The sequence below is a fragment of the Parus major genome, chromosome Z, assembly GCF_001522545.3.
Source record: "Parus major isolate Abel chromosome Z, Parus_major1.1, whole genome shotgun sequence".
Taxonomy (NCBI): Eukaryota; Metazoa; Chordata; class Aves; order Passeriformes; family Paridae; genus Parus; species Parus major.
Window position 1 is genome coordinate 34173551 of NC_031799.1, and position 71329 is coordinate 34244879.

At 37.3% G+C, this 71329-nt stretch overlaps 2 protein-coding genes and 2 long non-coding RNA genes across 12 annotated transcripts; 2 read left to right on the plus strand and 2 right to left on the minus strand.

Annotated features, from left to right (window-relative positions):
• The first annotated feature begins 1780 nt into the window (after positions 1 to 1780).
• Positions 1781 to 25113, plus strand: CEP78 (centrosomal protein 78). Of its 3 annotated transcripts, none has more exons than XM_015653010.1 (16): positions 1781 to 1860; positions 4093 to 4369; positions 4582 to 4757; positions 5355 to 5427; positions 5970 to 6073; positions 6822 to 6996; positions 8142 to 8255; positions 8507 to 8571; positions 11240 to 11348; positions 12959 to 13094; positions 14186 to 14231; positions 15258 to 15401; positions 19906 to 19983; positions 21676 to 21842; positions 23167 to 23320; positions 24586 to 25113. In XM_015653010.1, exons 2-16 carry the CDS (start codon positions 4117 to 4119, stop codon positions 25111 to 25113), a joined length of 2322 nt encoding a protein of 773 aa, XP_015508496.1. In that variant the 5' UTR covers positions 1781 to 1860; positions 4093 to 4116. The 3 variants fall into 3 exon arrangements, with proteins under 3 accessions (XP_015508496.1, XP_015508497.1, XP_018860815.1); XM_015653011.3 differs by lacking the exon at positions 1781 to 1860 and adding an exon at positions 1888 to 1974; XM_019005270.2 differs by lacking the exon at positions 1781 to 1860 and adding an exon at positions 1889 to 1905.
• On the minus strand, positions 12837 to 19956 carry LOC107216235. The gene is made up of 3 exons (XR_004495613.1): positions 19432 to 19956; positions 14142 to 14277; positions 12837 to 12985 (listed from the first exon to the last, which is right to left on the minus strand). It is a non-coding gene; the product is annotated as an uncharacterized LOC107216235 (long non-coding RNA).
• LOC107216233 lies at positions 23619 to 29637 on the minus strand. Of its 5 annotated transcripts, none has more exons than XR_004495608.1 (4): positions 27867 to 29612; positions 27204 to 27374; positions 24472 to 24925; positions 23619 to 23898 (listed from the first exon to the last, which is right to left on the minus strand). It is a non-coding gene; the product is annotated as an uncharacterized LOC107216233 (long non-coding RNA). The 5 variants fall into 5 exon arrangements; XR_004495609.1 differs by lacking the exon at positions 23619 to 23898 and adding an exon at positions 25741 to 25945 and having other exon boundaries at positions 24840 to 24925; positions 27867 to 29637; XR_004495610.1 differs by lacking the exon at positions 23619 to 23898 and adding an exon at positions 25741 to 25842 and having other exon boundaries at positions 24840 to 24925; positions 27867 to 29634.
• Positions 29638 to 30121: 484 nt separating this feature from the next.
• PSAT1 (phosphoserine aminotransferase 1) lies at positions 30122 to 46005 on the plus strand. 3 transcript variants are annotated; one of them, XM_015653012.2, is made up of 9 exons: positions 30122 to 30228; positions 32426 to 32486; positions 33326 to 33395; positions 34498 to 34703; positions 36153 to 36325; positions 37350 to 37519; positions 41172 to 41300; positions 43609 to 43746; positions 44367 to 46005. In XM_015653012.2, exons 1-9 carry the CDS (start codon positions 30169 to 30171, stop codon positions 44470 to 44472), a joined length of 1113 nt encoding a protein of 370 aa, XP_015508498.1. In that variant the 5' UTR covers positions 30122 to 30168; the 3' UTR covers positions 44473 to 46005. The 3 variants fall into 3 exon arrangements, with proteins under 3 accessions (XP_015508498.1, XP_015508499.1, XP_015508501.1); XM_015653013.2 differs by lacking the exon at positions 30122 to 30228 and adding an exon at positions 30706 to 30747; XM_015653015.3 differs by lacking the exons at positions 30122 to 30228; positions 32426 to 32486 and adding an exon at positions 32622 to 32935.
• The last annotated feature ends 25324 nt before the right edge of the window (positions 46006 to 71329 follow it).

Consider the following 71329-nt stretch of genomic DNA (forward strand, 5'->3'; position numbering starts at 1 on the left):
AGGACTGTGCTCTTTGTTAGGCAGAAGGGCAGTGCCCCTTCACAGCTTGTTGTTTGGGGCTGCAGATGTTTCCCACCAGCCAGTGTACAACCTGCAGCTTGCACGCCAAGCTACCTGCACAGGTGTGTTCTGCAACACGTCTGTGGGCTGTGAAAGGCGTACACATGAGAGACTGGAACGTAGAAAGAGACATCCTCACAAGTACTATATAAAGCCTGTCTTTAGAGCCCACCCAATGATTGATGCACAATCAATGCACAAGGAACACTTTTGACACTTCCTCAGTAATCCTCCCGTTTGGACAGTGTACCAAAAGCTCTGTGTCATGTGTACTGTTCAATGTAGCAAAAGACCCCCAACCCAATCCAAAAAAAAACCAAACAAAACCATACTCACACAAACTAACAAAACCAAAACCAACCAACCAATCAAAAAAAAAAAAAAAACACAACCAAAAATCCCCAATCAAACCAAACCAAACCAAACTAACCAGAAATTTTAGAGTTACTAACAGAATGAAAAGCTAACACATTGAATCAAATGCTGAGGAAACGGGCACATAGCATTATTTGTTGAAGAAAACCAAGTTTAGTAGGGAGCAACTTGAAGCAGTTTCTCAGCAAGACTTTGAAGTTCAGTTTTGGAGATATCTGTGTAACTAACTAGCATGGACAAGAAACCTTTAAAAGTAAAGATTCTTAAAAATATATTAATTTTATTTTGCTTGAGTTTGGTCTGTGACACTGAGAGGTATGGCAAGCACAGGAAATATTCTGTCATACAGTCACAGAAACATTGGTTTTGCCATTTCACTGATAATGGTCCCGTGTTTCTTGTCTTTTACACTGAATTCCCCAAATGTCACAGCAAAACAATTCGTACAGATGGTGATGTCAGACTTACTGAAATAAGTCTTGTTCTGGTACACTTGATAGCACTTAAGGTGCTTGAGTTGCTTCTGATGTCAGTCAAAGACAGCGAGCAACATTGCATCTGCGTAAACAAGGTGTCCTCTGAATGTTCTAGCAGCTTGTCTACTTTCTCTGGAAAGCTCTCTGGAGTTCGCTCACCTTCAGAATTTAAATCCTGACGCCTACCACCAGACTAGAAACCAAAATTGCTCTTATTCATTAACCTACAGCAATAATTTTTCCTAATTAGCTGCTGTCCCTATCCGTGAATGAACTGTAAGTTCTAGGGGCAGCACCTGGACTCCATTTTGAGTTATTCTGCCTTAAGTGTCACACTGTGTAATGCACTGTACTGAATGTTGATGAAAATTCTGTGATCCCGTAAATGTAAACTCACCTAGCAACCTAATGGGAAACATAGCTGTGAAATACGAACTCAGGCCACCTGGCTGTGGATACTGCTGTGTATCAAAACGTTTCCCCACCTGTGGTGCTCCTCACACGCGTGCTTTTACTAATGGAAGGCTGAAGCAGTGCCCGTTTTCTTCTAGCACTGCACTGTTGGCTTTTGGTTGGTTCCATGAGGAATTTTTGTGGTTTGGCTTTTTGGTTTTGTTTTGTCGGGCTTGGGTTTTTTTTTTTTTTGGTTGTTTGTTTTGAGGTTTTTGTTTTTTTTTTCTGTATGTGTGTTTGGAGGATGGGTTTGGTTTTTTTTTTTCCTTTTTTTCCTTGTTTGTTTTCCTTCAGGAAAGGGAAGCAGTAGTCCGCTCGAGCGGTACTGTTGCTATGGGCCACTCCCGCTGTGGCGACGGCCGGGCGCGGCCATTTTGATCGCGGGCGGGAGGGCGGCGGGGCGCCAGCCAATCGGGGGCCAGCCTCCCGCGCCACGCGGCGGCCGCGCCAACGGCGACGGGCCCAGGCGGGGGGTGCGGCAGCGGCGGTAACTACGGTAATGCAGTGCTGAGCAGTACCGAGTAACAGGGGATAACAACGGGTAACAGGGGATAACAACGGGTAACGACGGGTAACGCTGGGCAGTGGCGGTTAGCGGCGCCTAACAGCGGTAACGGCGGGCCCGCGGCGCGGAGGGGGAGGGGGGGGTCCGCGGAGCTGGCCGTAGTCGGTTCAGGGAAGGCGGGGCCGTCGGGGCTGTTGTGAGTGCGGGAGGGACTGGCTGGTGCCTGCTCCCGGGCGCGTCTTGTGAGCCCGCGGGGTGGTGGCGGACAGCGCAGCCCTGTGTTGATGCCCACTCAGTGGTGTGCGGTCTGAAGTGGCTCCCTGAGTCGGTGTCGGTCTTGAGTGGGTGCAACATAAAAGCCCCGCTTTTTTTACCCCGGGGCTAACCGGAGCTGTAGCTGGGTGCTGTGTAACATCCTTAAACGGAGTTGTCACGCAGGTCCAGTAAAGGGTGCCTGGCCCCTGCAGACCCCCAGGCCACGCTTCGCAAGGCGCCAACCCCGAGTGAGCGCGGCTCGGCCTCCCCGGTACCCCGCAGGCCGGCATGTGGCCGTGGCTGCTGCTGGCAGCGCTCTTGGGTGCCATCTGTTTGCCCACCGTACACATTTGGCCAGCTGGTTATTTTAATCGCTACAAACGCATATAACTTCCTGAAAACTCCTAGCGTGGAGCTGGAATTTTCAGTTTTACTGTGTGCTGTATTTCTTGTAATTTGTCACCCGCTAGTGTGATGTCTTATTGGATCCGTACTGAGTAATTATCATCTGCATACATTCTCAGAGCCAGTCAGGATAGTCTAAGGTGATGTCAGATTGGTGGTATCACTGCCTTCAGTGCAGAAGAGTTCGAGTTTATACAGTTTTCCGTTTGGAAAGCGCTGTGGGTCTGATTAGTTTTTCTTTTTTTCTACTTTTCTACAAGTGGGTTAAACTTCAGTGGTAGGATCAGGAGCTCCTTCCTTTAGTTAGAGGTATGGTGTTAAGATGTTGCAGTGAAAGCCCCCATGAAAAGAGTGTAGCTTAAGTTTAAGCCGGAGAAAAAAGGCTAATATTTTGCTCATTGATACATCGCCAGAAGGCATTTGGTGCCTTGAAACTTTTTGTCCTTTTCTGAATCTGAAGCGTTGGAGATTATAATTCAGTCACTACTGTTACGGTCGCCACAGTGTCGTTATTAAATGCTGGTAAATCAGAGCTAAAAAAAAGTAAAAGGGTGTGGTGGAATTGTATTATTAGAGCTTATATCTTATTAATATTACATTTCCAATAATTTAGATGCTAACGATATTTTTTTTTTTTTACTAAATTACGCTTTTACAGATGGGTGTCCTTATGTGCTTTTATCTGTCCAATAACTTGTCTTAATTTGACATACAGAATATTTGAGAAGATTGATTAACGCTTTCTACTCTGTGACAAATAGGAAAAAAAGTTTGCAATGTGAACAATGTTTGATAGCCTGTGCGGAATACTTAATTCCACCTTGACTATAAATAAATAAATAAATTTACCTTCTAAGTGTACTGACAAATGTTCCTATTTAGTCTGTGGAATTACTTAACCCTTACTAGCTATGTCGTAGCAGTATTTAGAGATTCAGCTTGGAAGTTAGTAGTGGTTTTCTATGTGGGCACTAAAGTATAACAAAACCTAATGCCTGAAAAGTGGTTACTGAATTTTACTGGGATGTATATATCTGGTATGCAATAGCAAAAATATTTAGGCAATCAAATTTTATTATGTATGATGAGAATCGAGACTTTTAAATTCTTTTAAACTCTGAAGTAGCAGAGAAGCTCACAAGTAGTCCTGTATGTTTCTCTTGATGGTGAGTCAGGGAGTGTCCAAGGCTTTTGGGCAGACCTTGACTATACAAAGTCAAATCTTAAGATGAAAACAAGATTTTTACAACAGTCAGTGCTTAATGATCATGGATTTTGTTTCTTGATATACCTGTTAGCGTGAGGAGGAAAAAAAATACAGATCACTTGTTTTTTGATGTCTGGGTTTTTTTTCCCCAGCCCTTTACTCATTCAGCTTTACTTGCACAGGTAGTGAGTGTCATAAGACGTGGGGTTTTTAGCTACACATTGAAGATGTGCAAATGCTATACAATATCCAAGAACATTTCCATGTTTTGGGTATGTGTGTTGAATTGGAACTGTGATGCAAGATAGTTATATATTGAAAAAAGTTTATATATTTTTTCCTCTTTCTTACTTCAGAGAGAAATTTATCACATAAAAGAAATGATTGAGTCAGTCAAATTAAGAAGACAGTGCATGCTGGATTTCTACTCATATTATGAACATCTTTGTGAACTTCAAGGCTCTCTCCCACTGAAATCTGTGAAGGCTAACATGACTCGTGGTGCTGTTAATCTAATAGTAGATCACATTAAAGCTACTGATTGGGCACCACTTCTTAATGCGCTCAGGCATAATAAGACTCTGACTTCTATTGGAATAAGAAGTTTACATCACCACAGTCTTGAAGAATCAGGTCTGTATAAAAGATAAGTATGTTGGTGTATTCTTGTTAGAATTCATTGCATAAAACTTCTGTGTGATTGAATACATGGGGGGAGGAATTGTTACACCTGAGGAATTATTTTAATTTAAGAAAGTACACAAAAAAAGGAAGGTATGATTATAATTGCTTTTAAGCCAATAGGGACTAGATTTTACTGATGTGTACTTTTTGTTTTTCGGTAGGTGTTGAAAGATACAAAACGCATTTTAAAAGGAGAATTCCAGCAACTCTATCGAAAGACTTGACTGGCCAACTATGCAAAGCTGTGAAAGGCTGTCTCAGTATATCAGATGTACTAAAAAATTTAGACCTACAGGGTTTGCTTCTGAGGGAAAGAGACCTAGCCCTTTTAACAAAGGTGAGAATGTAATAATATACAAATAAGTGGAATATATGCCCAGAACACAGAACAGTAGCGAGTAATCTTTGTAAGTATTTGTTGCAGACAAGGATATTTCTGTTCTAAGATATCTTTGTGTAGTCTTTACATATATATATAGAGGGATTCTGCTGAGACATTTATTGTAACCTAGTCTTAACTGAATGTCTCAGAATCCCAAGGCTTGTTAGAAAGATCTTAGCAACATCCCCGCCACGTGCTTGAGGCATATGACATATGTTCATGACTGAAACCACGGTGTGTGTTTGTGATAGAAGGGAAGTTGTGGGACACCAAGGAGATAAAAATTGGTCTTCAGATGTATTACTGAAACGCTCTAATTTGCTTGTGAGTGGTTTCTGGTTAGGGAGGTTGCTGATGGTTGGCCACAGGCAAGCTTCCTCTGTGCTAAAGAAATGAACCCACTTAAATTGAACTTTTGCTTGTTTTGACCTTCATCTGAATCACCTGGAGTTTCTTGTAAGGAACAGACTTGGGTGACTTGGTGTTTTTGGGTTTTTTTTCTTTTTTTTTCTTTTCAAGCTGGATAACAGCATTGTTTGTTTTATTCTTAAGGGCTTGGCCACAGCTTCATCCCTGGAGAGTGTCTCTTTAGCCCACTGTCCAATTGGAGATGGAGGGTTGGAAAGTAAGTTCACAATCAAAACCTATAAATATACTTTGATCTTTTTAAGTTTCCAAATAGATAAGCAAATTTCTCAGTATTTCCGTTCCTGTTTTAAATTTATCCATAGAAATGAAAATGACAATCTTCACTTTATTCTGCATAATGCAGTAGCATTTAAAGACTTGAGTTTCTTCACTTCAGGCTAGTAAATAGCTATACTGCTTTATAGTGATGTTTATGCTTTTAAATAAAACAGCATTCTTACTTCTTTATTCTTACCTGATTTTCTTAAGTTTCTGTAAGTAAACTGAAATCATGTTATAGCACGTTCAGATATTCTTTGCTGAGAATTTGCTAGAACATTCCTGAATATATACTAGAAATGTATAAACTTAGAATACATTTAAGTGTATTTAAAATATACTCTGTATTTCAGCACTAGTTGTTTGTCAAAGCTTTTGGTTGTTAAAGCTGCCTCTTAATAGGCCACTGAAAAAGTGTGTTCTAATAATATGAATAATATGAAATTGTGTAGATAACATGGATGCTTTTGTTTTCTTCAGAAATCTGTCAGAGTATAAAGAATACAGCTACTATCAGATTTGTAAACTTCACAGCATGTAGCGTCACATGGCGAGGGGCAGAACATATAGCAAATTTATTAAAGGTAATGCAATCAGCTTTCTTAGAACGGAGTGTTTGTAAGAACTTAATAAATTTAATTTCTTACTTTTTTTTTAAAGCCCAAAATCCATTAAGGCACTTAATGAGGAGCTGATGTGAATACCAAAATTAAGTGTACATTTTTACAAAAGCTGTGCCTTTATGTGACAAAAGTAGCTTAGTTTACTGGTGTGGGATTTAAATTCACTATTTCTTAGAAAAAAACATAAAAAATGGAGTAAAGTGTTTTCTTTAAATGAGGACTAGGCTTGTAAATGTCTGACACCTGTTTTGGGGGTGCTTCTTTCCTGATTGCTAATTTCGAAAAAAAGTCTCAAGTATTCTTAAGCACTGGGTAAGAATAGTCATGTTTACAGTTCAGAAGCTACTGAGTAATTGATCAGTAGACTTCTGCCTAGTGCTGTGTTTTAAAATAGCGTTGTGATTCCACATAATTTTGTAGTATGTATTTATTTCAGTGTGCCTTGAAAGTGTCTGTCAAAAGAAGGTGATAAATGCTTTGTAGCCAAGTTTAATAATTTGCATTGCAAACTGGGTAGTCACAACAAATGAGTTACTGGTAAGGTTTGAGAGTTAGTTATGTTCCTTGAAATCAGGAATGGTGTACTTACACCAGCATATATTTCTTATCCCAGCGTTCAAGCCACTTGATTTAAGAAAGGTAACTTGTGATCATGTCATCAGTTATGGCTTTTCCATTGCAATTATTAACAGCTTCTTTGTTTGCAAAGCACCAGGCAATAAGAAGACACGGTGAAGCTTGGGCTGAAAGCCTACGTTACAGGAGACCTGACCTTGAATATATGTCAGGTTTGAGGAGGATTACTTTGAATTGCAACATGCTTGTTGGAGATAGAGGAGCAAGTATCTTGGCAGAGTGTCTAGGAGAGGACCTTTGGCTAAAAGGTATTACAAAGTCCTTTCACTAACGAATAGCAGAGTAATTCAGGAGCTTCCTTATATAGTGATTACAAACATATTGATGTACACATATTGAGATATTCCATATAACATAGAACTTTGCCTACACCAGCAAATTCTCTGTATACTTCATGTCTGGATATTACTAGTTGCTGTAATGATTTCTGCAAGATCTCCATATTTCTGTATCCCTACTACTGTCTCTTATACTGCTGCATCTCTTAAAATACAGTAGTGTCAGGCAGAAGACTTAAAATTGTCAGTTTTAACAGTTTTAGCCAGAGGAGTAACTCACTTTGTAGCTTGGAAAGAGTACAATTTTTTCCAAAGAAATCTCTCTTCCTCTTTATAAATACCTGAATACTGTTGTATTATCTAATATTGTCCTTTGTTATTTTTGAGAATTAATTTGTTCTACAGTATATCTGTTACTATATCTAGTAATTATACAAAATTACTAGTGGTGCTGATGTAAATCATAGCATTCTGTATGTGGAATAAAATACCTGTTTTATAGCTCTGTTTTATAGTTTGAGGCAGGTCTACAGATAACATCCATAGTAATGGAAGAGGATCAGATTAGGGAATACTTAAACTGTACAAACAGCAGTCCATAGACCTTAACGGGATGCATTTACAAGTGCTGAGGGAGCTGGCTGATGTTATTTTGAGGCCACTCTCAGTAGTCTTTGAAAGATCATAGTGATTGGGAAGGGGGTGCCTGAGGACTCTGGAGGAGGATAGCTAATGTCATGCCTATTTTCATGAAGTTTGTGAAGAAGGATCCAGAAAGCCACAGACCAGTCAGTCTTACTTGGATCCCTTGAAAGGCAAGGATGTGCTGCCATCCAGAGGGACCTCATCAGGCTGGAGAACTGAGCTGGTGGGAACCTGATGGAGTTTGAGAAAATGAAATGAGAAGTCCTGCAGTTGGACACGAATAATTCTGTGCACTAGAACATGCTGGGGCTGTGTGGCTGGAAAGCAGCTCTCATGGTTCATGTTCTATGAAATGGAAGTTTTCAGCAGGATTAGTTTTTTTATGTACCAACTATTAAATTTAATTACTAGCTAAATGCAGTACTACCTCCACTGATATTTTTTTTTTTCCCCCTCCTTAAACATTTTAGCACTTGATTTGCAGCAGTGTGGAATATCCAATGAGGGAGCCAGGTCATTATTAGCTGCTCTTCAAGCTAATACAACATTAGTGGTACTTGACATAAGAAAAAATCCATTAATTGGTATGTATCTGTGTCTGCATTTATTTTCTTTCTGTGTTTGTTGGGGTTTTTTTTTCTTCTTCAGGAACTATATGGGGAAATGTAAACTGCTTTTAAAAAAAAAGAACATGCCACAGTAATTTGCTAAATGTTTTTTAAATTGGTAAACAAGCAGAATAGGTAATGTGTACTTACTGCTTAATGATCGTTGGTTTACATAAAGAGTTGTCTTTTACAGAAAATTCTTAGTAAAGTGTTTTAATTCATTTTAGGTCATGTTCTGATGAAAAAAATTATTGAAAGAGCTCTTAAGAATGGAAACAGTGCTGATTCAGAGGTATGCTTTACACATTTTGGAATGAGTTTGGGGTTTTCTTTGTAATTTCCATTGCAATTTTTTTTGAAGGGTGGCTTCTTTCAAAATGAATCTAGAACAACTATTCTAGTTCTAAACAGAATTTTGACTCAGTATAAATAAAAAAACACTGTCTTGGGGAAAACCTAAAATTACTATGATGAACATGTTATTGTATTGGTCTTTCTGTATGATTTCTTATGGAAAAGCTGTCAGATGTAATAAAATCTGGATAGACATTTAATAGAAATTAAAATGGAAATGTGTGTGTATTTGAGCATTACCATAGAAGGTTAACTAAATATTGCTCCAGGACTGCTGTAGGGCTTTCTACTACATGTGTCCTTGTCAACATGGTAATAATAACTTCTAATGAAAAAGTAAAGGAAACTACAGTTTAAAATTTAGCACTTTATTGATTTTAAGACGTATTTCTTGTCTTTAACTTCTGTAACTAATTTTTTTTTAAGTTGCTCAAGACTGTCCTTTCCAATGCAGGCTGTCTATAAGAACAGAGTTCACTTAAAGTACAGTACCCCCTTTCACCTTTGTCTAACAGTCCACACAGAGTTCACAGTAATGTGCATAAACTGAATATCTAGACATTTATGATAATGTATACGGTTGAAATGTACAGAAATCTAATTCAATTCTCAAAGCAGTCCCAGCAATCCCCGTCCTTGTGTTGGAATTTAATGCTCTTTTGGGTTTTAAAAAGACTAAATAAAGACAGAGCTGTGGATGTGTAGGGACACTCTAATAAACTGAAAATTTGTGTATAGAATTTCTGGAGGATTAAGATAGTTCCCCACTTCAATCTCTAGAAGACGTTATTTGAGAAGTTGATGCTGGTTATGAAGAAGTACTCTTTCTGCTTGGCAGATGCAGTCAAATCTTGCAAAAAGTCATAGGGATTGCATGAAAATAACATCTGTTAAAGATAATTGGAAAGTGAAACAATGGAAAGAAGCAACTCTGGGAAATCTGCTAAAAGATCACTTGACTCAAGACATTAGTTTTATATTCAACCAGTTAGTGTGGTATCTTAAGTTTTATTGGCAGTGCTAGAATTCTTCATACTTCATTAACGACATGGATGAAGAAATAATTGGCCACTGGATTTCTAAGTAGCTTTGCTTCTTCTGCCAGTCACAGCTGTCTTTCCTTCCATCCTGCTTTGTGCAAAAAGCGGTTGGTTGTTTTTCAGTAGCGTGTAGTTGATTCCCTTCTTAGCTGTTTTTTAGGTTTTCAAGAAGAATTGTCTACTGCTAATTGATGCCTTTGCTAAAACAAAAGCTACATATTTTAGCAGCTCTATGTAGCAGTATAGTGAACTGTAATCATAGATATGACAAAATGCAATAGGTGGTGAAAGTTTCTGTAGTTTCTGAGAGACTGAATAAAATAAGGGAAAATCTGTTGAAGGTGTCTACAAAACAGGATGCTTTCAAAATATTATTTTTGTATTTTGGTGTGTCTTTATACTTGGATGCTTAGATGTTGTACAACAGCAGTAGTAGGCATCCAGATGAGACAGGCTTTGGGCTAGATGAACTTTAGGTTTAACCTAGTAAAGCTGCCCTTTTAGGTGTCTCGTAAAACAAAATTAAAATGACTTCTGATTGTAGAAGCTTGTAATTTAATGTTACTCTTTCTGGGTGTGTTTTAGTTTAAAATGATGCACTGGGACTAGATCCAGCTGGAGACACAGCAAAATTTGTACAAGGATTAGTTGAGTCCAAAGTGAAAAGAAAAAGTTTTTATTGACAATAATAAATTTGGATTAAACTTGGTTGGTTAGAGCACAGTAGTGGCATTTTGATCATTCTGATGCTTTAGATGGAAATAGCTCTGGTGTACTGTTCCTAGCTATTCTTACGTTGTGGGATGTAGGGCTTTGTGAGACAAGTTTTGTATTAATGTCATCTGTATTTTCTTCAATGACTACTTCAGCACTAGACCCTGTATTAGTGATACACACTGAAGGGTAAGTGCAGGGTAATTTTAGAATATCTACAGGAGTAATTAAACTTTTTATCAGGGCAAGGGGAGCCTTTAGGAATAGAGCTTTCCTTGTTGCTGTAAGGAAATGAAGTTTGAAGTACAGTTGTGGCCTTTGATCACCTCTGTCTCTTAGTTTTAGTTCTGGGCTTTTACTTTGTAAGGATGAATTTTCATTACAGGCAGTAAAAATAAACTTCATGTTTCTTTTAAAAATTGACTTTATCAGTAATACAAAATCACATTAGGGAAGCTTTTATTACTCTGGAGCGCTTTGGCCTGAGCCAATCATTCCTATCAAGCCAGTTTTCTGAGAATGAGGTACAGAAGCCAAAACTGCCTCTTCATAGGGTTGGTGCTGGAGGTTTTTTGCTCTAGGAGAACTGTTTTGCACAGAAGAAAGGATAATATTGGATGGGATATTGTAGTGGTGTTTTGGGAACACTTTCTGGTAATGTAGACTATCATCTGTGTTCTAATGTGGGCTTTGTGAGACTTCTGTTTTTTCTTAATTTTACAGCGTATAAAGTTTTCTTTAAGTGGCAGTGTTCTCCATATCTGACAAGCTACCTCTTTAAATAAGCACCTGTTCAACTGTCAGTTACTAAATCGATTTCTTTGTCTTTAAAAAAAACCCAACAAATTCCAGTTTAAGTGGCTGATGTCTCCATCTTCCAAAGATGCTTTGAAAACTAAGCCAAAGAAAAGAACTATTGTCCTAGGAAGTGGTCGGAAAGGAAAAGCTACTATTCGTATTGGTAATTCTTTGTTTTTTCTGGCTGTAGTAAATTTTGTCTTGAAAATTTTATCTTAATGCAGAAGAACTTAAATTAAAAATGTATGATGTGTCTAAATGTTAGTATTTTATAGAATGCTTGTCTTAAAAAAAAATAAATCCATTTCTTTTAATTATATAATGCATTTTCTGTCATCATTGGTATATGTAGGAAGCTTGCTTTTGTTTTTAGAGCTGCTAGATATATGGCTGGAAAAACAGTAGGATATGCTGACTTCAAAATGTGTGGAAGCATTGCATGTTCTGTGTCTCCACAAGTTTCTGAGATTCTGAGCTGAGAAGCCTGGCAGGAGTGAGTTGTCATGTTCTCCTGCTATTGGAACCTTTCTGTAGCAGGCTGTCCTCTGCCAGAACAAACATAAATTTTTTAACTAATGTACAAAACGTTCTAAGATTTTTTTTTAAAAAACTTCATGTAAACCTAATACAAATAGTATGTTTAAAGTAACATAGGTATCTTGAGTATTTATAATTAAGTAGTGAATAGCTCCAATACTAAGCGCTTTTCAGTAAGCTGCTAAAAAATTTCACTGTAATACATTTCACTGTCTCTCGTCTTCGCTTTAGTTATCTGGAAGCAGAGAGGTAAGCATGAACCAAAAGAAATCTTTGTACAAACAAACATTGGTGATCAGGGTGCTGGGGGGAGGAAAAAATGCCTGGCAAATGCAGAGGGTTTTGTGTTTTTTTTGTTTTGCTTTTTTTCTGTTTTGGGGTTGTTTGTTGTGTGTGGGTTCTGTATGTGTTTGGGTTTTTTTCAAGAGAAGGAGGGAGTCAAGGTGAAAACTATCCTGTGTTCATTGTGTTCAGAATTAATTGAGATTTTGAATCTCATTAACTAAGTTATGCATTTCTATACCATTACAAAATCAGTTATTTTATTGATGTCAGAGAAACAAAAACCTGTGTTCTCACTAGTTTAACTGTAGGAAATATAAGGTGATTAGTTTTCTAGACTTAACAGTTTCTGGCTTTGAGAGAACATGAGGTAGAGTGATCATCCAAATTAGGTTTCTTTGCTGAGTCTATTTTGATGCTGTATGATTTAAGCAAAAACAAAAAGATCAGACTAGTGATTTTCTTACTAGAAAATATACATTTTCTTATTAGTGAAGGGAGGAGATCGCTGGTGTCATGTCCTGTAAAAGCGATCTGAATGAGTACCGACTTCATTTTTAATTATTTTTCCCATAAATAAAATAATGTTCTTCACTGTAAAGCCACTAGAGGGCAATTTGAAGCAGACGTCTGTTGTCTACGTGGATGTTCTAAATTCTGATGTGAGACAGTGGAATTAGGTGTCTGAAGTTAGTAATGTGAATAAACCTCTTCTGCTACAAAACTTTGTCTCTTTTGAAAACCAGCTTGTCTTGCATCAGCCTAACAGCAGTTAAGTATACCAGTTTATAATCAGAACTTTTTGGACACTTAAGCAAAATTAGACTGAATGGCAGATTTCCTACAGTCCTTTTTATTACATTGGAAATTTTATGAACAGGAAGCTGTGAATTTGTATGTGAATAATAAGGTATAATGAATTCTCTTTTCTTCTGATCTTGCTCTTCAATACAGGATCATCATCTAAAAAATCTGTAAATCCTGGGAAAAAAAATTCCACTGTGAGAGAGAGTTACGCACCAAAACCACTACCACCAGGCACAAAGGGCTTCCTTCCGTGGCGGACTGCAGAACGTGCAAAGAGATGCAGGTGAGGTTTTCATAGTAGAAGGGAAAACAGTAAACTTGCATGACAAATACAGTAGAGAGCAATGTTAGCTTTTTCAAATAGGATTTGAAATTTACATACAGAATGTCATTATTGTTTTTTCTGTTGCTATAAATTTTCAGGATTTTACATAGATTCTTCTCTAGCAAGTATTTAAAATAAACAAAAAAACATGGTAGCCATAGAGGTATTTATATGCAACAAAAAAACCTCACCACAACCAAACCTACCTTGTTTTACTTATAACAAGATAATGAATAATATTTGTTATTTTATATTATTAATTATTTATGTGTTAAACAAATATAAATTATTGATATATAATTATAGCTCATATATTGTAATACAACTATATAATTATGTATTATAATAAAAATATATAGTTGTTATTGTTATAACAGAAATAAATATTACTGTTGTTAATAATAATTTATCAGATGTATCATAGCTGAAGAGGCAAGTAAGCATTCTAAATTTGTAGTATAGTTGCTTTGAGATATCCAGTTCAAGGTGCTTAGGTATTTACCTGCCTCTTTTTTCTGCTTCACCTTACCCAATACCCCAATTATTGTGATCATCTAAGACCTGTAAGTTAAAACTGAAACAAACTTACACATGGAAGCTGTCTCTTGAAACAGAAGTTTTGATTCGGGTTTTTTTTATTTTGTTTGTTTGTTTGTTTTAATCTATTCCTTAGATCTAGGCCTCTCAAAATGGAGACTATATAACTATTTGAACAAAAAAATTACTTAATGCTCTATTGCAACTGTGGTTATTAAGCTTGTTTTTCAAAATGCTGAATACCAAATTCTCCTGTTGACTTTAGTTCAAAATAATTAACTGAGTAAGACGCCTATTGAAGATAATTAATTTTAGCATCCAGTAGTGTTGCTCTAAGTCATAATTAAGTAGGGAGTGCTAATCAAAATGACAATGTAATGAGGCCTAAATGGATATAGTGCAGTGTCTGATACTGTTTATGTACTCCATCTATCCTAAAATCTTGTGTTTGGAACATTATAAACTCACTTTTCTCAGAAGTATGGTTTTGTTCTTTTTTCCCCTAACTTCAGAGGTGGGGCAGTGGAATGTGCTGGAGAACTGCCATTGGAGATTCAGGTACTGTTTCTCTCACATAATGGTTTTGTTTTTAGTGGGTGGATGCCTGAAAAAACAGGGAAGTGTTACCAACAGGATCTCATTGTCTGAAAGCTAAGACTGGAGCATACTGTTAAAGATTGTCACTCATAGAAGTGAGAAAAGGTAGTTTACATCAGCATTTGGTTGAAGCTTCTTTCATAGTTAGATTACTTCCATTTCTATTTCTGTATCTTTTGGTTTCCTAGTCCTATGCACTAGCTGAGTTGGAGTGTAGGCACAATCCCTCCGTAGGCAATCAGAATAGCTAAAAGCGTTTTTCTCTGAAGGCTTTGTACCATCTTTTCTGTCTTGGATTTGGATTATTTATACTTGTTTTTGTACCTGTGAGCTGCTCTAGTAAACCTACCAGGAGAAGAAAAACCCCATCTTTCTTCCTTCTCCTTTGGATTTCGTTTCCAGCACAGAAGAATCTGATGGCTGCAGAAGCCACCAATTACCCTCTGCTCTGGTGTAGGCTTCCCATTGACTGCAGTCCTTTGGAAAAATATGGGCTGGCACAGGATGCTCGTGGGCAGCAGCTCCTTTGACCCATCCCTCAGCTCTCACACGGGTCTTCCGTGGCTGGAATGAGGATATTGGCTCCACCGTGGAGCACCTCTTCCTGCTCCATGGTTTTCCCTCCACATTTTCTCACTCTTTTTGTTCCTGCTTCTTTTGTCTGTCTGACATTTTTTGCCTTGCAATGGGTCAGCTGGGACTGGCTGTCTTGCATGGGGAAAGCCTGGCTGTACCTTGCAGGGGCTGACTCTACTGATAAATCCTCACCACAAATACTCAGCATAGGCACACACAGGATTGGATTTTTACTGTTTTATACAAATTTATTTCAAAGTTGTATGGCTGGGAAATGTGTGTACATGGTAAGGGACTCTGGGAAACAACTGTGTTTAAATTAAGCTTTTGATATGATTTAATCTTTGATTCTTGCTTTTGATTTTTGTAATGCTATGAGTGGACATATTTTTTCTTTTCTGTTGTAACTAGGGAGGTGTTCCTGTGAAAGTGACATTAGAAAGTGCCTCCACATCTGAAACTGAAGACACAGAAGATTTAGAGTATGTTATCCAGCGGCCTGATTTGGCAGAATCATTAGATAAGACAGATATAGCACAATATCAACAGTTACAGGTAAGGTTCAGTGCTTTAGACTTGATTAAGGCAAATTATATCAATTAAACCATGTTTTATTCAGAAACTTGTAATTTAACAAATAACCTGTTTTGAAGAAGTATTTCAGAATAACTTAGTGCAACTGCAGTATGTATAATTACTCTGTTCCAATCTTGAATCATGGTGTGCAGATCTTTTAATCAGTGTTACTGCTTGTAGTATTTTCTTTCAAGTACTTCCTTTAAAAACGTAATATTATTTCTAATAGCTAAAATATAATAATGACTGTTATGTAAAAATATCTGAAAGTGTTTGAGTTCCATTTTATATTTGAGCCCAGTAAATTTTTTCATTTGCTTTTTATTATTCTACTTCTTTGATACTTAAGGAACTTAACAGTAGTGAAACAGACTATTTCTACAAATGTCTTGACTGAGAATATTCTTAGAAAAGAAAGGGGTGGAAAAAAAGATACGTATCAGTGGCTCAGTAATGTTGCTGAGGTAATCTAGCACTATTATAAGGTAACACCCTCAGGCAGAATAACTGAGTTGTTTCTGAAGTGTTAAGATTTGAATTCTGTTTGGAGAAACCATTGATTACTTCCGTAAGTAAGATCTACAGTCAGTCTGGGTTTGCTGGTTGTTGTCAGAGCACCCTGGTGGGGGAATGTGCTGTTCACATGTGTAAATATTGGACTGTGTACCTGTCTTTGTCTAAGAGGAGTGAAGTTAAGCTTTAACTTGCTAGGTATAGCAGTAGTTGGAATGTTTAGGGTGGGATAGAGTTGTGGAAAGCAAAAGGACTGTACAAATACTTCATAAATAACTACCAGCCTTTTTGTGTTCAGGAAGATTTCAAGGTTTTCACATGTTGTTGGAACTTAGTTTTGTAGCAACTTTTGATGTCAGTGTGCTGTGTATTGATATTGCACTGTGTCATGGCTTCAGCGCTTACCAAGTGCATTGTGTCTGAAGTCATAGAATTCCATATCATGTGCAAATTGCTCCAAAAACCTCTATGAAGGAACTACCGTGCTTGCAGAAGACTTTTGATGCATTTATTTTTGGTGTTTGGAGAAGGAAGAATATTGTATTTAGGACACACGGCAGAGGCAGGCAGTGTTTTGTGCTTTGGGGAAGGGTTGTCATACTAACTTAATATGTCATTATTAGCTGTAGTGCGACATGTAGGGCAGCTGTAAGGAAAGGGACAGTTTGTGATTAAGTTGAACTTCCTTGGAGAAGACGTATAAATTCTGGCAACCTACCCAAAAATTTTGATTTTTCTGTGCTTGTAAAGGTTCAGATTTTTCTGACTTTCTGAATTTGAAGACCAAAATACTTTTTTAGGCAATGGTTGCTTATCAGATAATACCATTTAAGCAATTTACACCTGATTTTGTACCTCACTCATTGTTCCTGTTACCTCAACACAAAGCAGGTTTCACATTATAGCGACATCAAACTATCAAATTGGCACCACTGAATTGTCTATTTCCTCTCTGTCAGTTATTGCCATTTCATTTGTTGCTTCAGTTTTTTTCTCTTATGCCTTTTTTCAGGGTTCTCTGATCATAAGACTGTTATTAAATAGCTGTTACTGCACAGCAGCTTTTGAAGGGAGGTGCTTGGAGGAGCTGATCCAACTGAAAAGTGTATTTGGTGGTAGCAAATACTTTCAGTAAATGGTAGCGCTAGAATAATCATGGGAATGCAGAGTGGGAATAAACAGTGAGAGGTGGGAATTCCTTTAACTGCTTTGTCAAAAAAAGCTGTCCAAATGTCTCTTGATGTGACTGAATGAACAGACTTTCACCTAAGTATGCACATCTTTGAGAACTTCTCTACATCCTTCTGCTCAAAAAGGGGCTTTAAGCATACTACTTATTGAAACAAGTACTTGAGTTTTCATTAAAAAAAAGACTTAGCTAGTGAAAGCCTAATTTCTGCTTAAATGAAAAATAAGAACTGATAAATATTCTTTCCTTCCACTAGAGGGAATCAAATGTCACAGTTGGTTTTGATGAAGTGTGTAGTTGAGGTTACTCCCATACTTTTAAATTTTAACTAGGAGTGTAAGTGGAGAACTTCACCTTTAATCTAGTTAACAGGGCAACTCTTTCTACATCTCACTACTTTGCGAATTACAAAGAAGTAGAGATTGCACTGTAACTGTTCTTTTTAAGTATCATGCAGTAAAGTAGAAGAACATAGCTGATTAGTTACTAAATTTTTAAAATATAATTTAATATTTTAAACATCAGTTTTGTACCTCTGTCTAGTGTTGAACAGACATAGTGCTTACGGGAATTCTGAGGCCTAGCTATATTTTAAGTATTTAGTTTAATCTTAAAAGTCTGTCGGTGCTGTCTTTCTGGGCTGTAATACTTGAAGGCTTAGTCTTGTAGCTTGGATGTACACTTTTTTAACTCTGATATATTTTAATAACTTTCTCTGCTAGAGAGCAATAGGGCATTGTGTCAACTAGAGAATTTCTTAAAAGCAAATCAAAGATTAAAGTGTACATATACTTTTAATATAATGGCTAGCTTTGATACTGCTTATGAGAAGATGCAACTGCAGTGTTCAGTTTTGTTATGAACTCAGCCCATAACCATGAAGTACTATGTACATCTTGAGTGTGAAAAATCAAGTTTAAACAATACTACAAAACATCTAAATTTCTATTTAAAAAATCATGATCATTTGATTCCTGTCTAAGCCATTGACCTTTGATGTTGCAAACCAGCAATTTGAAGAAAAAGGTCAGTACTTTCATCTTTAAAATTATGTAAAATCTGTCCACAACAAAAATACTATGGTTTCTAAAGTAAAGTTCCTACTAGAGTTCCTACATCCTAGAAACTCAAAATAGAAATAATAATATGTACGCACCTGCAGTATAAATGGAAGGGTAAGAATTCTAAGAAGACTGTGGTAGCTGTTACTGTTCTTCAAAGCTAGGTTGGGAGATTTCAGGTTGCATGTCAAGTTGTCAGTGTGGAACATTATGGTTTCTACTTTCTGTGCTGTGCATCTGTGTCTGTTAGAGGTTTTATAGATCCCAACTATCACATGTTAAAAGGTAGATGGCAGTAAGATTGTGGTATTTGTGGATGATTCTCCTTAGATTTTTGGCTCTCCACCCTGTGCCTGCAGGTTAGATATTGCTAAATCTGTTTTGATGCTAAAATGTGAGTACGATGAAGATATGACTAGCTTTCTACTTGAAGCATTTGCTTGGTTGATTTTAGTTGGGGATTTTAGGATTGGGCTTTACTGGAGTAGTGACAGATCCATAATAATCAGTTTGAGTGATTGTCGCTAGGAAGGCTATGTATAGAGAGTGTTCTAGAACCTGCATCTTGGATTCAGTTGCAAAAGTACTTCACAATTTACAACATCTTTGCATCTGCAGAAGGTTTCTTTTTACTATATATTTATATATATTCTATAGCACACCAGTCTTCTTAGCAATTGCTTATATGAAATGTATGCACTTGAATAAGCTTTTGCTAGTAAACAAACTATTTCAAGCTAGTTGAATCTTTGATTCTCTTTAGAAGTGGTTGATACGGTATGTACAAAAAGCGGTGTCCTTTTACAAGTATGTGCTTGTATACGAAGTCAAAGGGAGAGGTTTTATATACTATTAATTTGTATAGTCTAACCTGTGGAAAATAGAATAGCTTGATAATTTGAACAGTTTTGACCTTTTGAACCAGAAGATTATTAAGGTGTGCAAGAACAAAAATTCGTGCTTGTCTTTCCGGTTCAGATGCTGTAATTAAAGATGATAATGCTCTATTAGGATGCAAGAAAGTGTGGTGTTGCTAGTCCTGAATACTCTTACTGAAACTGAGCTTTACTACTTAGACCCAATAATTGAAATACAAGTTTAGGCATCTCATTAATAAGACTCAAATATATTTATTAGGTGTTTTGGGTTAATTTTTATTCTTCTTAGTTCAACACTAAACTTGGAATTGTGAAAAACTTTTTACTGAGGAACTAATGAAGCCAATTAGAAAGAGTACAGTTCTTACCTTCAGAGTTTTGTATTCTTACTTTTGAGACTACAGTTCTTCAGAATTTTGTATTCGTACAGCTGTAAGAAGGAATAAAATCCTGGATAAAGAGTTATAGTTGGAAAACTAGATATGGGTGTTACAGATTTCTTATTAGAGCCCCATTTGAGCTTTTGATAATATATTTAGTTAAAAATGATGCTTGAAAAAGTGAAGGGGAAATAGAAAAGAGCATACATTCTTGATGGTTATGTCATAGGATAAAGAGATTTGGGCTGTAATTTCATGTGATCTATTGCAATCCTACAAATCTGTTAAGTGAATCACACTTACTTCTACTCTGTCTTAATATTTTGCATCCTAGAGTTATGTACTGGTAGACCTCTGTCTTGTATTTTTGAAGAATGAATTTGGAATGCTGTTTGCTAGTTGTTTTTTATTGCATGTTAGTCTGACATTTTGTGATAAATTTCATTTCACCTGTTTTGATAGTTGGAGCTGGAAGAATGCATCGAAAAACTAAAGGAAGAACAGAAAGCTAGAGTAAAGGTTGAGGAACGATTACTAGAGGTAAAGATACTTAACTATTAATGGTCTTTACTTTTTAAAGGACGCACTTGCTCAGAGAATCCACTTGCTTAATTAGGAGTAATTTTCAATGACCACTAGTGTGGTAGCTTCCAGAATTTCAGTTCAAAGTCATGTGGATCATTTACTGGTCTTAAGGGCAGTGATGAAATCTGTGTGTAGTAATGTTTGTTCTACTGATACTGTTCCAGAGCCTTGAACTCCAGCTCAAGCTGCTCTTTCAATGTGTTTTATTCCTTTTCTGAAACACTTATGATCTGGGGCACCCTGATACTCGTTTTTCTCAAAGTGATTAAATCTGTTTGCAGTGTGTATACATAGATAGTTCTTTGTCTTCCAACTCACTTACCATGACTTGTGCTGAAAAGCTGTGTGTTGCAACTGTTGTTCAATTGGATTTATTTTGTACCTTTGATTTTTATGTTTTGTTTCTGCAGGCAATAACCATATTGGATGGTTTTCTGCATGTCAGTTGTTGTAAAATGCAGTTCAGCTTTGACAAAACTGAACAACTTCTAACAGTTAAATTGCAAGTTCTTATTCCCCTCTGCTGTTGCTGACTTTAAAATATTCTTCTGCATGAATAAGCTGAATTTCTTGTATCATAGTTGTGTTTAAAGTAGCACATAGATTTGGGATTTGGAGGGGAGTGAAAGTGGTGATGCCTGTTGAAATACGAGCTGCAAGTGTTATCCCACAGTAGAGGGAGTAGAGTAGATATTCACAGAGGACTCTGCACTTCTCAAAGACAGATTGTAGCTCTTTTGTTTAACTATCCCCATTTTTCTCCAATGTAATGTGCACCAGTGGGCTCTGCTGGGTTAGGTCCTTAAATGCTTTTTTAGTCTAAACACCCCCTACAGGGTATCTTTCTCTATCAGGGTAGGCTGGTTGGATTTAGACCTTGTCCCAGGAGGTGGAATAAACCAAATAGCATTAATCTCTAATTAGTTGCTTATTTATCAGCTATGGTGCATTACATAATCTGTAATTTTTTTGTCCTCACATAAAAAATATAAGACAGAAAGCCTGTGGTAGTACTTGATTGCATAGTTGTAGCCTTAAATGAGTGAGTTAGCACAAAACCTTGTATATCCTGCAGTTATCTTGCAGTTTTCAGTTTCATTTTGTTGATTTGATTAATGGTCTATGTCAAGAAAAATTGAATCCTCTTAAACTTTCAGTTTTGGGATGCACAGTGCAGGGGAGGGTTAAGAGTAGTATGCATTCCTGCAATACAGAGGGGTGAATATAAGGAGGACATTGACATTCATTAAGGTTTTTCTACTAGTAAAATAAAGTCTTTGGTGTTAACATGTCATACAGTACATGCAAAGTAAAAGGATAAGAAAGCTAAATTTTTCTGCTTGTAGTTGTTCTGTAACATCCTGTGCATCACTGACAGTACGGAGCCAGTGGTTTTGAATGCCTGCAGGAATATTTATGGTAGCATAGAACTGTATCTGTGGATAAGCAGACCTGCACACAGAGCTCGTGCAACAGTGCTCTGAAAATGTGTGGTACGGCAAACTCTGGATCTTGTTAAATCATTTATTTCAGATATTCTTCTTTTTGGTGCTGCTGTTCAGGCACACAGAGGTGAGGTTTGATATTCTGGCATCTTTTAAACTAAAAATGAAAGACATGTCTTTTTTTTTTTTTTCCCTTGCATAGCTGGAAATTGAAAATGCAAGATTAAGGAGTCTAAATATCTCCCTATCCAAAGTTCTTCATTCACAGTCAGTAACCAGCATGATTTTGGAAGATGAAGGTGTTCTAGGCAGCATTGAGAGCTCTTTCCAAAAGTTTCATGCTTTTTTAGACCTCCTTAAAGATGCTGGGTAGGTTGTCACTTTAAATCTTGCTCTTTTTCCTAAGATCTTTCCAAAATTATCCTCACAGTGAAGTGTGCTGCCTGCTACCCCACCAGATTTCTAGGTCTGTACTCTCAGAGAACAAAGGAAAATAAATTAGCTGTGTACCTATTGTTTAGTCTTTTCCTAGTGGAAAAAACATGATCTGTGTACTGTTCAGCTGAGTTCATGCATCTGTCTCCGGGAAAGGCTTTCAAGAAGCCTTTTCCAAAAGAGTAGAAAACTCCTATTAAAGCACGTTTCCAAGTCCTTAGTGAATCACCTTTGGCTCTTAGCATGCCCACAATATGAAAGGCTCAAAATGCAGTTGAATTACCTTCAGAAGGTGTCTTGTTACATTGTGCTCTCCATTCACTAATTGAAGTATGAAAATATAGATGGATCAATCTCCAGCCTCCAGGAGATAGTGAAATGGCCATCCCTGGAAGTGTCCAGAAAACATCTGGATGTTGGTGCTTAGGGGACATGGTTCAATAATGAACTTAGCAGTGTTAGATTAATGGCAGGACTTGATGATCTTAAGAGGTCTTTTTCAACCTTAATGATTCCATGATTCTAACTTACTGTAAAGTTCACCCTGAGGCTGTTTTCTAATTTTGCAACAATCAGATTGTAGAGTTGCCATTACTACAGGAGTTTCAAACTTCTCAGGAAGGGAAAAATTCATTTTCACTATATGAAAAAAATTTCTTCATATGGGCCCTATATCTATTCGTAGCAATAAAAAGCTGCTCTGAAAGTTACAGAATCCTAATCAAGAAGAATGCTTTCTCAGTAAGCTTCTATATATCGTATGCTGTGCTATTAGTTAATGACTGCAACTTCTCTCTTTTTACTGAGGCTTAAAACCCTCGTGTGATTGGTTTGGCCAACTTCCAAGCTGGCAGGTGACCCAATATAATAGTATTTGTGAAGCTTGTCATCAGCATGTTAGAGATTATGCAATTTGGAGATGTGCACCAATTTCTGCTTGAATGACAGTTTTAATCTTTGTTCTGCCTGACATGGACTCTCATAGTCAGTATGCTGCCCTGACTTCAGTGCTTACTAAGAGAGCTTCATTCTCGGCCTTGTAACACTTGTTTTGAGTCTGCAGGCTAATTTGTGCAAAAACAAGAAAATACCTTCAGCTACTTGTTTTCATCTTGGTTAAGATACTTTGAGCTTCACATAAAATAACAGAAAACTATGTTCAAAGCTTTAAACAAATTCTACTTCTGATTTTGAATGTTTAGTCTTTCGAAGAGTAAGAATAGTTTGTGTGATTTTCTATTGAACGCTTATTTTGCAGGCTTGGACAACTTGCTGTAGTAGCTGGGATAGACCAATCAGATTTTGGTATTTTGGGGCATCCACAAATGAATTCTACTCTCAGTAAGCCTGTGAACATGGTAATGGAGAAGTCTTTTGAAGAGGAAAGACAGGAACATACTGAGAATAGCAAAGTAAGTCTTTAGAAGGAATGCTAGAGGCAATTTTACTTGATACTCTTGAATGTATTTTTCAGCTGTTAATCCCCCTCTGATTCATGAGGTTTTTATCACAACTCTTTGCTATGGCTGTATTTATACAGATCATAATAATTCAGTGATTAATGTAATCTTCTAAAGTGTTTACCACTTGGAGCACAAACTGCAGTATTTTATAATGTGTTAAACTTAGATGGTAATTGTGTTGTTTCCTAGTCGGAAATAGGAAGTTCCAGTAGTGGTATGCATCCATTCAAACTGGAAAATACCATGATCAGGTTTTTCAGAACATTTAATAATGAAGCATAGTGTTTCTAAGAAACCTGATCTTACAAGAGCGGCTATACAATGTACCTTCTGGAAACCATAAATTATCTTGTAAATAATTGCAGTGTATATGTCCAGTCCTGATAGATTTTTCTGTAGCCATGACATTAGTTTCAGGCAACTACAATTTTGTAATTGTAATTTCTAAATATTATGTAAGGTTTTAGGTTCTACTTTGTGAAATAATAGTAATCCATCTGGATTTTTCGAAGGAGATATTAAAGCTCCTGTAACAAAGAAAAAAAACACAGGTTTTTTTAAAGGCTGTTAAAAATTTAGATACTAGCAGCCTATAGCTATGTCCAAGTTGAATAAAACTGTACTAAGAATCACTCTGCATTCCAGTGTGTGTTTCTTATATCCAGTGTCTTCCCCTCTAACTGTTCCAATTTCCTTAAGAGCACATGAGCTCCTTAAATATAATGATAAAAATTTGGGGATTGTTTTAACAGTGTGGAGAGAATTTTCAGTTTTGCAGTTTGAAGACTCTCATTCTTACCTCCTAGTACTGGTGATTAGCTTGGATTCTTGTAACAGCTAGATGATGTGGTATAGAGTGTTGAGACTACACTTCAGTGGATTGCTAGTAAACATAAAGAATTGCAGGTGTTTCAGAATGATAGATGTGATTTAAGTTTTAGCTGCTTTTGTGTAACTGATATATCCCAGTAGTATAAATTTCAAGCTAGATGTGAAACTGTAATGTGCGTGCCCTGTGTCATTATCACCCTAGTTACCTTCAGAAGCCTGTTCTGAAAGGTGGTAAAGATCATGCAATTGCTTTTACCTCTGCATCTTACCTACATTAGGCAAAGACTGTTTTTCTCTGCAGACCCCAGTATATTTGGCAGTTGCAAAACTCCTTTTTTTTCCTCTAGTTGTCTCAGTTTCTTTATTGGAATCTTCTGTTTCAGAGCAGAGCTGGAGATGTCCAACTTCCTCCTTCTGGCACGTTTCAATCCCAGATATTTGTGAATAATGCCTTTTCATCACTTAGAGAAATAAGAGAAGTTCAAGCTGCTGGACAGCCATATCAACCAGGTTCATGGAAGGAAAATGAAGCTCAAATAATTAACCAAAATAAAGAAGATAAGCCTGGGAGTACTACTCCAGTATTATCTGAGAGGAGAGTCAAACAAAATGAACAAGCAAAAGGACGTCACTCAGCAAGGCAGTTGACTCCCAGTCTGCATTCATTTTCTGATTCCAGTGTACAAATCAAAAGTGATGATAGCAGAATATCCAGCAGTATTCCTGGTGAAAAAAGCCAGAATTATTCCTCTAAGAAATACATCTCTGTCGCAAATGAAACAGCAACTCCAAGTAACGGAATGAGAGGAGACAAAAGTAGACTGCAGGTAGTAAATGTTAACTCTGGAACAGATACTGTAGGATCTGGGTCTGAAATACAGGAAAGCATACAAAGTGTTGCCAGCATTTGAAATGGTTCTAAAATGTTTGAACTGTTTTTTACACTTGCAGGATTAGGTTTTAGGTATTTCAGTATAATGAGTAAGTTTTTTGTAAAGTTTTATAGACTTAATGACTTCTTAAAGCATTGCATACTGCTCACTATTCCTGTTTCATGTTTTCATTCCTGGGCACTAGATTTTTAGTTTTGAAAACATGTGATACACCTAAAATGGTACCCATCAGTTTGTAAAACATATAAGGCATTCTTGTTGTACAGATTTCATTATCACAGATTTTTTTTGGGCTAATAAAAGCTAATTTGAGTACAGTCTTTTTCTAGTGTTTATTTTCAGTGTATTCCAGTGAGAGTGCAGAAGTGGTTTTGGGACAAACATCAGTTCCTGCCTAACAATGTGTGGGTATGACATTCTGAAGATTAGTGTAAGTTTCAGGGTCAAAAATGAGCCCAGAAGCATCCGTATAATAAACCTTTAATACAACCATCGTTAGTGCTATGACTGCAGATCGTAGAACAGCACATGTTGGAAGGAGCCTCTAGAGGATGTATAGACTAACTCATTGCCCTCAGGACCTAGGGAAATGTGAGAATGTAAAACTAAGAGAATTACAATTGTTTTCAGACTCATGGTATTTACCTCTGGCATCTTGTTCTTGTCCTTGTGCTCAGGCAGCTGGTTTGAAGCTTCTGAGGCAGAATATACTGACTACATGCAGGAACTAGGCCAGGATGATTTAGGCTGATCAGGGGGGAAGAAACAGCCTCTAACTATTTTTTACTCAGTCATCTGCTATGTGATTTCTGGAACACACAGAATCTGTAGAAATTCCTGACTCTGGTTGCTTGACAAATACAAAAAAAAACTCATGAATCCTCAAATTCTATCCTACAGAGCAAATAGCACAAGATTACCTTAGCTATTGCAATATTGCACAAGTAATTGCACAATGAAGGTATGTTCTTTGTACAGACTTCGTCACTTCAGAATATTAGAAGGTAATACATTAATCTGTTATTTTTTATATATTCTCCCAATTTCTTGTCTAATTCTTCAGTCAGTCTTTGTGATTTTGGTTTGACTGAACAATTACATGCAATCTGTACATTCAGTGGTAAAAGGCCACCTAGTCCCTTTTTAAAAAAATTCTAAAGGTAATCATTGAGAAATACTTGATAAAAGTATAAATTCAGAATTGGTTTATTTGTGATGTTAGGAGTTAGGAATCTGTTACTTGTCCCTAAAAATACCATGAAGAACAGAACAATTTATGTATTACATGCCCAAAAGCAGGTGATGTTAAGTACCTTGCATGTTAAATACTTGCTTTTCAATATTTGCATTAAGAGTATGAATTATGTCAGAAATCATCTTTAAAAGCAAAATTGACCAGGCAGTTTGCAATTTAGATAGGCATACTTTTTTTCAGTGAGTTAATACTTAAACTTTTTTTTTTCTCTTGTTAAATCAGAAGCATGAAGGATTCTTCATGTTGCTGGTGGTATGGTATTTCACTCTAACTGTGAGAATCTGTAGTGCATAACTATATATACTTTATATATAGTTGGATCCAAAATTGGCAGAGACAATGAATTGAAGCTGCTAGGGGAGAGGTAGTCTTTTAAAGGCTATCATGAATACATCAGAAGTTTCAACGTTCTTTCCTAATGATTTAAAAACTCATTTGCAAAAAGTATTTTGCACTTAAAAATGTATATTTTCTATATATACTTAATAGTATTCTAATAAAAAATAAAAATATTTTCATTTTAAATTATTAAAAAAAAAACATTTCTACTCTGACTGTAAACTGTTTTATTCTGTTACTGTTAATTAATGTTTTATATAATTGTCCGTGTTCCTGTTTGACATAAAAGCCTGAAATCAATAGGCCAGCTACTTGGTAGAGAACATGTTACTGTTTATTCATAAAGCTCAGTAATTTTTTCTCTTTTCACTTAGTCTTCCCCAAACCTACAGTTCAGAACTTCGATCTCTGAAAAACAAAATAGCCCCAAACCCTTATTTGAACCGCCTAAGTGTAATGTTTCACCAAAATTTGCTTATCTCATGAGTTTGCTGGACCAGACATCCCAAGCTACCTTATGAAGTGCTTGCCAGGTTGCTGTGTAGTCAGCATTATTTGTCTTCTAATAATGACGTTGGTTTGTCAGACGTGGTACCAGACAGAGAACTCGTGTACACGTGCTCTCCTTGAGTGAGCTGATTCTTTTCCAGCAGTAGTCGATCAAGGTTTTGCTGTCCAGCATAACCTGAAGTCACAATGAACCAAATAAAACTTCACTGAAAACTCTGAAACTTCACTTAAACTTTTTCTTTTAATTTTTTTTTCCATATATGCATCATAGTAAATACAGCTCTCTTTGCTTTTATGTTAATTACACAAATCCATGTTCACCTGCAGGGACTGATTTGTGGCACTTGAAGGGTCCAAATCTCTGTCAAATTGTAGAACTCAGAAGCGTTCCTGGAAATCATGGTTTTGAAAGCTTATACTGGGTGACTATGAATTGATAAGAATCTATGATGGACTTAATGGTTTTTTTATGTAATTAAAACATTAAATCACGATTGCTGTTAGCAAAATACTAAAATAGGAGAAATCTCAATCCAGTACAGACAAAACTGGAATGTGACCTATACTATTTCTCTTCATTCTTTTCATCTGCAAAAGCATAATGATCCCTTGTCCACGGCAAAAAAATTTACATGTTTATACATTCTTTCCAGTTTTATATACTTACCATCAATGCGCAGTATGAAGAGGATTTGCTAAAGCTTCTGGGTGACAAGGCTTCCAGCAGTTGTCCTCTGGTCTTGTGGGAGCTGCTGTTTTTGACTCTCAGGATGAGACTTCTGTGAACTAAAAACTCCAATACCTGGTATTTATACCAGTGCTCTGAGCTGATACCAGCACCAACTTGCCTCATTTCTATTTTTGTTCTCTAGCTCTTCGTGCCAGCATTTGAAATACTTTTTTAACTCAGAAGTTTTAATTTCCCTTGTGGTTTGTGCCACACAATTAGGATTCAAGATTGACCCTGGTTGGATGTTGAAGCATGTTTTGTAGTAGTGGGCAGGCTTCCTGACCCAATTCCCCAACCTACACTATTTCTGACTGCTTCCACCAGTTTCCTAGCCAGACTGGAGTTGGAAGTTGCCTCTCTGAGCCTACATAGATGCTTTAGATTTAATATTGGAAAAAGCCCATATGAGTAGCCTGTATCTTTTGACCCTACTTCTGCTTGAGACATGAGTGAAGATTATTTTTTAGTCACATCTATGTTGCTACTAAGCATTTCAGTATAGGTTTCTATTTAATGATAAGTTTGTTTAATAACTAGAAGTAACATAGTTGTTCTAGGTGTTGTGGTGTGAGACATACTTTAAAAATACCTCTGTGTTTTGAAACTAATGTATCCAGCCTGTGATGTCTGTGAAGTTTGCTATCTCTTAAAAACTGAGGAGGTTTCTGGTGTCTGAAAACAAGTTTGGTAGGTTTTTCTTAAGCTGTAGCAATCATTGAAATGAAAGTTATCTTTGCTCTAACATCAACGTCTTTGTTCATAATTTTTTAAACAAAATAACTCCCATAAGATGAAAATCTTTCAACTAAATACCAGATCAGGCTGTGTCTGTAAATTCTTTTTATGGTTCCAGGTATTGGCTGGCTTGACAGAAAAAGGAACAAGTTCAAGTAGTCAGAATTTCTTCAATGAAACAGTTGGTAATGAAAGATGTCATTTTATATCCATCTCAGTATTCACAAAATAATGGACATCAATAAGTACTTTTAAAAATTCAGATTTTTGTACAGATGATTAATGTTGATGATAAGCTTGGTGAACATCCATGAGACTAACATAGGGTCAGATTATAGGAAACACTGGGCAATCTAGTGTGTTCAAGAACTTTACATAGCTACATATGAGAACTGTGAATCTTGTCCAAGGTACTTGGAAATTATGGGACTCTGTAATGCCCATCTGTTTTCAGTTATACCTCATGGCAACTTCTGGGAACTGACTTGGGCAAAATGTTTTGCCCTGAAACAATCATAAAAAATTGAATGAGCTGAAGTCTCTTTCTCTCAGTTACAACAGTTTTGGTGTAATACCTTTGTGTTTTCAATTAACCAAAGTACCTGTGGAAGGAATGCTTTAGTATTCAGGGATATTAAAAAGTACTTAAATGTAGTATTTTAATATTTAATGAAAGAGTGAGTTGTTTTGGGTTTTTTTTTTTTTTGTAACTAATACCTAAAAATAATCTTAAGACACATAAGTATAACTTTTGCACAAATTACTTAAGATTTTGAACTCTTGGATTTCATGAGAAGTAAAAAGATACCATGGAGCACATTAAAGAGTGAAAGAGTGCCTCAAGCAGTTGTGTCTGTGCATGTGTGTGCGCGTTTGTGTCTTCCTACGTGTGCCTGTGTGTGTGTCTCTGACGCCCACCCCCGCCGGCTCGTGTGCGCTGAGCCCGCCAGGGCTCGCTGCGCCCCCCGCGCTGTGGGGACCCCGCGGAGCGCCGCGGCCCGGCCACCCCCCTCACACCGCCCGGCCCTCTCCTCACACCGCCCGGCCACCCCCCTCACACCGCCCGGCCACCCCCCTCACACCGCCCGGCCCTCTCCTCACACCGCCCGGCCCTCCCCTCACACCGCCCGGCCACCCCCCTCACACCGCCCGGCCCTCCCCTCACACCGCCCGGCCACCCCCCTCACACCGCCCGGCCCTCCCCTCACACCGCCCGGCCACCCCCCTCACACCGCCCGGCCCTCCCCTCACACCGCCCGGCCACCCCCCTCACACCGCCCGGCCACCCCCCTCACACCGCCCGGCCGCCCCGCTAACGCCGCCAGGCCCTCCCCTCATGCCTCCCTCCCCTCACACCGCCCGGCCCTCCCCTCACCGCCTCCCCGCGGCCGCGCTGCCAATGGGCGCCCGGGACAGGGGTGGAAGGTGCCGGGCCCCGGCGGCCGCGGGTTTATAGCGGAGGGGTTGACGGTGTGGCCGCAGCAGAAGTGGCAGCATCGCAGCGATGGAGGGCGGACGGCAGGTTGCGAACTTCGGCGCCGGGCCGGCGAAGCTGCCGCGCTCCGTGAGTAGGGGCCGGGCTGGGGCACGGCGAGCCTGGGTGTCCTCGTCCCCCCGGCTCCCTGCGGGATTCCGGCTGCAAAGCGAAGGCTGGGGAAACTAGTAAATAGTAATTACAGAAGTTTACCCGCACAGCGCCGAAACGTCGTGTCTTCTCCTCCAACGAACTGCAACAATAAGCTCGGATTTTTGGTAGCGAGCTCGAGTGTAGTTCTCGGAATACTCTATAGGGGTTTTTTTGTTTATTTACTTTTTTTTTTTTTTTTTTTTTTTTTTTTTCCCTGCTGGATGATAGGGCACCAGCACCTATATCATTAGTTTTGGGATGGGAAGTAGGACCTAAGCGCACACTCTGTGGAGTGTGAGATTCGTCAGTTGATAAATAGCATGGTAATTCCCTGAGACGCCTTTTTATAAGAAGTTATAGTGAGTGAATGTGGTGTACACTCAACCTTCTGGAAAGTTGCATCAGCAGCTATGGATTATCCAGTTACATATGGAGAGGGGTGGTTTCTGTCGAACTGTACGTATCTGACTTTCATTTTAAGGGTTATCTGATGTGGAATTTTTTTTGTTGTTCTTTTCTTCGTTCCCTTCATAGTATTCTTCGTTATTTTATGTGTTACTTCTTTAAAAAAATTCTTTAGATGAACAGATTTGTTGTGGAGCAACTTTCTTTTTTTTTTTTTATTTGTTTGGGTTTCTTTCCCCTTCTCTCTTTTCTCGAGGAAATGTCCTTTGTGGATAAGGTTGCAAAGAAACTTGTTGCAAAGAAATTTCTTGTTCTGTGTCGGGCTCCAGATTCCAAAAGGGGCTCTCACAGGCACTGCCACACTATCCAGCTCTCTGACAGAGATGGCTTAAAACTGGATTTAAGATTTGAGGAGTGCAGGTGGGCACAGCTGAGCTCGCTATTATTAATCTGTTTACCCTCTTGAAAATGCAGTGCTCTTGTGTGGACTGCTGTATCACCTCGATGGTTTGTTTCTCTTGATTGTGGGCTGATCTGCCCATAAAGTATTCAGACTCGGTGAGGCAAGAAGATGGAGCAATTCATAGATTATAATGGGTGTCGTAGATGTCTGTTGTGAGGCACGTGCAGATTTTCTGATGAAAAATGTTACTAACAGGATTGGATTTTATCAAGCAGTTTAGCAAACATTACTCTAAACAGTCTGTGTCTTCTCCCATACTGTTTTTGCCTCCTTCTCTGGCATGGATAAGTTCGCTTATAAAATGTGGTGGTTAAAACTTCACAAATCTTAGTTGACCTTTTGGTAGGCAGCTGTTACAGTTGACAGGCCATGCAGACACCCTGTCAGCAAGGCAGATTTCTTGTTCCTGAAATTGCCCAGAGAGTGCAGTTTCTTGTCAGATCCTAGGGTTCATGCACACAGCATTTATTTGGTGGCTGTTGTACTGGGGCTCCCTCTTCTCCTGCTTCTTCAGGAACAGCCAAGAGTGTTCTGGCTCTCAGATAAGAATTTGCCAAAATCAGAAGCTGCAGATCCAGTGGTTAGAATCTAATGCTACTTCGTTGATATTCAAGAGCTAGGGGAGAAGGCAAAAAAAAATGGATGTCTGAAGCACTGCTTGGCTAGGATTTTAGTGATGTTTTTTTTGGTTGTCTCAAAATTTTGCTTATTTCTTAACTCTCAATAAGATAAAGACTCATCTTCCAAAAGTGTGGGAATTAATTTTGTGGAACCAGTCATTGTCATGTTTGCTCAGTTTAAGGTATGCAATTACCCAAGCCTATCTTTCTTGTTATGATTTCTTCAATACTTCGGCTGTCCTATTTGTACAAGTCAAGTGAAAGGACGCAGAATGAAATGGTGGGATTGGGTATTTAGAATGCTTGCTTAGAAAGAGTATGTATGCAAACATTAGATGTTCTGTAAGGGTTTAGAGTTCCATCCAATGCCTAGAAGTTGTTCAGAAATCTGGAAATGTAGCATTTGAAATAACTTAAACTTCTTGTGGAAACTATGGTTTCCACAACAAGCATATGATATAAGTTTGCTATTTTATGGAAAGCCTTCAATTTCTAGGTATAACAAAATTGTATTAGTGACTATACTTCTGTTAATCTCACTTGACAAATGTCAATTGGGGCAGCTGGCATAGGCATGATGCATCAGAGACTCCAGTTAGTGGAAAGTTCCCTTAATTTATTTCTGGATTTTTTTTTCTATTGATAGGTATTATTAGAAGCACAGAAAGAATTGGTGGACTACAAAGGACTTGGTATAAGTGTTCTTGGTAAGACTTAAAAAAAATATCTACATTTTTCTTGATTTTGATGTTTAACTGAATTTTTTAATAGGACTTTCTGATCTTGGTATTTTAGCTCCATTTCTCATACCTGTGTGTCTGTATAGATACCATACAGATGTATAGCATCCTTCCTAGTAGGAAGGCAGTGCTCTCCTGTGATAAGGAGGAAGTGTCTTCTGTGCCATATGGGTAGCTGCCTGGCTTTTCAGCCCCAGTTGCGCAAAAGATTTATGCACCAAGACAGTGAGCATTTTATTAGCCTATGAAACTGATTAGTTGCTAAAAGTAGAACGTGCAGCTGTCTCCTCACAATTCAGATTAATGTTTAAATTGTACACTTACACATGGAAGACAGCCTAGGATTTAAAAGGAATTACTGTGTAATTGTCCTTAATGTTTAATTAGCTTTGCTGTGTGAAGAAGCCTTGCTAAAGGTAAGAGAACAAAACAAACTCCTTTGCTTTATTATATACTTCTTACAGCATAAGCAGCAGAGAAGGTTCTTAGCATGAGGAAAAATGAAACCTTTCTAAAGACTATTTTTTTGCCCTCAAATATGGTTGTTCCTAGTTGTAAAAAGGTTATATGCGTGCCAGATGTCAATGAACAGTATTTGCCTGTATCTGGACAAGACTGCAGGTATAATTCTTCTGTGGGTATTTAGGAGTATTTCTGTACTTAAAGAGGAGTAGGAACTGGGAACCACAGCCTTCAGGCATTTTGGGTCTGTAGTGTAAAAGGTTTAGAGCTTAACACAATTTTAAAATCAAATTAATGTATTACCACCTTGTTTCATGTTCTTTCTTGTCTCTTTTCCACTGAAGAAATGAGCCATCGGTCCTCAGATTTCACAAAAATTTTAAATACAACTGAAAACCTCATGCGTGAATTGCTGTAAGTGAATTGCTTTCTGCTTATTTTTATGTTATGTGTGTGCTAGTTGCATCAGTAATGTCTAATGTGGAGATCTTTCCCTGAAAGCACCTCTTTGATGGTGTTTTTCATGCATGAATACTGTGTATCCTAGAGTAATAACCTTGGGGAGGACACTGATCTTCTGTTTGATTCTTATATTTTTGAATGTGACAAAGGATTCTTATTGGGTTAAAATTGGTGTTTTTTATATATCTAGCTGAGTTTGTTTTGAAATTTTGATTTTTGTCACACCTTCATAGAATTCATGAAGGACCTACAAGAAATAAGTGCAAACAATAAAAATAAGTTCTCTAGTGGTATAAATGTGATCTGCATGTTGTCCATAAGTCCTATTTTATTAACAAAAGCTCTGTGGATCAGTGTTAGAATCACTGATCAAGAGACCTTTTCCTATTTGTAGAATGACATATTTTAAAAATTTTGAAATAAATATATAACGGATTAGAATTACTCTTCTTATAGTAGTTAATAATATTGGTCATTTAACAAAAACACTTGACCCTCAGTTACAGCCAGAATCACTGACGAAGGGATTTTAATGAATAATTTGGATATGTAATTTTTGTGATTGCATGAGCAGCTCTTTATTGCACGTTCTCTGCATTTATGCTTTACTGTGCTGTTGCACTTTCACACTGAAGGGTCTCAAAGCTGAGGGCTACTGTAAGCACTTCTGTGTGATGTTCTTAGCCTGACAGAAAAGTCATGAGGCTAGCAATAGATAAAATTAAAAGCCAAGATTAATTGTGAGGAATATCTCTCAAGTTTGTGTGTAGAGCTACTTAGGAATGAGTTGGTTTAATGCAGTCCCAGGCTTGGGGACAGAAAGCTTTTTCCAGCAATTTTTTATCACTAAAATTCATAGCATTTACTCTTAAATATTTAAGTTGTTTCTCAAGACCAGTGCTGAGGTGAGGCAGTGGGACTTGATCTAAACTCTAGGCAAAGAGTCTTCTAAAATGACTGTGTTCTTTCTCAGTCACGGTTAAATGCATAATATCAAGTTGTATGCATCCTATGTCATCTGGGAATAACATAAATGGTTATTTCTTTTATGCAGAAATATACCAGACAACTACAAAGTTATTTTCCTTCAAGGCGGTGGATCTGCTCAGTTCAGCGCAGTCCCTCTTAACCTTATTGGTTTAAAGGAGGGAAGACAGGCAGATTATGTGGTTACTGGAGGCTGGTCAGCAAAAGCAGCTAAAGAAGCAGAGAAGTATGCCAAAGTAAATATTGTTCATCCCAAATTAGGAGCCTATACAAGTAAGTTGATGATTGCATCTATCCATGTGAATGCTTAGCATTTTGACTTGCTCTAAAAGTGGACTCAATGTAGTTATTGGGCTGTTGAATGTTAACTAGAGTTGACTGCCCAGCACTCAAAAGAATGTCTGCTGCATCTCTCCTTGTCCAGCACTGGGAGATTTATTAAATGGCTTAACAGTTTCCACCAGAAAAAAAAGGTGAAATGGGGCTGAGCACATGCCAGAAAACAAGTGGCAAGAAACAAATGTCTAAGTAGGAAAAGTGGTCTGGGCTCTCTCTGTTCTTTTAATATTTAACTGAGTTCTTAAGCTATTCACAGGGATATTGTGAGGTATTTCAATTTCATGTACACTTGGTAATGGGATTGCTGTAAAAGTCAGAAGCAGGTCTGAGATTTTAACCTTGTTTACCCAGGATAGGAGAGACCTGAAATCTGTTACCTCCTTTTAAATTTCCTAAATTCTGTTCTTTCCCGCCACAGTGTCAGTGAATATGCATAGATAATCTTGGAGCAGGAATACATGAGATGTAGTTTCTATTCCTGCTCGTCTTTCTCACTTTTCTTTCCTCTGGTCCAAATTGCAACACTTGAACTAAAAAGAGTGTCAGCAAGAAAGACAAATAATATCCCCACATAAGTTAGTGTATTAAGTGGTGATTAAGGCACTAACTTGGAAAGTAAGTTTATATTCATTCTGTGAGGCACAGGAAGGAATTGAACCTAGGACTTTCCAGTCTTGGGGAGTGTAATTCAGCATTCTGTAGCTGTAGATAAGAGGAGAGGCAGTAAATAAAGCTGGAAGCAATAGCACCATCTCCCACCCCTCCCTTCACCTCCCATTAGGTCCCAGAGGAGAAAAGAAAGGAAGAGCAACTATTTGTTCTATGCCAAATCTGTTCTGTGCTGTCAGGACATGCCTGTATATTACCTGTTGACAGAGGAAATCTTAGTTTTGTAAATCAGTTGCAAAGCTTAAAATGGGAGAAAGGTAGGTAACCTTGTGTTTGTTCAGCTTGGGCAAGACTTAAAAGCTTCTGAGATTGCACAGAAAGAGAGCTTTAGAGAACTTTTCCAGTGAGAATTTGGATGTACCAGTGGTTCCAAAGGCAGCAAGAAGATTCTTGGGCTCAGTGTTTGAATTCTTCTGAAATGCTGTTTTGAACCCCTTAGGGCAGTAGTTTGTAGTCTGGAATTGCAAACTGGATGAAAATAATTTGAAGAATAAGGGGTGAAAAACAAAGGTTTTGCAAACTTAATGATGGCTCACCAGAGAACTTTGGGAATGCATGGGTGTATTGGCTTTGCAGGTACATTATCTTCCTGGTAACAGCATGATTAATAGTCTATATGGCAAAATTGTTTTTGGTTTACACTTAAGTTTCTTCAGGTAAAACTACATGCCAGGAAGTCTCCAGTGACCTCTGTGTTTATTTTTTGTTTCTTAGGCATTCCTGACCCAAGCACTTGGAATCTTAATCCAGATGCATCGTATGTGTATTATTGTGCTAATGAAACTGTCCATGGTGTGGAGTTTGACTTTGTACCTGATGTCAAAGGAGCAGTCTTGGTTTGTGATATGTCGTCAAACTTCCTGTCCAAACCTGTGGATGTTTCCAAGGTAAATAATTGGACACAGTGACTACACATAAAATATTTTCAAAATTTAATATAGTGAAGTACTTTGAAATGTCTGGATGGCTAGAGATGCTGAGCAGTGAATTATTAATTGTTTTGTTAATTGAGTATCTGATGATGGATAGAAGTGTTGAAATTTCAGGTTTGAGATTTCAATGTGTATTTGTTTTCCTTTTTCTCATAAAAACATACTTAACTAATTATGTTGAAATAGTTCATGGAAATAGCTGCCCAAGATTATTTAGCTACTGTGTGATTTTCACTGACGAAGAAAATGCCTGCTAAATTAAAATAACTGCTAAAATAAGTATCTTCTAAATCATATTTATTCTGTAGATAGTGTATAGCTAGAGCAGGGTACTGTGAATCAGTTTTTTAATCCTGCCTCTTACATGAAAAATCTGTAACCTCTTTTACACTCCTAAAGTTTCCTCTGCCTCATGATTATGATGTCTGTTTCATAGATAGTACAGAGGCAGAACATAGACAGTTGCTATGTTTGTAAAGTATACTGTGAGTAGAAGTGTTTCTGACTAGTGAAAAAGCATGTTTGACCTTTCTTACCTGTATGTAGCAAAAAGGAGTAGTTATTTATGCATTCAACTTCGCTTTTCCTGATCTGCCTCTTTGAACAGGTGTATTTTATGATGATTGTTCTGAAATACCAGATGGGTTGAAAATACTGTGAACTGTGTAGGAATTTGTTTTTAGTAAATTTGTTTGGAGTAGTGTGAAATTGCAACAGGCTGCCTTGAGAATTGTTTGCAGCTATTAAATAAACATTTAGGAAACTGTTGTGAAATTCGTTATGATTATCTTCCTCAGCTGAGTAGCCGTAAGTGTACTTTGAAATCAGAACTTCTGCTAACTCTTCTTTTAACCTACAGCTTGCTAATTTTCAACACATTCTCTGTTCTGTTCAGCTGACTAGTATGCCTGGGCTATTACTCAGTAATAAGATCCTCAAGTGAATGCATGTACCAAGATTTTTCTTCTTCCTTTTAAAGTTTGGTGTGATTTTCGCTGGTGCTCAGAAGAACGTTGGCTGTGCTGGAGTTACTGTTGTAATAGTACGTGAGGACTTGCTGGGATTTGCACTGAAGGAATGCCCTATTGTACTGGATTACAAAACACAGGCAGCAAATAGTTCATTGTATAACACTCCACCATGCTACAGGTAACTCACCCTGCTATGTGATATCCCTTACTCAGAAGGCTGTCGCAGTGCCATCTGCCGGTCTTGTCTAGAAAAGCTTCCAAAGTTGCGTATTTGCCCTCAAGCCGCTGCTACGTTGGAGTGTTTCACGTGATTCCTGTGAAAACATGCGAAGTGTCCAGCCCTGTGACTAGCAGGCTTTGCGTTGCCTAGTGCGACTTAGCCATAGAGGATGTAGCCTTTTTCAAACTAAATATTATATGTCATACCTCCATTGTAGAAGTTGCAGGATGCAGTTCTGGTTTACATGAGCACAACTCTAGTCAATTCATGGTGATGTTTCTCTCATTGCAAGGAAGTAATTTGGCACTAAGACTTGCTTCTTGATCACTAAATACAGTTTGATTTAATTTCTTCCTGACATTGTTCTCAGCATTTGAACCTCCAGATCCCCACTGACTTTCTTTACTGGAAAATGGTAAAATATTCTTGTGATTAAAGTTTTAAATAATATAAGATATTGCAAGAATATGTATTCTTCTAATCTTTAAAAATATTTCTTGTTCTTTGTACATCTTTCACTACTGTTGGTTTTGAAATGAAACTGTTGTATTTTTTTAAAAGGCATTTTAGTAGTTGCTTTGCTTTGCTTTTTTAGTGGTTGCTCTACTCTTGTAAAGTTTTGCATAATTCTTAGACTGCCATCTCAATGTTTGGTTTGGCATCCAAAGACAAAATTGATATATCTAGCAATCAAAATCATAAAATTGCCATGTACCTGATGGTTTCATTACGTAAGCAGCAGATCGGACTTCAGCTTTTTTTAAAAAAATTGCTGTCTTGTAGCTTCTGATAACTAGTGAAATGATTCTTTGCTAAAAGAATGTTTAGGTGTTGAGCCAGTAGTATCTACCCATTCTTAACCTGAAGAATTTTTTTGTCAGTGTCCTCTGAAATTATTATTTAAAAAAAAGATCTTCAATCTGGATATAGTTTTTCTCCAGAAGCTTTTAAAATTACTTTGGAAATAAAGATTTCCTTTTCATTCAGATAATTTGATAATGCAGTTTTATACTGATGTTTAGTCTCAGCTCTTATAGCTTCTATGTTCTAGAATTGGAAAGTTAGGTTGCCTAATGATCTCTGAGGCATATTAAATGTACTGTATGGGCCTAAAGTTCAATGATTCCTTTATATAAACTCTATAACTTAATTCCATCATTACAATTAGTATAATTTCAAATTTTACTGAATTTAAGTGTCTCTGAATTTGCTGATTGTCACAAGCTGCCTATTGCAATGCTATAGGAGCAGCTATTTTTATCAACAGAACAGTGAATCTTGTGAACATTTGTTTATGCCAGATTTTACAGTACAGAACTTCCCCCAAATTGTGTGCATACTGTACAGTATGTAGTGCTGTAATTATGTATTCTTACTGGCAGCCTGTCTACCCTGTTGGCTGGGCACACCCGGTGAGAATTAGCTACATACAATGTTTCCAGATTTTTGTCTGATCAATGTAGCTTTGTAACATAGGCAGTATGTTTGTCTTTCTTTTCCAGTGCTCGATGAAACCTCTATTTCATGATCAATTATTTGCCTGACTGCCAAGTCACACATACTGTTTTTGGACACTGTATACTTGAATATGCCAGGTTTTAAATCCAGCCATTCATGTTTTCCAAGTACACAGCTATTTCCATTTGAAAAACTGAAGTTCTACTTAATCTCAGTACTTGGACAGTGTTGTTCCTCTGATTTGAAATGCAAAACAAATCGAATTCTGCAGCCTTATTTTAGCCATTGCAAAGAACTTCTGAAAAGAAAGTGGTGCTTTAGCTGTTACTCAGTATCTGACAGTAGCCTTAACAGAGTAGTGGGTGGTTAAGAGAACTGAAAATAAAGTTGAACTAACAGTCTTTCTCCTTTTTCATCACTGTCTTGCCAGATTAAACTTCATGCTGCAGACTCACATTGGAGTACACTCCAGAATCCAAAATGTAACAGACTGAAATGTTGGCAGGATGCACATCTGTTTGGCTTGGCCTTAACTGCCTGTTCCAGTTTAAGGAACTGGCAAAGCTTCTCAGTTCTCTTTTTCTCTGCTCTTTTCCTTGCACTTGTTAATGGCTTGCTGGCAAACAGGCAGGAAATATTAACTGAATTTGCAAAAGCTACTTCAGCAAGATGTTAAATTAAATTAAGGTGATGCTAATGGCTTTAACCTCATGGCACTACATAGTTGACTCTTTGACCCTAATCTGTTTAGCTAAATTTAACAATGAATGTGCTATAAAAATCTCATTTGCAAGCTCTGAAATGCATTTCGCACTTAAAATTGTTCCAGAAACATTATTTTAATTGACGTAAAAGAAGGATGAAAGGTTTCAGCTGTCTGGGTTTTTGTGAATGACTCTAAGGCTGACTTCTAAGATTTCACTTTTCCAAAAAGTTTTGCTCAAGGAAGTGAGGGCAGAGGTGAATGTAGCCCTGTATATTTGCTAAGGGCATAACTTAGTACTTCACTTAAATTCTTTACACTGGAGTAGTTGATAGTGTGTTGTCATAAATGTGACAAGATTATGCTCTCAGAGCTGTAAGGTACTTGCTATAAATGGCAGTCTGTAACCTTGGTTATTCTGCAGCCTTTCTGAAGTGTTCAAGGATTTGGTACTGGCATCCCTTTAGAAATAAAAAGCAGCAAAATTTAAAACAGCCTCCTGCTAGATATGTGTTAGGGAAACTTGCAGGGTAATGTTCTTTGAGCACTCCCTTGGAATCAATAATGAAGGTATTCATAAGAATGAACTTGTTGGATATAGGCCATAAAAACTTGTGAGCAGGTTTTTATGTAAATTGTTGTAGTCGTGGGAAATGTCTGAACTTGAACAAGCTGAGTTTTGTAGCAAAAGCACAAAGGCAAAAGGCCTCAAGGATTTTTTTATGTTGCACTTAGTAACTAGCACTGAAATTCTTGGTCTCAAGCCATGTGATGCCCGTAGGCTTCCAGATCTCTGCTAAGGACTTGACTGGTAACAAATAATTAAGTGTGATACATCATAATTTGTTTTTCCAAACTTCGCTGTTCATGTGGGCAAAAGGTGTTTGTAGGCAGAAATAGGATTAGAGTTCTTATTTTTAACATTTGTGAAAATATGGTTAAATTTCTGGCATGATAATGTATATGTACATGTATTTGAAATTTACTCCTGTATTTTTGCTAGAACAGCCGCACAGGGCAAATGCTATTAACTTTTTTGCTAAATCTGTCTCCTTCTAGGCAGTTGTGTAGTCCCTCTAGGACCTGACAGGCAGTTATGTAGGCAACGAGTTGGCAGTGTGTGCAGCATTTCTGGGGATATCTTTGGGAACCCTGCAGGGCTGCAGGAAGCCTGCAGGACATGTCCTTCTGTCGTACAAAGGATTAAGCTGGGTCAAACAGATAATGTGTGGCATTTGAATTTCAGGATATTTCATCTGTGTCCAGAAAACATTGTCTGTTTGGAGTTGTTGTGACTTGTAAAATAGTCTAAGTTTTGATTTGTTAATCTTATGTGCCCTTAAATCAAACATGGCATTTTGTTGCTGAAGAATTTTATGAACTATTAGACAAGACTTAGGTTTTTCCTGTTTGAATAATTTCACTGAAAAATGTTATTTCCTTTTGCAGTATTTATATCATGGGATTGGTACTGGAATGGATAAAGAATAATGGTGGAGCTGCAGCTATGGATAAACTTAGTTTAATCAAGTCACGGATGATTTATGATATTATAGACAAATCTAATGGATTTTATGCGTAAGTTGCAATGCTTTTCTCCTTTGTTCAATATTTGCTACATAACCAAACATTCATAACTTTTGAGAGTTTAACTGTATTTTTGAAGTCACCTTTTTTGAGGACTTCTAGGATACTATTTGTGCAAACCATTCACTTGGTAACTGTCCAAGGTTAAGTATCATTCCAGTAGAAAGTTATTTCAGCTTACCTTGTGTGGATCAGTAGTGAACCCTACAAAAAACATATTCTAAAATTAATGAAATGGGGGCATGGGAGAAGAATATACAAAAAAATAGATACTCAGATTCTGGTTTGTATGTGTACTGAATCTCTTGGGGAAATACAGGTCAAAACAGAGAAAAATTGCCTGTAAGAAATTGTAGAGACACCTTTGCATTCTATTTTCCCTACCACCTTTTTCTCTGTCAAGCAGAGCATTTTATTAGCTAGTTATGCTAAGTTCTGTAACACGTCCTGAAATAAAATATAAAGATCAGACCTCAAAATGGAATACATTTCCTGTATGTACTTCATGCACAGTTTATTTTCTTCAGTTATTTTTGCTGCCTTTTCAAAGCAGATTTAACACTCTTGACTTCTACATAGAGTTGCAAGGTATTTTTGAGCTCACAGGACCTATGCATAGCTAAAACCTGATACTGTAATAGTTACAATATTTGCCAGGTTCAGACTACTAATTGACCATAAAACAAAATACTTTCCTTCACCTTCAGTGTAAAAGCAACAGTGCAGGGACCTAATTTATCTTCAAGTCAAGTTAAGATAGAGCAAATTAAATTTCGGTTTTAAATTAAAGCTGTCTGAAATCATAATTGGTAGGGATAAAGTTTCATCATAATATTTAATACATTCTTCTTATCCATTTAGTTAATGAGAACAGCTTTGCCTTTAGTATCATCAAGATCAGGATTGTGATCCTACTCCAGGGAAATCCTGGGGGTTTTTCATAAACGTCAGAAAGCAAATGAAGCCTTGAAAAAAACATTTTGTGACAAACAGAAATCTATATCTGGCAAGTTGGTCTGTAAGGCAGTGAGTGGGAAATGCAATGCAGATTGGATGGTAAATAGTCAGTTGGGAAAGCAGAACAAGCTTCACTAACTGAACTGTATGCAGCTTTCTAAGCAATACACAGTTAAGACTGTGAATTTTTTAATTGTATCTATAACTAAAAGGAAGACTTAATTTGAAGCTGCCTTCCCAGCTGTAACGTAGCACTTAATCTGTGGCATGCTTCCCTGAGTAAGCCATGTGACAAGCCATATAGCAAATGGAGCCTTTCTTCCATGAAGTGCTCTGTGCCATTTGTAGTTTGTTTTTCAATGCCTGTGCACTGAGTGCACTACTAGCATTAGTAGCAGCTGGATATTCTAAAAACTAAAGCATGGCTGCAGTAATTCAGAGTAATATGGGAGTGCTTAGAAGCATAGGTCTTTTTGAACATTATTTTCCTGGTTGGACCTGAAGTAGAAGATTTGCACAGGCAGGTTTTATGGATCTTTTTTATTTTTCATCATGGAGACATCTGGACAAAAGAACAATAGAAGAATTAAAAGGAATGGTACTCAATTCTTTTCCAAATAGTGTAATAATAGGTATGAAATTAACATGCAGTTTATGAAAACTCATTTATATTGAATGCCTGCAAGAATCTACATCACAGCCTTAGAAAAAAATAAATCTGAAGGCTTCATATCTTCATTATAACTAGAAACACTAAAAAAAAGAGTACCTCTTCTCTACTTCATGATTCCAAGTAATGCTCATTTAGAAGATGGTCTGAAATCACTGACAGAAGTTTCTAATGTCTATGAAAATTTATTTATGCTGCATTCTTATACTTCCTTTAGTTCTTTTTAGCTGAGTGTAATTCTGGTAGCACTTTTGACTAGTTGAGAAGTGTCAGTCTTTGAAGAGGAAGAGAAGAAACTGTTTTAGACTTAGTCAAAATTCCTCACCTATCCTAAGTAACTACTTTATTTATTTTTCTTTTTTCTTTTTTTCTTTTTTTTTTTCTTTTTTTTCCTTTAATTTCGTCTGTATACAAGCCTCATGTTCGTTTCTCTGGCACAATTTTGAGTATGTCCAGAAGGGTTAATAAGCCCTCCACTTTACCACTTCCATTATTATACTTGATTAAAAAAGGAAGGTTGCTATCTTTCACAAAAAGTAATGACAATTTCAGTTATGAAGGATTGACTTTGGTTCTAAAGAGGTGTGATTATTTACTTGCTCAAACTGCAAATAGCTGAAATATAAATAAAGCACAAAGTGGATTAAGTATTACATTCTGCAACCTTTTTAGATGTCCAGTGGAGAGAAAGAACCGAAGCAGAATGAATGTACCTTTCCGCATTGGCAGTGTCAAGGGCGATGAAGCCCTGGAAAAGAAATTTCTTGAGAAGGCTGTGGAACTTAACATGATATCTCTGAAAGGACATCGGTAAGTATTAGTCAAGTGAAATCTCTGTCCTGTGCAGGATAAACTATTACTGCAGTGGTACATCAGGCATTGTGCATTGACTTACCAGCCTTTCTTACGCATAAGCTGTTCCACATACTGGTTTGGCAACACTTGAGAATAGCAGTCTACAGATTGTAATCAGAGATTGCTGGTGGCTCAGCAATCTGCTTAGGTGAAGTGGTGGGCTTCACAGAGCTTTATCCTTAATTCTGCTTTCTCCTGCAAATCTATCTCTTTGCAGATGCCAAAGAAGATATCTTTTGAGGTCAGATTGTATCAGTGTGTAAAGTCTCTCAGGTCGCTTGTCTACCTGGTTTCAAGAGTTCTTTCCCATGTTCAGTAGTGTTTGTGGGATTAGTTTTTTTGATGTCATTGGGCTACAGCTTTGGAGCTGTAAATAACTAATAAATACTAAGCTTCTCTAGATTGCAAGCCTGCCTTGAAGAATTAAATATTGCTTTTCATACACATAGATGTAAATTTTTATCATTTTGGAGTAGGAATAGATTTAACTATCTCTGACTGCTACTAATGTCTTTTTTAGAACATACAAAACTTTCCTGTTTTTTTTTTTCCCCCCTCTCCTATTTTCAATTCAGGTCTGTGGGAGGAATCCGTGCCTCTTTATATAACGCGGTGACTGTAGAAGATGTTCAGAAGCTTGCAACATTCATGAGAAGCTTCATGCAGATGCATCAGTCATAAATGCCCATGGGTTAGAGCCATGCTGCACATCCATGAAATTAACGCTAAAGGGTTTTAGCATTACTGTGGTACTGTACAGCTGTAGCGCACAAGTTTTATTTTCTTTTAGTTCCTGTAGTAATTTTAATTAACTGAATGGGACAGAGACCCAGTCTTGCAATGATGTGGCAACTTCGGCTTTGCTGAAGGTGAGGATCCCCAGACTGATCATGATTGATAGGAAAATTTGAAAATGTGTGGTTAAAACATGAATAACATTGTAAGGTGCTATGGATCTGAGTCTGTTTCTCACTTCTATTTACAAGTGACTTCAACAATGCCTCCTTTTTAGTAAGCATAATTTGTCATAAGCTCTCTGTAGTGCTTTACAAATACTCTGTGGGTGCATAATGAAGGTAAACTAGCACAGTCTCCAGGGACATCTAGTTGGTTTATGGGGTATCTTCCAGCAGTCTACCACCAGTAGTATTGAGAAGTTAACATCAGCATTCCTAACTTGAGGATCTGGCCTTCAGACTACTGCTCCAATGCTAGAAGTACTATCATAACCGTTGCAAGTAATTGTGAATAAAGTCTGCAGGACTGGGCTTTTCTTCCTATCAACATTTATTACTTTAAAGCTAAGATTAATAAGTCTGACTAAATCAATTTCTAAGATGTTTTTTATTTCCCTATGCATTTTGTATATTAAACTCCTAGTTTATTAATGTTATATTCTTATTTTGGAGCATGCATATTTGCTGCTGCAAGAAATCTGCTTTTCATTTCTTAATGTTGTGCCAGACTGGATTGCTGTATTACACTCAATTGGCCTGTGACTTTCTCTGCACTGACTTTGAGCCCAAAGTGCAGCAGACTTCTTTGTCTGGTGTTCTTAAGTGGTTTCCATGTCTGCCTGCCCCAGTATTTGTTCTACCTTTTCATTCTTTCAGTTCTGCAGCCTTTTATATGTGGAACTTTGTCCAACTGGAGTAAATAATAATCTCTGCCTTTTCATGATGCTACAGTGTACTTTTGGTCCCACCTTCTCACTTGCTCCTTCTAGCTTATTGCAGACTTTGATACTCTGGGCTAGAGAGATCACTCATTATGCAAAGATTTTCAGAAGATCTCCTGAAAGGACCCTTGAGTTACTTTTTTTTCTCAGCTTGTGACTTTACTGCAAATGCCCATATACTGACCTTAATCTCCTATTTTAACTCGTGTAGAAACTATCTGCTACTGTCAGAGTGCTTAGCATTACTACAGCTGGTTTCAGACTAAACTCTTTGGCACACAATGGGGATTTATTTTTATTTTTAATTTTTGTGTAATGTCAGTATAGTGGTAACAATTTATTAATGATAATGATGTACTATCCCTTTGTTGATAGAACCTCAGAGCAAGCAGTGGAATGTTCTAGGGTTAAGTAACATTCCTATCTGAAAAGTCATCATTTTAAGACTGCTGTTTGGAGATTTTTGTCAACTTAGTGTAACTCAAAGTAAGTAAATTATGCAAAAAAATAAAATTTAATCATGTCATGTAACGTGCCATTGTGTCTGAAACTTATTGATTTTGTCACTTTCAGGATGAAAATCAAGACTAATGTGTGTTAGAATTTTAGATTCTGGTGTACTCCTTTTCCCTAAAAAGCAAGCTTCCCTCATGGATGTTTTATTTCTTTCCAAGAAGAGTCTTTCCAATAGAAGCCATGGAAACAAAACTACTATTATGAATGCTTAAAGAACCCTTTTTGCCATGCCAATTATGAATATCTGATTTGGATTCCATATTAAGCTTTTTAACTCTTTAAATTTATTTTTCTGAGTTTTGTGTACTTGCTTTCAGCTGTAGCTCTGGCTTATCTCTTTAGAAAAAATAGCCAACCTTTCTATTTTATAATAGACTTGCATTTTCTTAGCAAGCATGCTTTTTTGTGTGTTTACAAAAACCCTTGCACTGATTTGTGCAGCTGATTCATGAGTTAAACAAGGAACCTCTTGCTGATTCTGAATTGTGCCTAGTATCTTGTCAATTTTTTTAACGCAGTAAGGCGTTAAAATTATGTTGAATTAAAATACAGAGTGACAACTGCATTAAGCAGACAGTGGTTGACTGAATATCAAGTGAGGGGCATACAGGAATAAATACTGGGAACACAGAAGCATGTCCTGAATGAATTACTTACTTGAGGTTTCTTTCAGACTAATCCATGAAGCAATTCTAGCCTTCCAAGCTGTTTGTCTGTATTTGGGTTTTGAGCCCTCGTGGATAGCGAAATCCTGATTCCCCCATATCAGACTGGTAGAAGGAATTTTAGGACCTGTTGCTGGGACTCCTGGTCTTTTTTTCTCATCTGCACTTATAAGCTGGGTCAATAATTTCAGTGTTTGGCAGCAGGGCTCTTTTGGTATGATATGAATACTCCAGAGACATTGAAAGGTGTTAAAATACTGGTTTCACCTGAAAGAGAGGGAATTATTTCTTTTCACTTCTTTCAGTCTTTCAGTTCTTTTTCTAGTGAATCATCTCCCAGTTCTTGTGTTTGATTTCACAAAAGCACATTCTAGCATTCTCCTCTGTAGTATAGAAGTCTCTGGCCAGTGTCTCTCCCAGACCTAGCCTAAAAAGAGAAAGCTGGTGGGAAAGCTGCATGCTCTCACTGCTTTTGCTGTGTGCAGTGAGGGATGCTTTAATCCAGGTGCCACCTGTCCTTCAGGGAGGTACCAGATCCCAGAAATTCCTCTAAGTTGTCTATGATAAGAACTTCCTATGGTAACTCCATCTTCTGTAAGCCAAGCAAGAATTAAATAAGAATTGAAAGTCTGGATTGCCACATCCTTATTTAACTAGTAATTCTAGTGGAGAGAAATTATTCATACAGGCAGCAGTGTGGGGAGTCCTGCTCTTGTGTCAGCTGATGCTCTATATTTTCATATGTTTCCTTGTTTCTGTTCAAATTAATCCTATTTTTTTCTTTTCAACTCTTAACTGGCTCAATATTTTTTGATATATCCAGGAATGCTTGGATGTAAAAAGCTTGAGCCTATTCCTGACATTCAAGTAAGTGTTTGGAATGAAGCAGGAATAAAAGACATCATGTACTGATGTATTAGTAGTTGCAAAGTTATGCTGAAGGTTTTACTAGGTCTGGCACTATATTGATGTATGCTTAATTTTCACCATATTTCATTCTCTGGGTAGAAAATAAAATGAGGATGAACCTTTTTGTACTTAATAATGATATACCAAATTAAAAAGTAAAATGTTGCAAGTTTTTCCATTAAATCAGTCTATTTAATTGGAAAGACGATTCCCCACTCCAGTCAGCAACTGGACTTTTGATAACTCAAAACCAGAATTCATGAAAATCTGTGATAAATGCCACCCTTTTAGGCTAAAGAAACAAAGAAGTTTCAATTACCAATGGATTACTGAATGTTTTAAGGAGCGTGATCAAAGAAAGGCAAGGATAGATTTACTTTTTGGTAAGTAGATAAAGAATAAATACTTTTCTTTGATGTAAGAAACCCTAAAGCTGTACAGTTTCTGAAATCCGAGAAATTTGGAATTCTATCTCCTACCTTTACACTATGCAAAAAAGGCAAAAATTGTATATTTTGGTAAATGGATTAATTTAAAAAGTGATGTAAAGAAAGCATGTGAGAAAGTGGAAATTCGTTGAACTATTGTATTATTTTAATATATATATTATTATAAGAGAAATTGCCATTAAACTGCTCAGAATTTTTACTATAATGAACCAATCTGGGTATGATTCTATGTTGTAGTTCCATGATGTAATCTGAAGAGATTTGAGAGATGTATTGCTAAAACTAGGGATGGTAGTAACAAACTCTTTACTGTAAAACTTAGTAAATATTCTTGCATAGTGTAAGTAGTAGTCTTTGGAATTAAAACAACTGTATGGAAGTTTCAAATTCTGGTGCTAGGTTTTGAAGCTTGGAAAACCAGACTTAAAGAATTATAAAAGCTGGAAAAACATCTGGGCTGGTAGTGACCTGTCAGTACGGAGTCACACTGGCTTACGGCTTTTCTTTCCAGGGCAGCCCCAGTCATGCTGCTCTTGGGCACATTTTTATTGTGAAGAACACCTCTGGCCTTAGCGTTAGACATGTTAGTGCCTGATCACTCTGTTAATGTTAATCACTGTGTTGTGATTGTGCTTTGCCTGATGTCACAGTACTGAGTTGTATTGTCAGGTCTAGTCTCTCAGTACTGAAATAAAAGGTTTTGTCTGTGGAGGTATTTTACTAAGCCACCCAAATGGTATCTCTTCCAGTTTGGTACCTCATGGAAGCTTGTCTTCAGTTTCCTAAATCTGTCTGGTGATGTGAAGTAGTTTGGTGCAAGACTGGTCATTGCTGTGGTGCTGTGAGGCATCCTCAGGTGTGGCAGGAGAAAGCTCTGGTCTCAGTGTCTATCACCCTATGTGCTCTGTGATTTCTGAATGAAGCATTGGATCAAGTTAGTGGTGAGGTATGGGCAAGGTAAATCTGAGTGACAGCTGGTGAATAGGAGAGTATATTGCAAGGTCTAGAGTTAGTTTGTGTAAATTTAAAGGAGAGGAATAGAAACAGAAGAAAAACATTAAGAATATGGTAAAATATTAAGTTGTTATTTTGTCACCTATTGGTGTACCAGTTAGAAACACTTTGAAGAGGTGGCCCTCTACCTTGCTTCCCTACCCTCTTTATTTCCTCTTTATTTCCAGGAGGAATACTGCTTATTTTGTGGTTCTATCACTGCTATCACCATAAGGGCTGTAGCAAAAACCTGGCTAGGTTGGGAAGCAATGCAGAACTGACGTATGTCAGTTAAATGTCAGGATTGAGCTACACTCTCACTTCCCCTGCACACCCACACAATGTACCCGCAATGTATAATTTACTTGATCCGTATTGTAGCGATAACTGCAGATGAAAAAAATTCTCTATTCAATTACTTCTTTACATCTCTGTTACAATCTGTTACAATAGAAGCAGTCCCATTGTGTTCCAGATGCCCACCAGCAGTAGTTTTAATTACATCGTTCCTCTGAAATCAGATTGCTTGTTTGACAGCACTAGTCAGAATCTTTAACTAGCAGTAGAGTGTACATTTCAGTAAGTGAAAAATAATGCACTGTATTACCACCAAACCTTTAGTTTTTTAATGCAAAATTCACACATTTTTATGTGTAAAGTAAGCCAGAATATTACTTCTATCCCTACTACATTTGACACAAAGACAACCACATCCGGAATGCTGAGGTAGCTCTCTGCCAAGTTTTGATTGGTTTGATATCTCACTGCTGGTTGGTAGATGCTCTGAACTGCACCTGAACGAAAAAAAACCCCAAAATTTTGCCCTTGTGGCCCAGAAGACCAGTGGCATCCTGGGGTGCACAAGGAAGAGCATTGCCAGCGGGTCAAGGGAGATCATTCTCCTCTTCTGTTCAACCCTGGTGAGACACGTTTGGAGTGCTTTGTCTACTTTTAAGCTTGTCAGCACAAAAAGGACATGGAGCTGCTGGAGCAAGTTCAGTGGATGGCAACAAGGTGAAGAGGGGACTGGATCATTCCTCTTATGAGGAAAGGTTGAGGGAGTGGGGCGTGTTCAGCCCAGAGGAGAAGACTGAAAGGGGTCCTGATCAATGTCAGTACGTACCTGGTGGGAGGGCATCAAGAGGGAGGATCCAGGCTCTGCTCAGTGGTGCTGAGCAATAGGACAAGAGGCAGTGGGCATGGATGGATGCACAGGACCTCCCATTTGAATACAAAGAAGAACTTGACTTAGCACTGGAACAGAGTGTGCAGAGAGGTTGTGGGGTCTCTCTCACTGGGAAAATTCAAGAATTGTCTGGACACAATTCTGTGCTTTGTGCTCTAGGATGACCCTGTTTGAGCAGGAAGGTTGAAACCTACCATAGTGCCTTCCAACCACATCCATTCAGTGAGACACGTGTAAAGGAACACATTCCAAAAATCAACCACAGACCTTTTATATTTTAAAAGATACTATGTATAGGTGAATATTAGATACCCTTGTTTTATGAAATTTTAATTTGTGTTCTGATTGTGTTGATTCCCATGATTTTATATATACCCTTAATTGTGACTTATTTCTCCAATATGGAAATAGGTCCAACAGTTATTTTATTGACACTGCTTTGGGGAGACCTTACTGTGGTCTTTCAGTGTACAAGGGAGATTATAAGAAATATAGAACAAGATTTATATAAGGATTTGTACTTAGAGGACAAGGGGATAACTGTTTTAAACTTTAAACTGAAAATGTTTGGTTTAGATAGGATACAAGGAAGAATTTTTTTTATGATGAGGGTGGTGAGGCACAAGAACAGGCTGATGAGAGAAACTGTGGATGTCCCATCCCTGGAAGTGTTCAAGGCCAGTTTTGATGGAGCTCTGAGCAAGCTATTCTAGTGGGAGGAGTCCCTACCCACAGCAGGGGAGTTGGAAAAGATCATCTTTGAAGGCCACTTACAACACAAACTACTCTGTGATGAAGCAAGCACCTTATTTTGGAGAAATGCTAGTGTAAGTCTTAGTTCAAGGTTTGTACCACCATCAGTTTGACACCTGGCAAAATGATAGAACTTTGTGTGACAATCAATGCTCAGAACAGGAGAAATGAATAGGGGCAGTTCACAGCACAGAATTGCCATGGCTCTGCAATACTGAAATAACACCTTCAAATATTGAGCCAAAATCCTGCTGAGCATTGTTAAACCCTTACTGAAAGAAAATGAACAGCAGTGGAAGACTATCTACTGTCTGACAATCTACTGTTGTGACCAGTATATTTGCTTCCAGTTCTTACTTTCCTAAAAACTTTGTTTATACAATTCATTTAAGATTCTTAAGATTTTTAAAATTCTCAAGATTTTCTACAATCTCATTCCTGGTTGTAGAAAATACCGAGTTTATTATATTAAGAATGGTCATTACTTAGGTCATAAGGATCAGATGTCTGTGGATGTAATATGAAGCAGCACACACTGTGTGGCTCTCCCCATGTCTGTGAAAGGAAGGATACTTTGCAAAAAGGCATCTTTTAAAGCAGTTTATTTCTGGAATTAGACTGAACCAGCAGCAGACAGAAAGGGTATATCTGTAGAATAACAAAACTGTATTCACAGAGGAAGATGCTAGAAAGACAGCCTAAACAATCTGGAGTGTTTATGATGTCTTTCTAGCATCTCTCTACTCATTATCTTCTGTGTTAACCTCCAGAGAATGTGAACGGCTCCTTGTAATGTCTTTTACACACAAAGAATAACCTTGTATATCAGTCTGATCTCAGTCAGATTAAAACAAAGAAACAGGCCAACCATTTAGAAAATGTGAAAGGTTGTGAAAGTTCTCTGTCCTAGGAGAAACTGATGGGAAAGATCCACAAGAGCAGAAGGGGGTCAGTGATTTACAGTATCATGCTTCTCCTTGCTCTCTGCTGAAGTAGTTGCAAACACTCTGTGTGTCTGACTATGCAAAGGGGATGGAGCCCTACTCATAAGTATAAAGCTAATGGTCAGTGTTTACGAGTGAGTGAATTTGGAAAATTCAGTTCCAGGCAAGGTCATAAAAAGTCAGAAAATGCACATTTCAAGGCCTAACAAATGTACATGTTGCACAACAAATTGTAGTTCAGGTTGGGAAGAAATCTCTTTTGTGGACAATTAATAGCTCAGCCCAATTAAGTTCTGTGTAGAGCAGAGGTCCAAGAATACAAAAGAGAGTTCTTAAGTTGCATGAGAGTGAAGTGCCAGATGAGCAGTATTTCACTTGAATCAGGGCATCACCAGAGATGGCCACAGCTCTGATGTGACTTGCAAGGCCTAAATCTCTTGTCTCAGTTAACCAGTCTGGCTCACAAATGGGGAAGATTCCAATCACCACAGGCACCTGGGAGACAAGTTGCTGTACATCCCTGAGAAATCATGACCTCCTGGTACTGCAGCATGGGATTGGGAAAGAGAAATTTATTTCATTTAAGTATTTATTTAAAGGGCAGTGAATTGGTTCTTACACGTCTGACTGATTACATTTGGATTATCTTTAGGCTGTTTTACAGAATAAATTCATCTAGCAACCCACCCCAAAAAGCTGTGATATAAGGGAGCTTAGGAGCTGAAATGTCCCAGACTGCTGAGTGTGGGGGTTACTTTGAGTTTATTCTTTGAGTCATGCTTACCTTATGATTTTTTTTTTTTTTTTATCTGTAAGGGGTATTATGTTGTCTAACATGAAGTCTCAAAAATTCCAGTCCCCATATTAATTAATATGCCGTACTGTTAAAAGCTCAGTTCTAGAAAGTGGTGATTATTCTCTGAAAAGAATATAATTACTGTTAAAATGTAGGATAAAATGATTTTATGACCCTCATTCCATTACTTATGCTCATTTAAATTATTTGGATTACTTCTATTCTACATTTCTGTTAAAGAGAATTGATACCAGATTGTTAGTTTTGGCAACAAAATGTGAAGTTCTAGGGGAGAAGCCAGAGACCTCACTGGAAGTGGGCCTTCGTATGTCCTACTCCAGACATATTCTGAGTTATGGCACTTCTTGAATCTCTTTCCCCATTCACAGCTTCAGTCAGGCAGGTTAGCTGGCTGAAGGTGATGTGCTACTGATTACAGTATAACGCAGGATACTTTGCAATTCATCACAGAGATAACAATGCTCCCAAAAACCTTGCAGCTGCTCTCAAGACTGCTGCTGCCACGTTTGGTTCAACTGAGTGGAATAATGAGGATTAATGGAGGGAGAGCAACACAATCATAATTTGGTTGGCCACACACTATGTCCCATGCTAGGGTAAAGAAGAAGTAATTTCTTTCATTGGTTGAGGGACAAGAAGCATAAAACACACTATAAATTACAGCTGTGCTGCCTATGACAAAATACGGTGCAGTCTCTTATTATCTTATTACAAAAAACATTATTCAATAACAGGTATTTACGACAGAAGTATTTAGGATTCATACTTGAGACAACATTCTGAAGATAACGGATTCAGAAACTGAGCTAGAAATAGTAGCAAAGATGAGAGGAATTGTTCAGCTGTTTCTGAATTCCAGGAAGAAAGCAGATCTGTTGGCAGTAACAAAGAAGAGATGACCAGTGTTACTTAACTGGCAAATTCCCATATTCTGGCGCAGGAGATTTAAAAGTCTCAGTGAAGTAAACTCAAGCTCCTTCCCAAACTTGGGCATGCTTTGAATTTTTCAGAAACCACATTGGTGGCTTATGCCCCCAGAGAGCCTGCCCTTTGCAGGGATAGATCAAAATGGTGTAGGAGCTATAAGGCTCCATGGCTGCAGTGTGGGGACATGGAGACTGATGAAGTGAAAAAATGAAGGAATGAGTGCGGTGGGTGAGAAGTTATGGCTAGGGTACCAGTGCTGGCAAATGCTGTTCTGGCTGCTGGTTGTTCAGCCAGGTGTTCACAAATTCAGTGCTCTTGGAAAGGTGCTGCTTTAAAGGCCAAAAATTTAGGTGTGTTTCTTCACAGAGCTTTATTAAGACAGGGGAATCTGCCATCAGTCAAGGGGTGAGAAACAGACAGGCTCCAGCCACATGCTTCCTACCAGCCCCTCCACGGCTCAGGTAGCAGCGAGCTGAGGGTCCTGTAAAAAAACTGCTCTCCAGAAGTCTGTGGCCCTGCATCCTGGTGGCATTTTAGGCAAGAGCTGTGGAGTAAATAACCTGGTTATTCTCTTGCTGATGCATGCGTTTTTTTCTTTTGTTTTCTTAATTATTTCCTAATCTGTTACAGCTGTGCATAAACTGACCAAAGGACAGATAGCTCAGCTTGGCAGCTGAGGGCCTCTTTTGGCTGTAGCTGCTGTTTTGTGGAGAAGTGGATGCATCTCTGTGTCCTGTGATGCCCATCTTTTGCTTTCTTCCCTTGGACAATAATTGAGAATATGCCATGAAATCACCCAGAGTCTTGAGACTAAGCATATGGTCATTGATGTAAGATATCTGCATATATTTCAGCGAAGCAAAGCTCTAGACAAGGCTGTGTATTTTATTGGAGTCACTGAAAGTTATTTCAGTTCCTTCTTCATAACAGATAGTAGCAGCCTGCACTGTGGTTACCTGCAGCTGCATCACTACTCACTCTAAGGGGAGTGTGTAATGCTCCAGATCTGATTTTCCTGAGGTAATGTTGAGTACTGCTGGAAATGTAACTGTGTGAGTGATAATAGACTTTATTGACATGTTATTAATAGTGATGTAGATCTTTCTGATGCAGCATATTTTCCAATATGCTGCATAATAACAGTTTAGTTTTCTAAAATACTGTTTAAAAACTTAGATCTAGCATCAAATTAGTTAGTTCAGGGGGATTCTTTAATTGGTCATTAATGAAGTGTTTAGTGATAGAAAGTAAAGGCTGTCTGCCACACAGTTATACAATGTTTCTGTTAATAGTCCATTAGACCAAACTTTGTAATATCTTACCACACATATCAGGAATAAGTGGATATAAATTGAATTTTTATGACTATGGGAACTCCAAACCAGTTATTTTCTCATCCAACATATGGTAGCTATGAGGCTGAGAGATCAGATTAATCTGGTTTGATTTTGTTTCACTGTAAAAATAATGGTTTCATTGACAGATGTGCGTAATCATGCAGTACAAGACCTGTGACACATGTTTTGCCTTTCTAAAACTTATCAACAGAGCTACAGGCTACCAAGTTTTCCATAATTCCAGTCTAGTGTGTTCCAGACCAGAGGAGAGAGCTCAAGTACCAGAGCATGTAGAAATTATCTGTTCTAGGGGTTTTCTCCTCATAAAGAGACCAACCTCAGGTTATCCTTCTCCTGTTTTCCCTCAGCCTCAGGTTACCCATCTCCTGTTTTGCAGGTTTGTGCTGTGAGACAAATACCAGATTGCCTGCATTGCAGGTGCATGGAGTGCTGGGGCATTTTTTGTGAGTAGGGCAGACATAAGATGGGGCTGAACAAGTGTTATGCTCAGACTGTGGGATCTGAAAAAATCAGGGTGCAGTTTTGTACTAAGGGATGCTCTGCAAAGTGCTATCTTTGTATCATGCTTCTTCCCATGTTAGACTCTGATTTCCAAGTTCTCTGATTGTCTACTTATCACTCAGAGAAGGCATTCAGGATTTAGGTTAAAATATAGATTGAGAATCTTTAGATGGACATGTTGGAGTGGAAATGCTGAACTGGCCATTCCATCACTGTCATAAGGCTCTGATTTGGCTTCAGATATCCTTTTTCTCTCCCATTGCTGGAACTGCTGAAATAAGCACCTGCTGCAGACAACAACTTGGCTCTCAACTTCACTTTCACATACTACTCAAGGTATGTCTGATATTTTTGATAGAGACTAATTCCTTTCTCTAATGTCGAAGTGAAATGATGGCACTTGATCTCTGAAAGACACAGAGTAACAAGTTTCATGTCTGATGGCTTCTATTAGAAGGAGAGCTCTCTTGGAAGTGGTGTTGCTCAGCAGGACTAATTTAGAGTGGCTTTTTCTCACAGATTTATGTAACTCTCATAGTACGTTTGTGGTGCAGCTGTTGCTGATGTTGTGGAAGAGCTTCCAATTCCCAGGCAGAAACTGAGGAGTGAGATAACTCTTTTGGAGAATCTGTATGTGTACTATGGTCCCTGACTCCCTAGTGTGGTACCAAACGTGGGGAATCACCTATTGCATATCACAGCAATAACACAAAATTTAAAAAAAAAAAAGAAAGAAAATTTTAAAAAGTTAAGGGATTTGTTATCAGTTGCAGTCTTTTGCATTATTATTTTGTAACTCATCCTGTACAAAATAAGCTTCTAGGCCAAAGAGAAATAAGGAAAGAATATGGTGAGGCTGAAACTGGACTAAAACAAAATTCTATGCTTCAAAGCACTCTCTGCTTTTTAGAAATAATAAATTTATTTTTATCTTGTTTACTATAGCTAAAAATAAGTGGTATTTGGAAGACTGACCATTTATGCCCTGGTTACAGAGTCCTCTGTCATTTGCTACTGTTGATTTTGAATTCAATCTTGTAGTATGCCATAGTCATATTGGCTGTGTGATATTGAAATGCTCTATAAATATTGATTAGGTGTTCTAATAAATCAGTCTGATTGTTCAAAGTATTTACTATCTTTATTGTACCTGTTGCAACACCTCTTAGAGACATAGATATACCTTTGAATGAATCCTTAGCCATAAGCAAACAAGATGTTATCTCTATTATACATAGATGGAGTTTTTTTTTTTCTGTCAGTCTTGAAATCCTTTATAGAAATCCTTTATAGAAGGATTTTGTGATCAAGAAAAAATTAAAAGACATACTATATACATAACTATTTATATTTCAAGTATAAAACTGCCAATCTGAAATGTAAAAATCCGGATGAAGTGATAGTAAATGTTTTCAGAATTGCAATGCTAGTGATTATACAATACTTAAATGTAAAAGATCACGAGTCTGAATTATAGAGGATAGCATCACTGAAGTGCCCTGATAGAGCTGGAAGTTTTCAAATGCTTTGTTTTAGGGAATGAGTGCCATAAATTAAAATAATCACTGTTTTCTCCCATTTTCAATGAATCTAATTTTTTTTCCCCTATTATTTTTGTTTTGGTTTTTGTTTTTTTTCATTATGTAAAATTCTGGAGACTTGCTCAATATAGATTCAGTGATGGCTTTTGGAGTTCATGATGAGACTTGGTTACATTTCAAACCTATGTTCTTTGTAGAGTTTTGTTACCTCTGACAGTCTGTGACATTACAACTTACTGATTAGGTTTATGCAGTGTTTGTAATTATGTCCTTGTTCTGGCAGGAATGTGGCTTTTATATTTCTTGCTACTGTATTTCACTCTGAGTTAGTGTCTCTCTTGGATGTATCTATCTATTCAGAAAATCTGACACCTAGTTATGAGGAGTAATAGCAAAGAAATTCCCTAGTGTGCAATCCCAAAATCTTCCCTTCTGAAATCCCCCTTCAGAGAAACACAATTTTTAGTTTTTGCTTTGTGTAACACTTCTCATTGCTAAATTGCTAAATAATTACAGAAAATATGCCTTGATTTTTCTTCAAGTGTCCTCATTTCATTATGTGTTCCAACCATAATACCAGCTACACATAGTCAATATGTTTGACTTCTTTGATAGCACTATAAAGCAGGGATTTTAGCTTAACTTCAGATCTCTTTGTGCATTTATGATGTCATAGTAAGAATAATTATCATATATGTAGTATTCTATTAATATTTTTAATTTAAAGATTTCAAAGTTATTTTCCTATACAGTTATGTTTTTTATACAAATGCCCAATTAATAGCACAGATATTACACCAAAAGGAACAGCTTCAGGGCAGAGAAGGAATTATTTATTTTTTGTATTTGAACACAGGTTTTGCTGTATGCTGAAGAATCATTTCTGTTGAGAAGCACTTTGGTGTTGTGAAGTCAATAAATATACCTTTCACATTGAACTTAACAATTTCCAGCAATGTGAGTACTATTAAAAAAAAAAAAAAAAGAAGCAGCACATAAAGTTTCTAAATATCAGAGAACAGTCTTTGTGAACCAGATAATAAGACAGAAAATCACCAAAATGCCAGGAGGGCAATTTGAAATGAGAAGGCTGGTTAGGAACTGAATTGTAATTTGGGCAATAAACCCTGTTTATGATAGTCTTCCAGTCATTAACTGTGTCTGTTGCCAGAGGAAACTGGGACTATTAACTTCCTCTGACTGAACCAGAGGGAGAAAGCAATAATTTCTTTTACAAGCAGAAGGAAAGGTTCTGCTCAATAAAAAGCAATTAAACATTTCCTATAAAAAAGAATGCTCAGGAGACCTCATGCCACTGTCAATGTGGCTATCAAAAGCTTCCCTTTGGCTCTTTGAAAGCTATTCCATGTTATTTGTGTATTTATTACATCTCTGCAATTACAAACTTGACTGAAGACAAATTTTGTTGAGGTGAATGATTCCACTGAATGACTAAGGGTCTAATGAATTTCTTTCTCATCCCAAGGACTTTCTCATCCCAGTAATCTCTGATCTGTTTTCAGAGATGAGAACTGAAGAGATACTCCTGTACGCTTATCTTGCTTTGAACAAATAGAGATGACTTTCTAATTATTCAGATAATTTCATTCTGTGTCTTTAATTAATTTTGAACTTTTTTCCTCGGTAGGATATTTGTTGCTTTACTATCTTGAATCAGTTACTTGTTCAGGAAATTAGACTGTATCATTATATGCTGTATAAAGAAATGTTTCCTTTCAATCTCCTGAGACTACAAAAATATTTTGGTGCTATTATTTCTGTTAAAAGATTTTAATCTTGTGATCCTTGTCTGGATCATAGTATTCTGTGTACCACAAAAAGAAGAGAAAGGAAAGTCCTTTTTGCATGGAGCTCAGAATTGAGCAGTAGTGAAAGTTACAAAAACAGCAGACATGGCTTCTGGCTGTTATAGGAGTAGCCTGGGAAGAGAATTACTTCATTTTCATAATATACTGGTATCGTTTAGCTGTATGAGTAATTTTCACTCAAGGAAAAGGGTAATAAATTATTGCCAATTACTCCTTCAATTTATCATTATCAACATATAACAGTCATATCACTTTAGCAGTTCGTAAAAATCTGGTATTTCATGGGGTTTTATTAGTATCTGGATTGCTGTACAAAACGGCTTTCAGAGGAGAGAGTCTGCATCATTACACTGCTTCCCATCCATCACCAGCTGGCTATCAAAGGATACAGGAGTAAAGCAAACAATGAAAATTACTGCCCACATGCTGGTCCTCTTTCCACCATGGTGTCTGCAGTAATTGAAAGCTTGGCTTGTCTAACTGCAGCTGAATTCATGCAACATCTATTGCCAAACAAAGCACTCATAGTACTGCTTATTTCAAAGCTAATTTTCAGTAATGTTACTACTCAAGACTATTATTGAGTGGTGGGTTAAGTACTTTAACACTTAAGCAAGATCATCTCTGAAGGCCAAAGAAAAGCTTACTTGACTCTACGTTTTGTCTTTGTCATTTTTGTAGAAGATCATTCTATCACATTGCATTAGAAAAGGTGTGTGACAGAAGTATGGGAGCTCTTCCTCACCCCACAGGTGAATCACCCCATCAGTATCTGTGTTCTTGTGACCTACTTAGCATTCACCCCCTCAGGATGGGTTACAAATCCAACTTACATGTTATTGTAGTTGCATTTGCCTTCTGAATAGTACAAAATGGAAAAGGAGAAAAGCAAAGATTCAAGGAGATGAAATATATTCAAATGCAGGTATGCTATAGAACATAAGTGCTGAAAAATCTCTGTGAACAGGCTTTATTCTAGCTCTACTACACTGACTTTCTCTTTAGCTAGGTAAGAAAAGGTTATAGTGAGAAATACTTCAATGTGCTCTCTGTCTCCCTATTGGAGGGATTTTCAAAGCCATAAAACTAACAACACTATTTCATTTCTCCTTGAAACAGGAATGGTGCTAACATACCAGGGTGATGGGTTACAGCTTCAGAGAGACATGTGCCATTCTGCAGAAGTCAGTGAAGATACAGGTTTATAGAAAATCAAATCATAGACTGCTGAATAAGAGAGAATTCCAGTAACTGAAAGAATAGAAGGATTTGAAAACTGTTAATATTTTATATTAGAGCAACTGAGAAAAAATTTAACTCCTCCTTTGGGTCAAAAATGTAAGCATGAAGTAGACTTTAAGAGTACCATCCCCAAAAGTTTTGTAATGATTTAATGTATGCTAAGTAATTCACAATAATAATGAGTGTGCAAATTTTAGATAATTATTGGCTCTGTTATGCCAAAGTATTTGCAGTATTTTTGGTTAAAATAGAAGATTCTTTGCCTAAAGATATTTTTGTTCAGTTCCTTTTTATTTTACCAAACCAAAGCAAGAATTATCTGCAAGATTTTTGTGATCTCTTGGGCAGGCAGGAAGTGGGAACAGAAATTATAGCAAATATATCCAAGCTCTACAAAAGGGCTACAAAATTAATTCTCATTTTAAAAGGTATATTTTAATGCTTTAAATACTTTTAGAACTGGGTCATCTGCCTCAGCTTATTGGAAAGGAATCTACCAGGCTAGACTTCGAGGTGTGTGTGTGGCTGAAGCACATTTGAGTAAAGGTCTTCATTCTGCTTTTGGAAAGGGGTAGACACATAGCAACAAAGAGAAGTGGAAGACTACAAGCCATTGCTGATGGAATAGGCTTACAGCAGAGACATGTAACTTGACAGGTGTCATGTTATCATGTCGTGGGTTTATCCTAGACTTCCATCAGATTGAAATGATGGCTTTTCTTAAAATCTTTTTATGCCAAACACATGGATGGTAGCTGTCCACGTGTATAATATATTTTATTATTATTTTTAATATTTGGAACATTCTTCTACAAATTTCTAAGGGTTCATACAAAAAGGTGTCTATTATTTGGAAACACTTTTTCTACTACCCTGGTGGTTCAGATATTCAAATATCAGATGCAGTGCATTCCAAATAATGTGACTTGGTTTGGAAATTTGTTCCTTTGCAACAAAGAGAAAGAAAGACTGCTCTACAGATTCTCTTAAAAAGGGAACACATTCAGCACTAGAAGATGTAAAAATACAGCAACAAACCACATACTAGTAATTTCACAAAAACAGTTGTCTTGGCTGTTGCAAATGAGGAAAAGGAAAATAAAAGAGATATAAAGGAAAAATAAATTAATAGATTTTTATATGACATATTTGAGGGTCTTTCCCATGTACCAGCATATTTCTTTTAAAGCAGTCTCACACTACTTAATGAGTGAAGCATAGATGTGTGTGTGCATCAAAAATGTATGAAATATCCACCTTAGCTCCATATAATCCCTTTGGAAATAAAAACAGGCACCTTTACTAAAATATTGCAGAATTTAATAATTGATTAGTTTAAGATTTAATGATATGTTTCATCTATGCATTAATCATTCTCCCCCTTCTGCTTTAATGCTTTAGAAAGTCGTTTCTTGATGAAATCATGTAAATTTGGCAGTCTGACAGTCAAAAGGAAGGTTTAGAGATCTTGGATAAGTTTTTGAAAATTAGTATATTGCAAGTAGGAAGAAATTTTAGATGCAGTATCTTAGGAGGGGAAAAAAATCAATCATAAATCCCAAAGGGACCACATTGACTTTGTTAAGTTGTTTGCAATTTTTTCTGACCTGCTTTTATCAGATGGGAATTAGCCTTTATCTGGGAAGTATTTACTTTATCTGAGAAATATTAATGTTGCTTTACATATCACTTGAGTTAATATATGATTTTAAAGCAGTGACTGTAAATATTTTAAAGAGATCTTCATTTTCTTGTCATATTTATGTTAACAACAGTCTGAACACAGGAGGGAGACAAAGACTTGGTTAAGATGCAGAGATGTGTTTAAAAGCTAAGCTTCAGGAAAGAAATGGGTAGAGAGAATACAGCTGGTGATTTACAAGTATTACATTTGATTTAAAACAATGTTTTTATCATATGCCATATTGCTTTTTAAATTGCCCCCTAACATTATTTAGTGAGAAGTAGCTTACCCTACTTCTTTTTCCTTTATTAATTGCTTTAAGTGTGATAATTTCTTAGCCTATTTCTGGAGCTGATATCATGGATAGCCATCCCTTGTCTATGCCTATAGCTAATATTGAGGTATTTTTGCCAATATAAAAATTACAATGAATCACATAAAAGTTATGTTGTCTCTGAAGATTGTACCACTAATATTTAAGTAAGATGCACTTATTCTTTCTTTTTTTTTCAGTTGAGCACTATTTGCCATGTGCATGTAGTGTTTTGCAGTGCCTTCTTTTGTTTGAGAGTTCTCAGCATAGACTTGATATGATAAAAATTTTAAAGACTCTTTTCTTCCAAATCGTCATGGCATAAAAAAATCAGCAAACCATGACTGCACAACTTTTACAGTCTTCTGTAGTTTGCAGTGAGAGCAAAGCTGAGAAAACTTGCTGGATGTTTGATAGCTGGGAAACTTAAGCCCTGTTTCCCTGCAGCAGAAGTACAACCCTATGCCTGGCTTTGCCAATGTGAACTAGCCATATCTCTGAAGAAGCCTAGCCAGAACTCATTTTCCTTGTACACATGAGGTCTGTCTGCTGAGACTGAAGGTCAGCTCATTTTTCTGATTGCTGATATGGTTTCCTACTTGCTGAGAGGTGAACTGAGACTGCTTACACTGTCCAGCAAACAATCAGAGGATGGACTTTTCATTGCAGTCATATAGTAAAGAAAATAAAACTGTCTGGAAGTGAATCCAATTGACTTAAGATGGTGGAAAAGAGCTGGATATGATAAGACAACAAAGTAATAATAATATGGACAAACTTCTGAATGGTAGGATTGGTTTCCTATGTGGGATTAACCAAGTTGTTTATCCTGTCCTTGTAGTACTGTTTTTGTGCTTGATATTTGCTCACTACATTTTAAAATGAAAACACCAATTAATCCTTACATTTTGGTATACTAAAAATGTGCAAAAATAATTCCAAGGACTTAAGGGTACAATTAAATTCAGGGGGAATGACAATTTGGGTAAATTGGTCAGTACTACTCTGTACTCTAGATATCAATTCATTTCTGGATGATTTTATATTCTTCTCTCAGATCCATAATCATCCAGCCTTCTTTGTGTTGTTATGAATTGTAACTAGGAAATCAACATTTCCAAACTGCATCAAGGAGCTGTCTTTCTTCCACACTTGAAAGTAATTCATAGTGACAAGAAATATAAAGAGATAAGATAAAGGACTATTTTACTGGACAATTAAAACCTCTTGAAACATGGCTAACTTCCATGCTATTAAAAATAAAATGCAAGCCAGATGTTTAGTGTAAGTATGTGTTTGGACTACACAGATGCAGCATCTCTGTGACTTTGAGATCAATAAAACAAACTAAAAGTAATTTTTTTTTAGTGTAGAGGAATTCATTGCACTCTAGTACAATCATAGACTTATAAAATCATAGAATTGTTGAATGGTTTGGCCTGAAAGAGTCATGAAGAAGATCTAGTTTCAACCCTCCTGCCATGAGCAGGGCTGCTCAAAGCCCCATCCAAGACCATAAACACTTCCAGGGATAGGGAACCCACAGCTATTCTGGGTAAGAGAAACAGCATCAGGAATTGTTCCTTAAATAAGAACAATATTGATTGAAAATTGATGGTGGATCTGTTGAGCTATTTTAATAACTATTGCTACTGAAACAATGGATAACCAGAGCCCATATCTTTAATATATATAGCAAAATGAGCTCTCAGGCAGTCTGGGAATAGCTACTTGGGCTATGTGGCAAAGGCAGTACTATTCTCTCTACAGCCTGTTTTCTAAAATGAAGCAACTGCAATGTCAGCTCTACATTAGATCTTTGCTGGCAATAGTGATTAGCATAGCACAGCCTGCTGGAGTTTTAGACAGCTGGGTTCTGAGCAGCTAAAAGACCTTAGCCATAAACAAGCAGGCAGAACTACAAGAAAACCATTGCACTAGTGGGAAATTTTAAGCAAAGGTAACTGTAGATACTTCCTGCTTGCCCATCTTCCTGCCCGTCTGCCTAGATGAGATGATGATTCTGAGCTCTAGCTGAGACACTTGAGAAATGTTAAAAAACTCACTTTGGATAACATTAGCACTTCAGTTTCTCCCTTTACTGATGCTTAGGTCTCCTTTTTTCATCTGTAACAGTATCTTTGGTGCCATGTGCAGGCGTGCTCACTGCGCTTCTGGGGTACCCTGTCTGCCTGCAGTTCACAGGTGACTGGTGATTCTAGTGGGGGTATCTGCTTAGTCTGGGCTTTCACCTCATAGAGAGGAACGAAAGAAACAATTGGTGACAGGATATCACACTGAGGATGAGTGTTACTGACTGTCAAGATCACTGCCACTATTCAGAATGAATTAAGATTTTATTTTAGGGCAGCACAACTAATCATGTAGAGTGAAGAGGAGATTAAGAATACTACGTTCTGCATTATGGCAAAGATACTTCATAATAATAAGCAGAGAGACATTAAGGCTGTCACATCAATATCAATGGTTCCGTCATGTAAACCCTGTCAGCAATATTGCATTATTTAGAAATATATAATACTCCACACAGAGACTGCACACTAAATATGCTTGAGAAAATAAATAAAACAAATGCACAGCAAGATAAACAAAATGAGCATATCACGTGTTAGCAATGATTCAGTAGTTTTTTGGTTTCAGCTCCCTGGGAAATGAACAAAAATGTACTAATTTTAAAACATCAGATATACAGATACTTGAAGTGAAAAGACTTGTAAGGACCATATCTTTCAAGAAGGCATGAAAATGGGGACTGCTCTGTAAATAGGACAAAAAAGGATAAGGCTCATTTATGGTCTCTAGCTGGAAAAACTATGTGACTACACATCTGCTTGTTTATTTGAGCCTGATCATGCTCACATTTATTGATAAAGGTTGAAGTTCTGTGGATGTAAGGGAGCTGCTCACAGGCCTTGATTCTAGAATATTTGGTGGGCAAAATAACTCAAATGATGACATTAAGGTCATGTCTCCCTGAAAGCCAAAGATATCCATGTCCTGTGGTTCAAATGGGGATGGAGACAATGTCATTAATTTATCTTAATTTGTTAATGCTTTGCTCATGTTTTCTTTGTATCTGCATATGTTTTCCTGTTCAGTGTTGATAGAAGAGGGAAGGCAAACATTAAGTGAAGACAAGAAAGCTGTGCACCTAATTTTTAAAAGTAATTTTGTGTGCTTGTGCACAGAGAAAGAAGCAACTTTGCAAGTACTGAATGTTACCTGATATTCCTTGGAAGTACTTGTTTTCCTCTATAAGTGGCAGAGGTGCAGTGTGAGCCCACTTTAACAGTCTGATGCATCTTTAACACATCAGAGTTAAAACTTGGTAAAAATTTGAAATTATTGACTACCAATATATTAGAATCATCTGTACAAGTTTTATTATGTTTCTACAGATACAGCCTTATAATTAAAATGTTTTGAAATATTAAGTTTATGTATGAATTACAAGTATTATTTCATAAACTTGCTGGTCTTTTTTTTTTTTGTTTGTTTGTTTTGTTTCGACTCATTAGACCATGTATTTTCTGTGACTAAAAATGACTGAACTAAAGCAATATCATGCAAGAAATGATAGACTCAGTAGGACTGGCCTGAATGAGATAAAGAAGGAAAAAGGAGCTCTGCAATTACAATTGACAAGTTGGTTTAATATCCAGTGAAAGAAGAATGCAATTCAAGAGCAGCTGGATTAATTAAGTAATATGGCAAAACAAACCATGGGTTATAATAATTTTCAGTATGCCCCAGGACTTAGGGAGGCCTGAGGGCTCAGAGTTCAACTTCTCTTGACACAGGAAATGCTGATATCTATAATGAACGTGGGTGTCAAGAAATAAAAATGTATTATATATGAGGTACATAATAGAAGTATATATCTGACAAATTTCATACAAAATACAAAGAAGATATATTTTATCTCATAAATCTTATTATGTGAATATCTTATATTTACCTGTATATACAGACTAAAAGATTGCAGTCATTATGGAATACTGGCTAAAAAAATGGGGAAAAAAATCTCAATGTCTAGTACAATCAGAAATAAAACAATCTGAGGAAAGAAACCTGTAAGTGGTCTGGTGGAAGTGTGTGAAATAAATTATATGACCCAGTTTGCTTTTACTGGAAATCTGCTGGTGCCTGGGGCATTATAAAAATCAATCAGACAGGTGAAAATAGAAAGTGAATGACCAATGGATGGTTTAACAAATTTGTAAAAGTTTCATAGAAAACCTGGAAACCCTGAAAATGATTCTGTGTAAATTCACATGCCAACTACCAAAAGACACACAGATCATATCCTAGAAAAATGACAGTTTTAGTTGACTGACAGACTGTTTTGAAAGTCCCCTGCAGCCCAGGATGTGCAGGGTAAGAGTTCTCACTGTAGCGCAGTGTGAGGAATAGTACGAAAGAGACAGTGCTGTAATACTCTGCAGAAGATGGAAAGAAGATGGAAAAAAGCTTCACTTGTCATGGGGAACTTAGATGTGGCAAAGTTTTGTTAATTACAAGACCAAATTTCTTTCCTGATTAGAAGCTGGTCTTGCTTGATCTATTGAGGTGGACCTGAATGACTGATGAAGGATCACCAATTTGTGGCAGACCAGTGGATCTGCATTAATTTCTATTGACTGATGACAGTGAAAAGCAGAACTATCAGAAGCAGCCTGACACAGATTTGAGAAGGATGCATCTGTTGCTGTGATGGGAATTCTGCTGGTGAGTGTCCAGGAAGCACTCACACTGAGGAAGTCTCGAGGCAATCCTGTAGGCAATGTTTGCCTGTGTGTACAGACCATGAGCACAAGTGATAATTTTGTTCTTCCTGTCCAGACTAGCAACTGCCCAATATTGTTTTTCACCGAACAATGAACTATGGATCTGCTTGATGCAGATCATGCTTTGGATGCATTTGGAAGCAGGTGGGTCATGAGTACTCAGGTGGAGGCTGACTCTCAAAGGAGAATGAAGGGAGAAAGCTGGCCAGTCCCTACAGCTTTGGAAATTCAGTCCTTGGCTGAATGTGTAAAGGTGGACAAAGGCAAGCTGTGGCAAGGGAAACTGGTAAGTGACAGTGAGAAAATCTTTTATCAAAGTGTAGGCAAAAGTCACCAGAGACCAGGGTTTCAATAACTGGCTTTTTGTAAAACCAAGTGGAAGGCAGACCTGAAAAGAAAATACAATATCTGAGCGACAGTTAAGTAAGGTCTAATGGTGTCCACAGACAGACGATGTGAGCAGAACTGTGCAAAACCATGTATTTCCTTTCAGAACAATAAAACCCAAACATATCAGGGATTACTAATAATGACAGGAATCTGTATGAAATGTTAACATGCATAAAATATCCTTCCATAGAAAATGAGCACAGCTTGAAAACTCTCATGTTCTAGACCTGAAAACATTTGAAATGAGTAAAGACACAGAGACAGTTCTTACTTACATCTTGAGGAGAAAAGTTGTACTGAATGGAGAAGGTCATCAGTCAAAGCAATCAGGGAAAGTATCAGAGCAGGAAATTATCAGGTTATGCTTTGGAGCCAGTGAGTAAAGAAAAGCTAATATCAGAAATAAGCTTAGCATGGAAGACCAATATAGTAATTCTGCTGATGTAGAGGACTTAAATTAGAACATAAGCCCTAATTGGTGGATATTTGTGGCTGTTACTTACCATAGAGTAGTGAAAGTTGTTGTTTACTGCCCTAATAGGCTAAACCAATGTAATTTTGTGTTAAATTACTACACTAGGTACAGTCCTATTTTCATGAAATCAGTGGCAAAGCTGTGAGAGAAGGTTTGAATTTCTGAAGAAAAGCACTAAATCTCAGAGAAACATCTCAGCCTGGGCACTGTCCTAGGTAATAAAGTAGCAAAAAATTGTGTCTGAAGAAGGTACAAATATAAACAAGAGTCCAGTCATTACGGTGTAATAGGGGAACACAAAGAGCATATCTGTACATATGCATGTCTAATAGGAATTGTATTCTTTATAGTCAAGTTACATTCAAAAAGTAATCTACTTATTCAGTCCTAGCTTGATATACATTACTGCTCATCGTAAATGAAAAGCACTTGAAGATTCAAGATGAGGAATATGTTGCAAATTCTGTTTTCAAATTTATAAATTCAGCATAGGACTATCTGCTCTTGCACATTTTAAGCTCCTCAAGCTTTCAGTTAATCTCAAAGTATGAACATATGTACATTCACACATATGCAGTGTAAAACATATGAAGACTACAGTCCAGCTTCTTTTGTACTCCAAACAATGTAAAAATGACAAATGTTTACATATGTTGGCAGAGTACCTTATTATAATGGTGCTTATCAATTATGATGATTAGAAATAAATTTAAAATAATATTTGAGGGCAAGCTTTCTTGAGTAAGAGTGAGATAGATGTTCCACAAATCAACAGTTTCAGTGCTGCCCTCTTCACTGTCAAGTCTCACTTAAGAAAGTCTTGCTGAACACACACTTTCCCAGAAGAGAGACTGTGAGGATAGTGCTGCCACACTCCTTCCTAAGCAGCCTGGGAGCACTGCATGGTTGCAACTCTGCCAGAGACAAATGAACACCAAGATGATTGCATGAATGGCCACTGCAAGCTATATTAATATTTTACATTAAATTTTGTTAAATTGAGAATGACCAATAAAAAGAGTAACAATAAGAATGTGCACTCTCTTTTTTAAAACACAAACGTATGCTGTGATCTCTAGTTTCTGTATGATGCCATCATGCAGAAAAATTATCTGCATCATGAAATATTTTACTCTTGATATGCTCAATCTCTGCTAATGGAATTTTTTTACATATATATGTACATATATATATACATGTCTTTGTGCAGTTCATCTTCTACAAAGGATCACCCAGGAAATGTTTGCCAAAATATGACCAGTGGCCAGAAAAGGAGAATATCTTATTATAAATTTGTAGTCAGAGTGTAAGCAGTTCCATAGGCCAAGACTACATTAGATAAATTTTGGAACAGTTGTAAATGTTCTAGACATATATCTTATTCAGGCATTTTTGTAGCGATATTTAATTACAATGTCGTGTCTATCTTGTTGCAATGCAGAACAAGCACTTAGATTGGTCAGATACCTCTATTTAGTTTCTTCTGAAAAATACAACTGAAAACTAGTGAAGAGTTATAGAACAGTGTGCATTGGCATGGAGGAATTTCAAAAAGAACTGTATTTACTGTTAATAGATTGCTGCTTCATAGTCAGAACAATTTTGGAACTGGCACCAGAAAGTAGTTAAATGTCACAAAGCATACAATATGGGACAAACAGTAGGCTTGATTATCTGCATCTCTCCCATCCTCTCCAGTGAAGGTTTCAGAAATGTATGCAATTTATACACACAGAATTTGTGTACAATAATTTGTAAACATATTGTTGACTTGACACAATACTTCTAGACTTACAGAAAAGCTAAGATGTTAATTGTATATCACTTGATTACAAAGTAAAATATCGCAATGAAGATTTGTAAACCCAAATCAGAAGCCATCCAACATCTTGATAATGAAGAAACCAGTATTTAGCTTGCATGTGACTTTTGGTGCTGTGAAATTTATGAAGAGCTTCATTATCCAGATCTCTGGGAGCACTTTGTAAACAAAAGAAATCATAGCAGTGTCTACATGATCACTGGGAGTAAACACATCACCCAATCTGTGCCTCTGAAGTCATGTCTGAAATACCATGATTGTCAAAAATTAAAATGAAAGTAATAAGATTTGGGGGTATTATGTTATACCTGGCTTCTATTTTTCCTGCCTTGAAGGTTGTAGGACCAGTAGGAAAAGTTGTCCTCTGCATAACAAGTGGAGATAGAAATGAAGTATATTGGCCCAAATTCCCGGTACTCCTGAGATAAAAACAACAGAGGAAAGCAAAATGAATGTAAATAATTAGAAAACTACATCATTAATTTAGTACTGGTTCATGATCTACTGTTTTAACGTCTTAGATCTCCAGCTGCTTGTCAGAGATGTAATCTGAAAATAGAGAAGCAGCTTGCATTTTCTATCATTCTCTCTTCTTTTCAATGTGGAAATCTGGCAGCTGTGACCATCTAGAATGTTTATCCTACTGCTTCCCTTTTTTTCCCCTTAGTGGATTGCTAAGGAAGGCCTGGTATTTTGGGGTTCTGAGATTTGTTCTCCTCCTACTTAGATACAGAGTTCTAGCTTTGCTCACTTGTAGGTAACAGTTAAGCTCGTAAGTCTCAGGCTTTCAATAGTGCAAGAGGTAGTGACTATTTTGTGTGTAGGGGTAAAGATCAGTTTTAAATGTTCAACCAGTATGTTTATGTAGCAGTTTGGATTGTAAAACCTTTGTCAGAAGTTCTGATCATGGGAGCTGGGCAGAAAAATATCTGTATTACTGATTGCATGCAGCACGTATTGGGTTTATTTAAGTAGCAGTATACAAACTGATGTATGCTCATTAACCTGTTCCATTACTTCAAGAACATTTTCTTTTTAACATCAGTCCCAGAAATATGTCACTGCTTTCCAAAAATCAAAGTTGGTATCAGTAAAAATTGATATTCTTTGCTTTTATTAAACAAGCTAATACATAATCTGAATTAAAAGCCCAGCCTCTCCATGGGAAAATACCTATATTAAAGATTTTGTCTAAGGGGTTTAATGAAGTTGTTTTAGTAGGTATTCTTTCAGAGAGAAGGGAAGAGTTTACCGTGAAAGAAGTGAAAGATCTTTGTGGTAAGAAAATTCCATCAGATACTTTATTAATAATAAAGGGTTTCAGAAATTCCAGCAGACATAAGGTTAGTCTGCATAGGAAAAAGGTCCCTTTCTAACACAGTGACTCACGTGTCCACTTACCCACTTACTCAGTATTTTTTGATCCATGTTCCATCACAGCCCAATTTTTGAAGAAGGATTTTCAAGCCACTCTTAAAGTAAGCTGCATTAATTTATTTAGACTCTTTTCCAAACCTCTTTAGGAAATTCATAGGACATCCCCAAATTTCTTGGCGCCACCCCCACCCACCTCATTAGAGTGGAGAAGAAATTTTGTGGGGGATAATGTGCTATAAGTGCCAGAAAAATCTGCATGCGAAGACTGGTCTCCAATAATTAGCAAGTAATAAGAAAGAAATCATCACATATGTACAAATGGCAAACTGAGTCATGCCTCAGCAATATGCTTCTTTGCTAT

Excerpts from the sequence above, each read along its gene's own strand:
- CEP78 (XM_015653010.1), top strand. The coding sequence starts at position 4,117 with ATGATTGAGTCAGTCAAATTAAGAAGACAGTGCATGCTGGATTTCTAC. Across the intron at positions 11,349-12,958 it reads AAAAGCTACTATTCGTATTG|GATCATCATCTAAAAAATCT; the intron begins GTAATTCTTTGT and ends TCTTCAATACAG. Across the intron at positions 13,095-14,185 it reads GAACGTGCAAAGAGATGCAG|AGGTGGGGCAGTGGAATGTG; the intron begins GTGAGGTTTTCA and ends CCCTAACTTCAG.
- PSAT1 (XM_015653012.2), top strand. The coding sequence starts at position 30,169 with ATGGAGGGCGGACGGCAGGTTGCGAACTTCGGCGCCGGGCCGGCGAAG. Across the intron at positions 32,487-33,325 it reads ACTTGGTATAAGTGTTCTTG|AAATGAGCCATCGGTCCTCA; the intron begins GTAAGACTTAAA and ends TTTCCACTGAAG. Across the intron at positions 37,520-41,171 it reads AACACTCCACCATGCTACAG|TATTTATATCATGGGATTGG; the intron begins GTAACTCACCCT and ends TTCCTTTTGCAG.